The sequence below is a fragment of the Lycium ferocissimum genome, chromosome 6, assembly GCF_029784015.1.
Source record: "Lycium ferocissimum isolate CSIRO_LF1 chromosome 6, AGI_CSIRO_Lferr_CH_V1, whole genome shotgun sequence".
NCBI classification, from domain to species: domain Eukaryota; kingdom Viridiplantae; phylum Streptophyta; class Magnoliopsida; order Solanales; family Solanaceae; genus Lycium; species Lycium ferocissimum.
In genome coordinates this window covers 62,486,173-62,558,261 of record NC_081347.1, presented here as the reverse complement: position 1 = coordinate 62,558,261, position 72,089 = coordinate 62,486,173, and the positions used below count along the sequence as shown (strand labels likewise).

The 72,089-nt window shown below is 37.5% G+C and overlaps 4 protein-coding genes and 1 pseudogene across 5 annotated transcripts; 2 read left to right on the top strand and 3 right to left on the bottom strand.

The window, feature by feature from the left end:
- The first annotated feature begins 30,570 nt into the window (after positions 1-30,570).
- LOC132059977 (uncharacterized) lies at positions 30,571-37,504 on the top strand. 2 transcript variants are annotated; one of them, XM_059452824.1, is made up of 8 exons: positions 30,630-30,728; positions 32,175-32,227; positions 32,906-33,180; positions 33,344-33,399; positions 33,974-34,052; positions 34,144-34,282; positions 36,102-36,215; positions 37,007-37,504. In XM_059452824.1, the coding sequence occupies exons 3-8, from the start codon at positions 33,011-33,013 to the stop codon at positions 37,196-37,198; spliced, it is 750 nt and encodes a 249-aa protein (XP_059308807.1). In that variant the 5' UTR covers positions 30,630-30,728; positions 32,175-32,227; positions 32,906-33,010; the 3' UTR covers positions 37,199-37,504. The 2 variants fall into 2 exon arrangements, with proteins under 2 accessions (XP_059308806.1, XP_059308807.1); XM_059452823.1 differs by lacking the exon at positions 32,175-32,227 and having other exon boundaries at positions 30,571-30,728.
- A 4,195-nt stretch (positions 37,505-41,699) lies between these two features.
- Positions 41,700-47,267, top strand: LOC132061507 (disease resistance protein At4g27190-like). The gene is made up of 4 exons (XM_059454308.1): positions 41,700-44,567; positions 46,442-46,592; positions 46,816-46,898; positions 47,121-47,267. Exons 1-4 carry the CDS (start codon positions 41,700-41,702, stop codon positions 47,265-47,267), a joined length of 3,249 nt encoding a protein of 1,082 aa, XP_059310291.1.
- A 2,562-nt stretch (positions 47,268-49,829) lies between these two features.
- Positions 49,830-51,196, bottom strand: LOC132061505 (LRR receptor-like serine/threonine-protein kinase ER2). The gene is made up of 3 exons (XM_059454307.1): positions 50,789-51,196; positions 50,341-50,717; positions 49,830-50,244 (listed from the first exon to the last, which is right to left on the bottom strand). The coding sequence occupies exons 1-3, from the start codon at positions 51,194-51,196 to the stop codon at positions 49,830-49,832; spliced, it is 1,200 nt and encodes a 399-aa protein (XP_059310290.1).
- A 7,313-nt stretch (positions 51,197-58,509) lies between these two features.
- Positions 58,510-63,575, bottom strand: LOC132061504 (receptor kinase-like protein Xa21; annotated as a pseudogene).
- A 182-nt stretch (positions 63,576-63,757) lies between these two features.
- LOC132061503 (receptor kinase-like protein Xa21) lies at positions 63,758-64,219 on the bottom strand. Its single transcript, XM_059454306.1, has one exon. The coding sequence runs from the start codon at positions 64,217-64,219 to the stop codon at positions 63,758-63,760; it is 462 nt and encodes a 153-aa protein (XP_059310289.1).
- Positions 64,220-72,089: the final 7,870 nt, after the last annotated feature.

The following is a 72,089-nucleotide window of genomic DNA, read 5'->3' as shown; positions in this document are numbered from 1 at the left end:
TTTTTCAAGTCACGAACAAGACGTTCTGATTCGGCATGCCGACGTGCCCATTCTTGACGTAACCCGCAAAAATATTCCCGTGGATCTGAATATTTCACGCTGCAAAAATCATCATTACACCCTATAAGAAGGTGGGGTTTCATATAGTCTAGTTGGAAATCACTGTTATCACTCAAAAAATTGCTATGATTTGAACTCTCATCATCACTTGCTATTTGGTTCTTTTGGAAGAGTAAAGAAAGCCGCGTTTCTACTACTTGACATTAAATACGTTGTAGTCTAATAACAAAAGAAAGGGCTACTTATATAGTTGCAAACCCCCATGTACCCCTAGTTGGGAGGGGGGTGGTGGTCTTTATGACCCTACCTACTTACTTTATATAAAAAAATATTAATCATTATCGGACATCTCACAGTCCGAATCCCACTTGGATCTAAATCTTGTGCTACCATGTATACCATATTCTACCCTAAGGTAACGTATTTGCATCCGATTGTTCTCTTCGCAAAAAAGGTTAAGAGCAAAATTAAACTCTTGTGGAATTCCATGAGGCATTGACATAGCGCGTTTTTTTGGGTGTTTAAGCCCTACTGAGGCTAACTTTTGCTCCGTCTTTGCGACCTCCCTAACACGCCAATCCCACTCCTCTCTCATTTTATTATTGTATTTGTTATACCCCATTTTAACCGGGTCAAAGCGGAGTACAACATATTGGTGATTCCTAATTATTTAACTTAAGGAGTCGCAACCTAATTATTTTATTGGTGAATTAGGACACCTAATTATCAATTAAGTAAACGCTAAAATTAACTCCAATTAATGATCTACTTAACTAACGCGATTCTAGGTAAGGGTCCTAATTATCCTAAAGGGAAGGGGTTAAGCATCCTTTAAGATCCGTCAAACACCGGATTCGACCAAACTTAGGTTAATTAAATTAGGCTTTAAAAAATCATTAAAATACAAATACTAATGCATTTTTGTTGAAAACTTATGTGTTAAAATTGCATGTCACTTGAAAAACTCAACCTTTGAATTTAAAGACTTGAGGAAGTTTGAGAACGTTAATTTTTGAAGCTAAAACTTTGAACATTTTTGTTAGAACCCGTATTTTTGTACATTGGAATAATCCGGATTTAATTATGATAAGTTAAGGACAAAACTATTCCGGGATACAAGGTCGGGATTTTTGACCTTCGATTTTATTTTGAGATATAAGTTGTGCATGAATTTGTTGGTATGGAACAATTAGGAGAATTTGGGACCAAAAGTGATAAAATTGGAAGTTGGAAATCATGAATTATGTGGCCCTTGGCCGTGTGGCATAAAGTGGTGCCCACACAATTTTGTGTCATCTTTTAATTGATCCAACACATTAATGTGGGCCAAGATTTTTGTACAACTCAAAAGAGGGGATTAAAAGATGACCACTAGTCATCTTTAGTCATTCTTAACACTTAGAAAAAAAAGATGATGAACACCACACAAAGTGAGGCTCTCGGCCAACTTCAAGAAAAATCACCTTCCATTTCTTGTCCTTCTAAAATTATTTTGTTGATGTAAACCCACTATATCGAGGTCCCTAAGTAGCGTGGAAGCGACGTTGGAGTGATCAACCCATTATTTTTCATCTTTTGGAAACCCTAGCTATTGGGAAATTGAAGAGAAAAGGTAAGAATTCATTATGTTTTATGTATTGTGAAGGTTGTTTGTATCTTGTAGTATGTTAAATTGGATGAACATCATGAAAAATAGCATGTTGGAAGTGAGTTGTGTGTGTGTGGTGTTAGCCGTGCAAATGGGTGTTTGTGGTGTTGTGTTGAAGTGATGAATTAATGTTTAGTTAGTATATTATGATCATGGTAAGGTGAAGAACGATTGAGAATCATCCATATATGTATATGTGTAGTGTTGGTCGAAATGGGTCATATTATATGACAATGAACGAATGAATATCGCTTAATGTTTTAGTCGTCGTCGTTGTGAATTCTAGGTTGGAAATGAATGTCTAATGACTTAAATTGATGTTGTAGTTGTTGTGGACTGATTTGGAGATTATTGTACATTTAATGTATTTTGTATATTGATGAAAATAGCATTGTTAGAATGTGAATTGTGGATACAAATCATGATTTGAAAATGAAGAAAAAGCTATAGGGGTGTCTCGGGTTGAGGGGCTGAATTCGACCAAGTTGGAGAAAAATTTGGATTGTTGGAAATGTTGTATGAATTGCTTAGGATGTCTTTAAATATTGTTGGTATGGGTTCGGGTTAGTATGTGAATTTATAAGCGTCGATCTTGGCTTGAAGGTAAGCCGTTGAATCGAATTCATGAATGTTGTCGAATGATGGAAAAGAAAGCTATTATTGTTGTATTGCTTTCCGGATTGGTTGTTGATGATGCTAGGTTGGTTATTGTTGTTGTTGTTGATTGTTTTGGCCGAGTTAAATTCTCGGGGTGTCCTATTTACGGGGAAATCGCCCAAATTTCTGTAGAATTAAGGGCAAATTTGGAATTTAAGGCCAAAAAGTCATTAACTAATGTTTGGCATTTTATGACTTGTTTGTAGACATTGGGCAGCCCGAATCGTAGGTTGGATTTAGCTTGAGTTCGGATTATGTTGGAGAGCGTTTGAGGTATGTAAAGTAACCTTTTCTTTTGGCATGCCTTAGTTAAAATAGGCTATGATACGAGCCTCTAGGAAACTCTATTCTCGCAATCCGAGCTTGTCTATGATTCGCATTTGTTTCCTTGGTATTCTTGTGCTAATATGCCATAACATTGATCCTTATATCCTTGTAATTCATGAGTTGCAAAGGTCATGTGAAAGCTGATTTTTTTGGAAAGAATTTATTCTTTAACGATTCTAAAACTACAAACGCCCATAACTTTCTCGAAAAGCTCGGATTGCTTTGAAATTTTCGTAGGAGTTTGTATGATATAGAATGAGTATGTTTTTCATAGGCGGGCCCAGTTCGGGTCTACACCCGTCTGTGGGTCCCGCGACGTTCCCTTATGAAATTTTGACAACTTTTGAAAAAGAATGTTATAATCATTATTCTGATTTCGAATATGACTATTTTACTTATCTTTTGGATTTATGATAATGATTTTATGCATATGATTACTCACTACTCCGCTCGTGCCTACTATGATATCGTTCGCCGGTTCCCGGGCCGGTTCTGTTGTCGTGCGCGTTTTGATTATACTCCGGTGTTATGCTGTGCTTATGGTTCACCGAGCTCCTCGCTCGAGGGCCGGGTTCCACTATATTTGGTGATATATCGTGTATGGTGATATGTTGTGTATGATATGTGACGGGGATACGGAGATTTGAAACTTTTTCGGTGTTATCTTGTGTTATGGCGCCATCGACAAAGCGGCGACCATATTTCGTGCCTATGCATGATTTATATTTTGAAGTAACATTTTGATATTTTGGAAACGCATTTACTTTCGTATCCCTATTTCGATTTCGACTCGATTTGTATGCTACATGTTACGCTTTGCATACTCGCACATATTTCGTATCGACCCCTTTCTTCGGGGTCGCGTTTCATGCCGCAGTACGGACGCGCGCTTGGTGATCCACCTGTTTAGGACACCTCTTCTCGCTATTTGGAGTGCTCCTCTCATTCCGGAGCTTATATTTTTGGTATATATTCGTCGTGCATTTGTATATATTTGTTCATGGGTACGCGGGGCCGTCCCGTCATATGATTACTCGTCTACACCTTTGTTTAAGGTCCGTGGACATGTTTGTGGGTTGTGCCTACTTCCGTACGGTTGTGTTTGTATATGTTGTGTTTGGGCGATTCCATTCGCCGCGGCGGCTGTCGGCCCGCATATGTATATATATGTTGTTTTATTTTGTGTGGCCTTTGTTGGTATTTTACGTAACGCGTTGGGTTATTTTGGATAGTCCGTAAAACAAAGGAAACTCTCGCCGAAATTTTTACGGAAATTATATAAATTTGGAACACGACGCACGTAAACCTCGTTATATACTTGGATGCATTTGATATACCTTGTGATAGCGTTTGATAGGTGTGTTTGGGTGCCCAGATCGGGCACTAGTCACGGCCTACGGGGTTGGGTCGTGACAATTTTAATCGACTAGGTAAAAGAAAAATTATTTACAGAGAGACATTTGATCTCAAGGTTGGTAGAAAAAGATTTAAAGTTGATTAATAATTCAATACTTAGCTAATTCTCTACTAAATGTTAAAAAGATCTAGTTCATTGACCGACCTTTTGAAAACCGTTTTTTTTTACTTAAAAGTTTGGAATATATCCGAAGGAAAATATTCAATTAATACTTTCTTAAAATCTGAATCTAAGTTTATCTTGACATTATAGAAAAAGGAGACAAGCTTTATATTGAAATGACCAAAATGACTTAAACTGCTGAAAATTCAATTAAGTCTATTAGCCAGATAGATTAAAGAACCCCGATAATTAAATTTACTCAATTGCTAATCTAACGTAGATCTCAACTCGAGATAAAATCAAATCACACAGATAAGCTAATAATCATAAAAAAGATAACGAATGACACAGAAGAAAGGACGCCCTAGGAGACCCCAAGCGTTTCGCTCGTTTCTCGCTATATGGTGTATTCTAAGGAAGATGCATGCTGATTCCAAGCACGGGTATGTCGAGTCTTATCTTGAGACTTCCAATTTTGCGGGAATCCCGAATTAAGACTCCATTTGGTCCCAGGTGTACATGTAAAAGAAAAGGAAAATAATGATTAACATTCATACAGACATAAATTGACTGAGACTATAATTTTAAAACTAAGCTGTCAACCCAACCAAAACAGAACGCATACCCGGATATTTAAGAGGTAAGGCAGAGGCAAATTTCAGTTTGAAAGACTTTAATAACGAAGCCTATCCAAATAAGAGGGACGTATATATATATATATATATATATATATATATATATATATATATATATAAAAAAAAAAAACTATATATATATATATATATATATATATATATAGCTGCTCTTTTGCATCTTACTCGTTAAGGAATCATTTATCATACTCAAAACTCAAGAGATTCTAAAGGGAATAAATACTTGAAGATCCATTTGGTTTTAGAACACACTTAGTCTTACATATAGCTTGAGTCACAACATGTATATCATATGCTAAAATACCGAATTCAACACTATTTGCAAGGGACAGCAACTGAACACTTCAACAATTTAAACAAATGCATGTTTTGAGTTAGCACACCAGAACAGAGAAGAATTTGGGACCCTTAAGACTGCGACTGATTTGAAGGACTTAGCTACATGCTCAAATAATGTAGTTTTTTTTTCTTTAAATGGAAAGGTTGTAATGCCCTCAGATCCCTTTGCAGAAACTCTTTGATAACTGTTAAATCTCAAGAAAACATTTGGATCACATAGACACATATTCAACTCATCTTAATCCAAATCTGTTTTTCCTAAACTAGCCTAATGATGCTAAAAGGTACACAGATCGTATTTCTGATTGTGTACACAAGCATATATCAAACAGTGGGTTGCTCCCCTTTTTACTTAAAGTCGACTGTCCTCATTTTATTTTAGCAGTACATAGGCAATTAAATAGAGGGCGAAGGCAAATAAGATTCATCACATGGAAAGGAGTGCATCAAATCGACATAGGTTTTAAAGAAAGATTAACTTTCCAAGACTGACCATCAAACAAAAATTCAGGTTGGAATAGATAAACAGAAAACATCTCCCAACATGATAAGGATTGGATAAGATGCCCAATATCTCAAAGCCTGCAGGTTCATCCTAACTATTCATATATTCGGGCTAAACTATTCATGCTACATTAATAACCATCCTTCAGTGAACAAAGCAGACAGAATTGGGATTTCAAGAGCATACCCAAGAGAGGACAGTATTAAAGAAGTAGAAACAAAAGGGGGAATGGCTTGTTTATTCAAAGCAAATTCAGACAACAGCCATTTACTCATTTTTTAATCCCACATATATTGTTAAGACTATCAAATACTCAGTTATGTTCAGAAGAACATCTCAGCAATCATTAAGGCCTAGGCAGCACCTAATCCCGCAAAACCAGACTGAAATTGGACAATTTGATAAGCTGATTATGCTTTAAAGGCGTATTTACATATAGACAATCATACAAGGAACCAACAGATGACAACAGATACACCAAAACCATTCTAGGAGACTCAACTAAACATGGGAGGGTAATCTTCCAAAATATTCTGATGCCTCGTCACCGAAAGATGACGTTAAGATTAAACAAATGAAGACTCAAACTTAACATACAAATGGAAAATAAAGACACGGAAATTGAAATGACTCAAAATACCCCCCAAAGTTTAGTTTTAAACAAACTCAACCACACAAAACAAAAAAAATCAAGTTTTGAATCTTAAACTTGAACTCAACAAGTTAAGGGCCTTGAAATACTTCGAAGCCCCAAATGTTTGAGTTCTATTTTTTGCGAAGTAGCAGTTTCAACCACAGGTATAGTAAACCCAAAGTGCAGATCTAGGGGCTGATATACTCAAAACTCAATAGAACTAGCATATAGACCATGTTTAACTACATCGCACACTCGCACGACATGTCAAAGGAGAAATAAGTGCACTTTCCATCTTAAAAGGCTCGTAAACTTAATCAAAGTGTTTAAAGACATATACTTCACATTACATTGAAGTATGAAATCGCGTCGATACTTCCGCTATGTCTAAATGGCGAAATCAGAATCACGATAATGACTAATGTACATCCGAATATGGACAGCAGATGCATATAACAGGTTATCTTTAAAATCGGAAAGAAAAGAAATTTCTCATGCTTTCCACAAACAGTGAAACAGAGACCTTTAAGCCATACTTCGAATAAAACACTGAGTATACTAATAAGCGTCAAACATTATCAAAAGACATATGTAATTTCCTATTTTTACGACATCGGACATAACTTCCTATTTTACGACATCGGACGAACAAATTTTAGCACGGACCAAACTCGAAGCTCGAAAGCACTATAAACACACAAACAAGGAATCCAAATATACATCAAAAATCAAAGTGAACTAGAAGTGGAAGGAGGGGATTGCACTGACCTTTTTCAAGTGCAGTGAACTGGGTGCGGGGGTCTTCGGATTCCACGAACTCCGTTTCGAATTCAAGTAGTTTTTTTTAGGAAGATGGCAGCAAGTAGGTAGGATTTTTAGGAAGTAAAAAAAATCTTTGAAAGGCTAAAGTGGCGGCCCCAATCTTTTAGGGATGAGATTGTAGCTCCCGTCCTGCTCCCACAATGGTCTCAAAACCTTGGTATTTATAGAATAGGATTAGGGTTTCGGATTTCAAATTCTTATGGCTCCAAAACGAAAACCAAAGAGCTGTTTGAAATCAAATACAATCTCTGAAAAGTTGATTTTCTCTCTGAAATTTCAGAATCGTTTTGGCCTTTTGTGTTGACTAAAATCGTTGAAGATAGGAGAGAAGGAAACGTTTCAGTCCTTGAGATGGGGGGATACGAAAAAGGTACAAAGTTTGCCTAAGATAGTGTGACAAACCTACTGAGGATTGATGAAGAGAAGAGGCTTTTCATGGAAATGGAAAGGGGAAGAAGAAGACAAGGTGCGTCTGCTGAAGAGAAAATGAAAATAAACCTAATGAACTAAAGAAGTGGGTCGGGTCGCATACGGTTGGGCTCGGCTTGGGAATAAAAAAATGTGGGTTGGTTCTTGCAATGGCCGATTGGGGCTCGGAAAAATTAAGGTGAAAGACATTCTTTATTTAATCACATATTACCGCGTGCTAAAATATTACTTAATAAAAATAGATTTGTTAGTACTCAAATAAAATTACATGATATCGTAATAGTTGTGTGATGACATTTATAAAGTCTGAAATAATTAATAAAATAAATGCGATGCATTGTCGCGTAAGATGATAAATAGGAAAGTTAAAAGTGATCATGACAATCATAATGTTAAACGAAAGTATGACGAAAATAATAATAATAACGATGATAATAATAATAATAATAATAATAATAATAATAATAATAATAATAACGACACTGATAACGATAATAGGCGATGACCGTAGTTGGATAGTGGAAAACGACAATATTAATGGAAGGCTAATAATTGCAATAAAATATAAGCGAGTGTTCTTAAGTTGTCAAAAATATTAGAAGTTCAAATAAATATTTTGGAAAAAGGCGGGACAAAATTGGGTGTCAACAACTTGTCCCTCTTTGGCCGGTAATGATGAAAAAATTTTCGGGCAAAGACGTTGACTTAGTAGCCTATTTTGTCCCGACTAAAGAATTTGGGAGACTACAAGGATAAAGAAAACTTGAGAGAATTGTGGCCGAACTCGGGTCTCCGAGTTGCCTACATATCTCGGGTTGCACGAGAATCAGGCCATGTGTAGTTCTGGGATGACTACGACACCTATGAATAACAAGTCACGATTGGTGCAAATCTTTGAAAAATATTGCCCCAGTGTCGAATTATAATGACACTGGGTATTATGATTGAGGAAATATGTCGAACTTGAGAATTCTGAAATATGAATACGTGTGAACTCGATGATCGGATTATGGATGTAAGCGGCATATTTAGGGATAGAGACGAGCGTTCGAGGTAGACCCTTGACCTTTGTCGGGAAGTCTGATTACCCTTCCCAACAAATTGCCCCAGTTCACTGCCGAAGAGATAGTTCCACGTTGCGCTAAAGCTCCTGTGAAACTTAAACTAGATAGAATAGTTAGTAAATAAATATTGAAAGTAAAGCGACGTAAAATAGCCTTAGCTAAGGCTAAATGCAAATGAGGTCTTAGGCCGATGATTCAATGAGAATGATGCCTTTGGTGATGATTAATGAAAATGAGGCCCTAAACCAGATATGAAGATGAGGCTATTTAAGCCAAATGATTTATGAAAATAGGGCTTTCTCAAATTTTACATAATGAGATTTTTCTTTAAAACCCAATGATTGATGAAAATGAGGTTTTCAAACCAACATGACTCATGGTGTAAAGCATTTATGCAGTAAATTTTAAAGCATTTGTGCGATGCATGTACGCTTGAAAGCATTTACGCGAAGCATTTAAAAGCATTTATGCAGTGCGTGTGCAGTGTTTCTTAAAGCAGGCATGCAAAGCATTTGAAAGCAAGTAGTGCATTTGAAAGCAGTAATGCAGTGCATTTGAGAGTATTTGTGCGGAGCAAATGAAAGCATTTATGCAGTGCGTGTGCAGTGTGCATGTGCGGTGCGTTTGAAAGCATTTATGCGGAGCAAATGAAAGCATTTGTGCAGTGCGTGTGCAGTGTGCATGTGCAGTGCATTTAAAAGCGGTAGTGCAATACATGTGCAGTGCATTTGAAAGCATTTATGCAGAGCGTTTGAAAGCAGTGGTGCGATGCATGTGCAGTGTATTTGAAAGCATTTGTGCGGAGCATTTGAAAGCAGTAGGAAATATTTGTACATCGATACATTTGAAAATCTTGGCAAAACTTAGGCATTAATTTATCGTAAAATTTGAGAGTTATTGGCAGTTGAGAGGCATAATTCCTCCTAAATGTTATAAGAAAACTCAAACTGTTCGATGCATAGTCCTTGCAAGGCTGTAAAAATTATAGATTTCTAACTTTCGCAATTTTGCAAACCTGCGCTCAAAGAAAATTTGTAAGTTTGGGAGGGGGGGGAGGTTATTTCATGTTGACTTTGAAGATCCAGCTCTTGATACTTCGTGCTTCCAGCTTTGTATGGACTTGTAACCTCCGCCTATTTCTAAGTCTTGGCCAACTAATAAAATCACTTGATTAAAAATCATATTATTATAAAAGGAAATATGCATAAATTTATGGTAAATATGTATGTAATGATAAATAATTTCTGCCGAACTTTGAACCGTGACACGTTGTGAAGCAAAGCGAACGTCCTTTCTCCAAAGTCTTTCCTTTGTCTGATGACTCCATTGACCTTATCTCTGAACGTCATCTTGCAGCGATGCCCTTAAAAATTGTCCCAGTTTCTGGCATAGGAGGATATTGAACTTTTAACATGACGAGACCGAGCCTTATACAGGCTGCCTACGTATCCCACCAAGGGAATCAGGTCAAGCGTAGTTCATGACATACAAGGCAAAACAAAATTGAAATTTTCTAATAATGTGACCGAAGCCTATGTAGGCCGCCTACGTATCCCACCGTGGGAATCAGGTCAGGCGTAGTTCATATTACAAGCAAATGGAAATTTTAGAAATTTCTATCTTAAAGAGACCAAACCCGATATGGGTTTCCTACATATCCCGCCGAGGGAATATGGTTTCGTTACATAGAAAGGCATTACAAAACATTACATATAAAATATCTGAAAAGCTCTAGACGTAGTATCTCTTTGACTCGCATATGCATTGATAGCTTTCGACGCTTCGCCATCCATTTCTCGCTTAAAATTAGTGCTCCCTCCGATTAGTACTCGATGAACCGTAAGGCCCTTGCCGATTGGGTGCAAATTTTCCCTTAGCTTCATTTTGGTGTGGGAATATGCGCTTCAACACCAATTGCCCCGGTTTGAATTGTCCCGGTCTCACTTTCTTGTTGAAAGCTTTGGCCATTACATTCGATAAAGTTGTCCATGACAAACTGCATTCATCCTCTTTTCATCAATGAGCATCAATTGTTCATACCGATTTTGTATCCATTTGGCATCACTCAACTCAGCTTCTTGGATAATTCTCAAGGATGGTATCTCTACCTCTGCTGGTAGCACAGCCTCTGTTCCATAGACCAAAAGATAAGGCGTTGCCCCAGTTGAAGTCCTAACAGTGGTGCGATAACCGAGAAGGGCCAATGGCAGCTTTTCGTGCCAATGTCTGTAATTATCAATCATCTTCCGCAATATTCTCTTGATGTTTTTGTTGGCTGCTTCAATTGCTCCATTCATCTGAGGTCGATAAGGGGTGGAATTGCGGTGAGTAATCTTAAATGTTCGCAAATCTCCCGCGTCGACCACTATTGAGATTAGCCCCATTATCTTGTTATAATTGACTCAGGGATCCCGAATCGACAAATGATGTTATTGCGAACAAAGTCTACCATTACTTTCTTCGTCACTGACTTATACGAAGATGCTTCTACCCATTTTGTGAAATAGTCAATGGCTACCAAAATAAACCTATGTCCATTTGACGCGGCTGGCTCGATAGGACCAATAACATCTATGCCCCAGGCTGCAAATGGCCAAGGAGAACTCGTTACATTTAACTCATTTGGTGGGACGCGAATCAAATCACCATGAATCGACATTGGTGACATTTTTGCACAAAACAGAATGCGATCCGTTTCCATAGTCATCCGAAATAGCCGGCTCGTAGAATTTTCTTAGCGAGTAAAACCATTCATATGAGGTCCACATGTACCGCCTACGCACTTCTTCAATCATCTTGACCGCTTCTTTGGCATCGACACACCTTAGCAATCTTAAATATGGAGATCCTCCTATAAAGGATTTCTCCATTTAGAAAAAAGTGGTTTGCTAATCTTCGAAGTGTTCTCTTACGAACACCGGGTTATGCCTTCCGGATAGTCTCTGTTTCGAGATACTTCTTAATGTCATAGTACCAAGGTTCTCCATCGGTTCTTCATCTACATGGAAACAATAAGCTTGGCGATCTTGCACATTCACCTTGATAGGATCTATGTAATTCTTGTCCGGGTGCTGAATCATAGAGGACAAGTTTGCCAAAGCATTAGTGAACTCATTTTGAGCCCTTGGGACATGTTTGAATTCCACCTTGATGAATCTTTTACACAAATCTTTCACACAATGCAGGTACGAAAGTATCTTCACGTTCTTAGTGGTCCACTCGCCTTGTACCTGATGAACCAATAAGTCAGAATCACTTATAACCAATAATTCTTGTATGTTCATATCAACGGCCATTCTGAGTCCAAGAATACAAGCCTCGTACTCTGCCATATTATTGGTGCACGAAACCCGAGCTTTCTTTGAAATTGGATAATCTTGGCACGACTTAGAAACTAATTTGCTCGATATGCCAACTCCTTTGGAGTTTGCGGCCCATCAAAGAACATTCTCCACCCTGGATATTCCTGCGAGATATCTTCTCCGACAAACAACACCTCTTCATCTAGGAAATAAGTTTTAAGAGGCATGTATTCTTCATCTACGGGATGTTCGGCAAGATGATCCGCTATTGCACCTTTGATAGCCTTTTGGGTAACATATACAATAACGAACTCACTTAGCAAAATTTGCCATTTGGCTAACTTCCCAGTAGGCATGGGCTTCTGAAAGATATACTTGAGTGGATCCATCCTTGAGATGAGATAAGTAGTATATGCAGATAGGTATTGTCTCAACTTTTGTGCAACCCAAGTCAAAGCACAACAGGTGCGTTCCAACAAAGTATATCGGGCCTCATAAGGCGTGAACTTCTTGCTCAAATAGTATATTGCTTGCTCCTTTTTTCTTGTTTCGTCATGTTGTCCCAACACGCATCCAAATGCATTCGCTGACATAGACAAATATAATAACAAAGGTCTCTGGAGGCACCAAAACAGGCGGATTAGACAAATACTCCTTGATTTTATCAAAAGCTCGTTGGCAATCTTCCGTCCATTTGGTAGCAGCATCTTTCTTCAATAGCTTGATTATTGGCTCACATATTACTGTCGATTGTGCTATGAACCGGCTAATGTAGTTGAGTCGACCGAGGAAACTCATCACATCCTTTCGACTCTTTGGGCGGAGTAACTCTTGAATAGCCTTTATCTTTGAAGGATCCAATTCTATGCCTCTCCTACTCACAATAAACCTAACGACTTTCCAAAGAATATCAAATGCACACTTTGCGGGATTTAATTTCAAATTGTATCGCCTCAACTTTGTCAAAGAACTTCTTCAAATTTGTCGGGTGATGCCAACTTTTCGCGACTTGATAATGATATCGTCCCACATAGACTTCAATCTCCTTACGGATCATGTCATGAAAAATAGTAGTCATGGCTCTCATATAGGTGGCCCTGCATTCTTGAGTCCAAAGGCATTACTCGATAATAGTATACTCCCCAAGGTGTGACGAATGCCGTTTTCTCGAGATCTTCTTCATCCATCATTAGAATTTGGTGGTATCTGCTGAAGCAATCAACAAATAGTAGCTCATGCTTCGCACAATTATCAATAAGTATGTGAATATTTGGGAGGGGGAAGTCATCTTTCGGGATAGCCTTGTTGAGATCCCGATAATCCACGCATACTCTAACTTTGCCATCCTTCTTTGGTACAGGCATGATATTGGCTAGCCAAGTGGGATACCTTGCAGCTCGAATGACCTTTGCATCAAATTGCTTGGAGACTTCTTCCTTGACTTTTAAACTCAAGTCCGGTTTAATATTCCTTTTCTTTTGTTTCACTGGAGGACAAGATGGATCAATGGGCAACTTATGCGAAACAATGTCTGTGCTTAAACCCGGCATATCATCATAAGACCATGCGAACACGACTATATATTGTCTCAAAAGGTTGATCAATTCTTCCCTTTGTGACGGAGTTAAATGGATGCTAATTCTTGTTTCCCTCACTGTTTCTGAGTCTCCCAAGTTTATAGTCTCTGTTTCATCCAAATTTGGTTTTGGCTTTGTCACACCCTAATTTCTATTAGGGCGTGATGGGCACCCGACCCTTATTTAGGGCCGAGCGAACCCGCTGACTCACATAATACTCATAATCACGCTGGCTCTCAAATCATGACACAAATACATAACGAAAGTTTTTCGAAGAATAACATGCTTTTTTACCTTTCTCGAATCAAAGAAAAATCGTAACCTATAAAACTTTTAATACAATGCGTAATAATACATCGGCTTACATAGCCGCTTACATAACACGACTATCTTATACCCACGACAATCGTCTCGCAAAGTCTCTAACATAGAACAAAGCTGTCACAACATAATGCTTTTGACTCGGCGCTCCGGACCGGAGCTCGCCAATCCAGCTGGAACATCTTCTACTAATACCTTCAGCTCGTCTGGGTGTACCTGCGTGGCATGAAACGCAGCCCCCGAAGAAAGGAGGTCAGTACGGAATATGTCTTCGAGTATGTAAAGCATGGAATACGTAAAACGGGGTCATAATAGAAATAGAATTACCGGAACAAGTGCAATGACCGAAAAAAAAACAATCATAAAACTTGCCTTTTAAAACATTTATCATGCATATACGTATCGGTAAGTAAAATCATATCATAATCATGTCATCATATCATCGTACATATATATACGTACCCGACCCTGCGGGGAGGGACTCGGTGAGTAAAATCATATCATAATCATGTATGCATGCATATATATATATATATATATATATATACGTACACCGCCCTACAGTGAGGGACTCGGTGAATGGGGCGTGTCCGCCCCGCTAGCAAGGGACTCGGTATGCCATCCCGGCCGCCATCCCCATCTCATCACATCATCATATATCATATATATATATATATATATATATATATATATATAGCGTACCCGACCCCTACTAGTGAGGGACTCGGTGAACAATGCGGGGAAGTTGCACGAATACGTGCCGGCCGGGACTTGGTGAAAGATGCATTGAGGCATGCACGAGCAGAGTAGTGAGAAACCATATGCACATAAATCATTTCCAGAGACTCAATAAAATAGTACAAACGGACCGTCATTTGAAAGTCAGGACAAAAGTTATATCAAAAATCTCTTGGACGTTACTCGAAAACATATCAAATGGAATTTTAGAAATCATAACTACGTATTGAAATCATAAGTATACGAATCATCATTTTTAGACTCAATAGATAAGTATATAATCATACTCGGGGGTCGGAAAATAGTCACATTAAGTTCTTTCAAAAATAGGCCGCTAGAACCAAAAATAGGAAGTTGCGGGACCCACGGGCGAGTGTCAACCCAATCCGGGCCCGCCTATGAAAGTTACGAACCTTATTCACTTTAGGACTTCCCACGAACATATCGAAGCGATCCGAGCCTTCCTATGAAAGTTACGGACGTTCGTAGTTTCGGAGTCGTTTAGGAACAAGACTCTTTTGAAAACAAAACCTTTATGCAACTTTTGAAATTTAATTATACAAATAACATAAGGACCATGATTTGACCATATTAAGAATACGAGTATCAAGAAGCCAATAAAAATCATAAACATGCTCGGATCACCAGAATAGAGTTACCTCGAGATTCGTGCCATAACTTACTTTCAACTACGACATGCCAAAAGAAAGAAAGGTTGAGCTTACATACCTCGTCCGCTTCCTAAGTTATTCCGAACTTAAGTCTCAGCTTCTCAAGATCTACAATAATGTCGTTAGACATCAAACATTAGTCATATGCATCGAAGAATTCAATTCCAAGCCATCATTTCTATCTATAGAAATTTGAAAAGATCTCCCCTATAAATTCAACAACCCGAGAATTCAACTCGCCAATATCATCAACAACAATACCAACAACCATTCCAACAATATCAATAAGTAATTTCAAACGCATTCTAACTTTAATATCTCCTTTCTACATAATTTGACGACATTAAATTTTCATTCAAATCAACCGCATACGATCAAACCAACATCAATATTCACACATTCAAGTACTAATCCAAACCATTTAAACAAGATTCAAGAGCACTTCGGACAATCCACAAAATATTCAAATCAGCCCCTCCAATACATCATGCAACCCGAAACTTCCCAATTCCAATAGGAACAACAACAACACATTTCTTTCTTTCAAATTCATCAACTACACCAACAATCCACACTTTAGCAACATTATCTTCATAAATACAAGAAACTATATTTAATTCACATTAGCTTCCAAAACCGCCACACACGATTTTATCTTCAACTTAATTCATTAAACCTTTATTTACATCATAGAATCCACAACACAACAACCAAAAATACTAAATAAAATTTAGTTCATTCCTTGTCACAAAACAGCCCATACTCACGGCTCAACATCAACATACAAAGTTTCATGAATTTCATCCATTTCTACACACTATTCCCTCCGTTCTAATCCGTTAAAACTCTGAATAAACTTGTTAACAATGAAAATGAACCTTAATCTTACCTTAAGTATGCAGCCACCACGTCCACCCTCTTCTTCTTGGTTGATTTTTAGCTCAAATTGAAGGCAACGCGACGTACGACACTTTTCTCTTCATGGGCTTCGGAATTCGGGGCGCGGATTTTGGTCAAAATTAGTTTTTCTCTCTAGGCTCTCCTCTCTCTTTTTCTCCAGAATTTTCTGGGTGTTTTGGTATGAAAAATGAGGAGAGAAGGCTGATATTTCATTTAAAAAGGTGTGGGTAATGGGCACGACCGGTTGGGCTCGGGTTGGGCAGCCCACCTTGACCTTTACGCCTTAAAACGTCCATATCTCCTTATCCCGATGTCTTCTGTGAACCCAAGACCTATGGTTGGAAATATATTTCAATTATCTACAACTTTCATTCTGGGAGTTTTCCCAAATTCCAAACTCATAATACCGTTTTGGCCCCTCGAAGTCAGATCACCCGAAGAAGTTTTCTTAAATCGCCCTTTTGGAGGGCTTACACTCATTTTTAGCTTATGGGTCCTTCTTAGGACTTGATCAACTTCACATGTACCACCCATATATCTCTTCATATGTCCTTTATAAAATCCCGACATGTGGGTCCCACCTTAACACGGCCACTTTGGCCTTTTCATGAAATTTTTATTTCAACTTCTAGCCCCTAATTTCCCTTAATATTCCATACCAATAAAATTCATAAGCAACTTGTACATTAAAATAAAATCAGAGGTCAAAAGTCTCAACCTCGTAGCCCGAACTAGTCTTGTCCTTAACTTATCATGGTTAGCTCGGATTATCCCAACGTACAAAATACGGGATATAACAGGCTTATTCTCAAAATGTTCAAAATCTTTAGTTAACTCTTCAGGCTGCATGTCCTCTTCACATTCTTGTAATCTTGTTCGACATTTAAGATTGGTTCGCTTGTTTCATTACGTGTCATATTCACAGTATCGGCAGATTTACTAGTTTGATTGCTGAAAAAGAACAGAGAAATTAATTAAATGAAGACGAAATTAAAATAGAAAATTATAGTTTGGATTTGGCATTTAAGCTTTCAAAAGGTGGAGGCAAAACATAACAAAAGCATAAACACGATTCAGGCCTCAAATTTGAATCGCGTTGTTTCATCAAATACTAATACAAATCATCTACCAAGACTCCCGGAGAATCGGGGGCGGGGTACAAGTCCAATTGTTTAAAGCATCTCCAGGCTCAGCATCCCAGATAGTTGGAGTTTCAGGGCAATCGTCCAGAATCACATTGCATTCAGCTTCTTCCTCGGCAATGAATAGATTCTTGAGACCTTCCACGAGGTTGTCTTCAGCAGCTTCCTCTGATACTTGGGTGACAGACGCCTTGAAAAATGACTGATTCAGGAGAAGGACAGGCTTTGGCAAGGGAATATCACCTTTCCTTTTGAGACTAGCCAATGAGATTTCTTCAAGAGTGGGCTCGTATCCAAGACCAAAAGTATCCTTCTGACCGAGTAATTGAATTGGTTCTACTATTCCATCCAAGTTCACTCCGAGACCTCGACCAGGCTTAAAACCATTCTTCAACATCTCCCAAGCCACCATCATAAGCACACGTGGCAACATTGCCCTTTCAGCTTGAGTAGTACACATGGTTTCCTTAATATAGAAAACAGATCCATCTAGCCTTTCTACACTTTCAATAGCAGGAATTGAATTTTTGAGATAAATTGAATTGTTGCCCTCTCCATGGATCACAATTTCTTGGCGATTCCAGACAAATTTCAAATTTTAGTGCGGGGGTAGAATCGCACGCATATGGATCCATGGCCTTCTTATCGATCAAGTTGTAGCTAGCGGATATATCTATCACTTGGAATTCCACCGTAAACTCCGCGGGTCCAATTTCCAGTACCAAGTCAATTTCCCCTACGACACCCCTTTGAGCTCCATCAAAACCTTTGACTCTCACGTGACTATCACGAAGTTTTCCGATATCAATTCCTAAAGCTTGGAGAGTAATGATAGGACATATGTTAACAGCTGAACCCCCATCAATCAACACTTTAGAAATGAATTTATCTCTGCATTTGACTGTGATGTTCAATGCCTTGTTGTGCCCCAAACCTTCGGGTGGCAACTCATCGTCATGAAAAGAGACTTTGTGGGCTTCGAGTACTTCTCCAACCATGGCTGAAAATTTCTCGCTAGAGGTCTCAGCTGAAACATAAGCTTCATTTAGTACCTTCACTAAAGCGCTCCTATGTGTTTCAGAATTCATCAACAATGACAATAAAGAAATTTGGGGCGTTTTCTTTAGCGTCGTTCTACAAAGAATATTCCTTAGTTGGCATCTTTCTCGAATTCTTTACTTGACCTCGGTCACGATTTTCTTTTGGTTTGTTTTCCTTACTCGGTGCTCTTCGTGCTACCTCTTCGGGGGCATAACATTGCCCAGATCTTGTCATCCCGGTAGCAACGGTTTTTACAACCACCTTTGCCTTTCCTTTGTACCTTTCATCAGCCGAGTAATTCCAAGAAACTGCTTTGGTGTTGAAAGAAGGTGCCTGAGCAACTAAGGCTGTGATCTTAGGCCTGGGAGTGAGCACTTCTACTTCAATCGGTGCCCTCATTTGAACTGTAATTACGGGAGCGATAAAGGCTGATGATTCAACTTTTTCCTCTTTTTTGACCGGTACAATAGTCCCTTCCAAGTTATAGTCTTCATCAATGGTGATCATGTTCACATTTGCATCATCATGATTGGGTAGAGGGTTGTTGTTTATATTTGGGGGAGCTCCTTTGGTGGATGACTCCTTCTTTGATTAACGCCTCGATTTTATCTTTAAGAGTAAGGCAATTTTCAGTATCATGTCCCGTGCAACTCTGGTGATATGCAAAATGTTTAGTCCCGTCATACCATCCGGGAAGGGGTTAGAACTCTTCGCCTTGAATCGGTTGGAGTATCCTCGCGGTTCTCGACCTTTCATATAATTGGGCTAAAGGGTTCGGCTAATGGTGTATAAGTTTTAGTTGGTTTTCTTTTAAAGTTTGGGCGAGGTCTGGGTGTATTTTGTGGACGATTTTGTGGTTGGTATTGGGGTTGAGGCGGGTAGGTTGGTTGGTATCGTGATGGGCTTTGATAGGCGGGTGCTCGAGGTGGACAATATATTGGCTGGGTGTGGTAGACAGGATAGGGAGCGGGTGGAGGTTGGTAATAAGGCTGAGGGACTTGGGCATATTGGCTATAATATGAAGGATGGGATGAAGGGTATTGGTAGGTTAACATCTGGTTTGGTCTACGTTCCTGGATGGTCATGACCGCAGACACTCCGTCCTTCTTCTTCTTAGCTGCTCTCCCAATTGAATCTGATTGAATTGCCTTACTTGTTGCTTGCAAGGCTGCCAAATTTGTGATTTTTCCCGTCTTGATACCTTCTTCTATGAAATATCCCATCCTGATAACTTTCGTAAAACTTTTTTCCCGACGACAACTTATCAACCTTTCATAGTATGTTGCATCTTTTAGAGATTATACAAAAAGCGTCGTCGTCTCACTTTCCACCGTGGAAATTTGGACCTTTGCGGCTTCTCGCTCTCCACCGCATAGCATACTTTACGAAAGTTTACGGTGACTTCCTTTCTAACTTCATCAAATAGAATCGTCCGGGGGACGATCTCGGTGTTAAACACGAACCTATCCATGAATTCTGCGCCATCTCTCTCCCAACTACGCCATTGCGGATCTTGGTATGTGTACCAATCAAGTGCTTCTCTGTCAAGCTCCTTATTGACTTCATTCTAATGGCTTGATCTTTCCTACTCCAACAAAACATCACGAGTACGATTTCAAATGAGCCCGAGGATTTCCTTTCCATCAAACATATCAAATTTTGGCACCTTATATCCAGCAGGCAATTCAATATCGGGATGAATACACAGATCCTCGTATTCAAGTCCTTCGCATCCTTTGTGGTTTTGGATGCTCCTGAATGCTTCCTTCAGACTACGAATCTCCTTTGCAACGTTCTCATCCGCTCTTGCCCTAGCCTCCCTTTCCATCTCCTTATAAGGATCGGCCCTGCACTGCTTTGCTGCGGCTTGCGGTGGGGTAGTGAAGTGTTGAGCTTCCGCTACTATCCGGTTGCACATCTCTTGCGTGGTTAGCGGCGTGTGCCAACGGTATGTGTTGGGTTGCTTGGTAGCTTTGGGTAAGTGGGGTAGTCTGGTTGAGTGGAATAGTTTGGATAACTGAAGGCTGAGGAACATATGGCGTGGTGAAGGGTAAACTTGATTGGCCTGTTGAAAGTTAACTTGTTGTGGGTTGGCTTGTTGCGGGTTATTTTGTTGAGGGATGGCTTGTTGTGGGTTAGTTGTTTGTGGGGTGGTTTGTTGTGGATTAGATTGTTGTGAGATGGTTTGTAGATTAGTTTGTTGTGGGATGGGGGGCGAATTAGTGGCGCTTGGATTGACTGTATGAAGTGGAGGATTTGAGGGAAATGGTTGAGGGGCGGGTGAGTCAACAGGCGAAAAGGATGATGGGATTGTCGCACTTGTTCTCTGTTCATGAGGAGGAGTGTTGAGGGTAATGGACAGGTTGGCGAGATTTCGCAGTCGCTCAATTTCATTTTGCATGAGGGCCATTTGTTGCATCAATTGGGCGATGAGTTCATCAACATTCCTTCCCTCCGAAGCCTCAGGTTCATCTCTCGCAATGGTGATAAGTCCCAAGCCATTCTGTTCAGATGCACCTGAATCATTCATGTTGTCGGATGCTCGTGCTTTTGACCTTGTGAAGTATGGGTGATCTGCCAGTTCGCAGTCAACACGAATCAACCATTGGGGAAATAATCAAAATAAAAGAAAACCTTCAAAAAATGAAGAAAACTACGTTAGTATAGTGCGAGTAATTGCTATTTTAATAAAATACTGTTAACATAAACAATTAATGTTGAAAGAAACATATATCGCATGGCAAACAAATCTCATAGCAAAAGAAAAATCATAGCGCGACCTATTATGCATGGGACCTCTTTTGTGCCAGAGGTAGGCCTAACGCCAAATATTTGAGATTATGATAGAGTGATCCAAGCCATTACATTGAGATACTTGAGTTTGGGGAAATAAAAGGCCAAGTTCATTGAAATAACAAAAGCGAATACATTGATGAGACAATAAATTAAAATACATCAAAGGTGGCATAATGTAAAGACAATCCTAAGACTTGGCCTAGATCTTTGCACTTGATCACGCCGACGGCGGAAATGAAGATGACGCCCGTCATTGCTAGGACACTCGCTCCGCATTCCCAAATCTTTGCATTATATTCGCCATTTGAGCCCACATCTCGGGAGTGACAACCATGGTCCCCAAGCGAGTATGTCTTATCCAAATTGTCTTTCGGATATCCTCGAAGCCTGGCTCGCCTCTTTGGGCTAGGATCTATGTTCCCATTGTCTTCTTGAAGCCACGCATGATATTCTGGGATACCTCCTGCCGGTCCAACCCCAATACTTATTGGATTAATATTATCCAATTCCTCGAGAATGCGACGACCCTAGGAACTGCGAAGTACGGCCCAAAAAGAATTCAGAACCACTCATGTTAGCTTGGAGAGGGATTACTTGATCTAGACCGAACCGAGCTATGAGATACGTGTTCGGAGCGTATGGCTGGAGGCCTTTCAACCCAATAAGCTCAATATAGTAAAGCCTCCTACCCCTTATGTAAGCTGTGGTACATGATAGCAAGGGGTATTTCCATTGGATTTGGTCAGCAGTGCGGGAAATCAAGAACTCATACCAATCATTAGTGCCGACTGGAGATATAAATGGTTTTGTTCTTTCATAAAAACTACTAATTTTGTTTGATTCCTTTGAAGCATATATCTGCCATGTTTGGACGTTGATAAAATGCTCCATTTCCCACATTTGTAGGAGAAGATTGCAACCCTCAAAGAAATTCGTTTCACCTCTTTTACACTTTCCCAGGGCTCGAAGTATTTCTGCCAAAATCATGGGAATCAAGGTGAGTTGTGCACCGTCAACTCCTTCAAAAAGTGCTCGAGCCACGGCACATATGCAAGTACTGATTTTCCCGTATTCACGTGGGAATACCAAAGTCCCAAGTAAGGCAACGACAAATACAATGGGACGTCTAACTTGCCAATGGGCGGGAGTGCATAAGAATTCCTTCTTGAACAGCTTGTAACCATCCGGACGACCGTACCTCTCATACAAGTAATCCAAAGAAACCCAGTTATTCTCGAAGCATCTGAGTTCTTTAGTGTTCTTCAACCCAAATAGCGGAGAAATTTCTTTTGAGCGTGTTTGTGTGGGATAATCTGACCTCTCCCTTGGTATTTTAAATTAGTGAAGTAACTGATTTCTTCCAATGTGGGTGTGAGCTCGAAGTCCTTAAATTTGAAGACGACTCGATTTGGATCCCAAAATTGAAGTAACGCTCTAATCACATGTTTGTCGGGAGTGATCTGGAACAGTGAATTGAGGAACTTCAATCTCCTTGTAATAGCCAGTCTACTACCAAGGTCCAAATCTTTCCACCATACCCTCAGCTTGCTTGGAATACCACTGACCATCTTAATCTTGAGAATCTGGGGAACGAAGTCCATCCTACAAAAAAAAAAAAAAAAAAAAGGTGACTTCCCAAACTCGACATGTCATGTTTAGGCTTGGATCCTTCTATTATTATCACGTTACACATAATATGCTTGTTGGTTGTTGGGTTATGAAACCCGTCGACAATTTAGTGGGCATCCTAATTGTGGAGTCGATACCAAGGACCGACCCACCTAAGGTTTATGCATGCATAACTTAAATGGAATTGGTGGCATAGCTCTATCCTAAGTTTTCTAAGATTTGGCTTACTAGACCCAAGGTTCCCGAGCGGACTACTCGAGTGAGAAGGCTAGGCGGTCACCGGAGATTCGAACACCCCGCGCATATGCCAACTCTCTTAAATTTTGGAATTTTGAAAGAAATTTGCAGGTGCCTAAAACACACCTTGCGTGCACGTGTGATAGTGTGAATTTTCCGTAATTGGAGGAAATATGAGCGGAATGACAGTTTTAAAGAAAGCCATAACAAATAATTACATGAATTCACATGAAAGAAATAGTTACAACAAATAACAAAATTGTCACATAAAATTAAAAAAAATCACATAAGAGGAATAATTAAAACACACTAATTTAATTAACCTAAATTGTTGTGGTTAAGAACCTAATGTCCCCAGAGGAGTCGCCAAGCTGTTATACCCCATTTTAACCGGGTCAAAGCGGAGTACAACATATTGGTGATTCCTAATTATTTAACTTAAGGAGTCGCCACCTAATTATTTTATTGGTGAATTAGGACACCTAATTATCAATTAAGTAAACGCTAAAATTAACTCCAATTAATGATCTACTTAACTAACGCGATTCTAGGTAAGGGTTCTAATTATCCTAAAGGGAAGGGGTTAAGCATCCTTTAAGATCCGTCAAACACGGTTACCGACCAAACTTAGGTTAATTAAATTAGGCTTTAAAAAATCATTAAAATACAAATACTAATGCATTTTTGTTGAAAACTTATGTGTTAAAATTGCATGTCACTTGAAAAACTCAACCTTTGAATTTAAAGACTTGACAGAAGTTTGAGAACGTTAATTTTCGAAGCTAAAACTCTGAACATTTTAATCGACTAGGTAAAAAAAAAATTATTTACAGAGAGACGTTTGATCTCAAGGTTGGTAGAAAAAGATTTAAAGTTGATTAATAATTTCAATAGTTAGCTAATTCTCTACTAAATGTTAAAAAGATCTAGTTTATTGACTGACCTTTTGAAAACCGTTTTTACGTAAAAGTTTGGAATATATCCGAAGGAAAATATTCAATTAATACTTTCTTAAAATCTGAATATAAGTTTATCTTGACATTATAGAAAAAGGAGACGAGCTTTATATTGAAATGACCAAAAGGACTTAAACTGCTGAAAATTCAATTAAGTCTATTAGCCAGATAGATTAAAGAACCCCGATAATTAAATGTACTCAATTGCTAATCTAACGTAGATCTCAACTCGAGATAAAATCAAATCACACAGATAAGCTAATAATCATAAAAAAGATAACGAATGATAAAGAAGAAAGGACGCCCTAGGAGACCCCAAGCGTTTCGCTCGTTTCTCGCTATATGGTGTATTCTAAGGAAGATGCATGCTGATTCCAAGCACGGGTATGTCGAGTCTTATCTTGAGACTTCCAATTTTGCGGGAATCCCGAATTAAGACTCCATTTGCTCCCAGGTATACATGTAAAAGAAAAGGAAAATAATGATTAGCATTCATACAGACATAAATTGACTGAGACTATAATTTTAAAACTAAGCTGTCAACCCAACCAAAACAGAACGCATACCCGGATATTTAAGAGGTAAGGCAGAGGCAAATTTCAGTTTGAAAGACTTTAATAACGAAGCCTATCCAAATAAGAGGGAACCGGGGCTTAACTTCTATTTAGAAAAAAAAAAACTCAAAGCTGCTCGTTTTGCATCTTACTCGTTAAGGAATCATTTATCATACTCAAAACTCAAGAGATTCTAAAGGGAATAAATACTTGAAGATCCGACTGGTTTTTAGAACACACTTAGTCTTACATATAGCTTGAGTCACAACATGTATATCATATGCTAAAATACCGAATTCAACACTATTTGCAAGGGACGACAGCGAACACTTCAACAATTTAAACAAATGCATGTTTTGAGTTAGCACACCAGAACAGAGAAGAATTTGGGACCCTTAAAACTGCGGCTGATTTGAAGGACTTAGCTACATGCTCAAATAATGTAGTTTTTTTTCTTTAAATGGAAAGGTTGTAATGCCCTCAGATCCCTTTGCAGAAACTCTTTGATAACTGTTAAATCTCAAGAAAACATTTGGATCACATAGACACATATTCAACTCATCTTAATCCAAATCTGTTTTTCCTAAACTAGCCTAATGATGCTAAAAGGTACACAGATAGTATTTCTGATTGTGTACACAAGCATATATCAAACAGTGGGTTGCTCCCCTTTTTACTTAAACTCGACTGTCCTCATTTTATTTTAGCAGTACATAGGCAATTAAATAGAGGGCGAAGGCAAATAAGATTCACATGGAAAGGAGTGCATCAACTCGACATGGTTTTTAAAGAAAGATTAACTTTCCAAGACTGACCATCAAACAAAAATTCAGGTAGGAACAGATAAACAGAGAACATCTCCCAACATGATAAGGATTGGATAAGATGCCCAATATCTCAAAGCCTGCAGGTTCATCCTAACTATTCATATATTCGGGCTAAACTATTCATGCTACATTAATAACCATCCTTCAGTGAACAAAGCGGACGATTGGGATTTCAAGAGCATACCCAAGAGAGGACAGTATTAAAGAAGTAGAAACAAAAGGGGGAATGGCTTGTTTATTCAAAGCAAATCCAGACAGCAGCCATTTACTCATTTTTTAATCCCACATATATTGTTAAGACGATCAAATACTCAGTTATGTTCAGAAGAACATCTCAGCAATCATTAACGCCTAGGCAGCACCTAATCCCGCAAAACCATACTGAAATTGGACAATTTGATAAGCTGATTATGCTTTAAAGGCGTATTTACATATAGACAATCATACAAGGAACCAACAGATGACAACAGATACACCAAAACCATTCTAGGAGACTCAACTAAACATGGGAGGGTAATCTTCCAAAATATTCTGATGCCTCGACACCGAAAGATGACGTTAAGATTAAACAAATGAAGACTCAAACTTAACATACAAATGGAAAATAAAGACACGGAAATTGAAATGACTCAAAATACCCCCAAAGTTCAGTTTTAAACAAACTCAACCACACTGAAAACAAAAAAATCAAGTTTTGAATCTTAAACTTGAACTCAACAAGTTAAGGGCCTTAAAATATTTGAGCCCCCCTAATGTTTGAGTTCTATTTTTCGAAGTGCGCGTTTCAACCACAGGTATAGTAAACCCAAAGTGCAGATCTAGGGGCTGATATACTCAAAACTCAATAGAACTAGCATATAGACCATGTTTAACTACATACGCACACTCACCACGACATGTCAAAGGAGAAATAAGTGCACTTTCCATCTTAAAAGGCTCGTAAACTTAATCAAAGTGTTTAAAGACATATACATTTCACATTACATTGAAGTATGAAATCGCGTCGATACTTCCGCTATGTCTAAATGGCGAAATCAGAATCACGATAGTGACTAATGTACATCCGAATATGGACAGCAGACGCATATAACAGATTATCTTTAAAATCGGAAAGAAAAGAAATTTCTCATGCTTTCCACAAACAGTGAAACAGAGACCTTTAAGCCATACTTCGAATAAAACACTGAGTATACTAATAAGCGTCAACCATTATCAAAAGACATATGTAATTTCCTATTTTTACGACATCGGACATAACTTCCTATTTTACGACATCGGACGAACAAATTTTAGCACAGCACCAAACTCGAAACTGAAAGCACTATAAACACACAAACAAGGAATCCAAATATACATCAAAAATCAAAGTGAACTAGAAGTGGAAGGAGGGGATTGCACTGACCTTTTTCAAGTGCGATGGGCGGGTGCGGTCTTCGGATTCCACGAACTCCGTTTCGAATTCAAGTAGTTTTTTTTAGGAAGATGGCAGCAAGTAGGTAGGATTTTTAGGAAGTAAAAAAAATCTTTGAAAGGCTAAAGTGGCGGCCCCAATCTTTTAGGGATGAGATTGTAGCTCCCGTCCTGCTCCCACAATGGTCTCAAAACCTTGGTATTTATAGAATAGGATTAGGGTTTCGGATTTCAAATTCTTATGGCTCCAAAACGAAAACCAAAGAGCTGTTTGAAATCAAATACAATCTCTGAAAAGTTGATTTTCTCTCTGAAATTTCAGAATCGTTTTGGCCTTTTGTGTTGACTAAAATCGTTGAAGATAGGAGAAGAACGTTTCGATCCTTGAGATGGGGGGATACGAAAAAGGTACAAAGTTTGCCTAAGATAGTGTGACAAACCTACGAGGATTGATGAAGAAGAGGCTTTTCATGGAAATGGAAAGGGGAAGAAGAAGACAAGGTGCGTCTGCTGAAGAGAAAATGAAAATAAACCTAATGAACTAAAGAAGTGGGTCGGGTCGCAGCAGTTGGGCTCAGCTTGGGGAATAAAAAATGTGGGTTGGTTCTTGCAATGGCTGATTTGGGCTCAGAAAAATTAAGGTGAAAGACATTCTTTATTTAATCACATATTACCGCGTGCTAAAATATTACTTAATAAAAATAGATTTGTTAGTACTCAAATAAAATTACATGATATCGTAATAGTTGTGTGATGACATTTATAAAGTCTGAAATAATTAATAAAATAAATGCGATGCATTTTCGCGTAAGATGATAAATAGGAAAGTTAAAAGTGATCACGACAATCATAATGTTAAACGAGAGCGTATGACGAAAATAATAATAATAATAATAATAATAATAATAATAATAATAATAATAATAATAATAATAATAATAGCACTGATAACGATAGTAGGCGATGACCGTAGTTGGATAGTGGAAAACGACAATATTAATGGAAGGCTAATAATTGCAATAAAATATAAGCGCGTGTTCTTAAGTTGTCAAAAATATTAGAAGCTCAAATAAATATTTTGGAAAAAGGCGGGACAAAATTGGGTGTCAACAGTATTCTCGATTGAATCTGTTGTTAGGGTTGTTTGAGTATTGAAAATCATCATCTAGTTTCCATGTCCTACCCATTGCTTCGAATATGTTTCATGGGATAAAATATGTAATAGAATCAAGATTACCAAATTGGGTGTAGAATAACATGATAACTCGTTTTAATGTGAATGCTTCCTGAAATTATCAATCATGTTATATATAGTACTTCATTATTTGACCGTTTTAATATGACTCTCACTTGTATTGCGCACCATTTTAATGCGCAATGTAAGTGTTGATTTGACAACACACCACGCATGAAAATTTCAGGAATCTATGACACATAAAGGCTTGATTTGACAATACAATGCTGCATTATTTGATCGTTTTAATATGACTCTCACTTGTATTGCGCACACACCATTTTAATGCGCAATGTAAGTGTTGATTTGACAACACACCATGCATGACAATTTCAGGAATCTATGACACATAAAGGCTTAATTTGACAATATAATGCTGCATTATTTGACTGTTTTAATATGACTCTCACTTGTATTGCGCACCATTTTAATACGCAATGTAAGTGTTGATTTGACAACACACCACACATGAAAATTTCAGGAATCTATGACACATAAAGGCTTGATTTGACAATACAATGCTGCATTATTTGACCGTTTTAATATGACTCTCACTTGTATTGCGCACCATTTTAATGAGCAATGTAAGTGATGATTTGACATCACACCGCACATGACAATTTCAGGAATCTATTTAACATGAATGTTGGACGAGTGAAAAACTCATCAATTTCATAAGTCTAAGTCTTACAAGTCATTCAAAAAAAATTCGAAGTTGATAGAAAAAATGTCTCAAAATGCTTTAACTGTTAGGGTTTCAGTATTTTGAGATGGAGATATCGTTAAGGATAATTACTCCGTTCGTTCTAGTATCAGACCAAAAGCCCATGTTAAATTTCCAACAACTTTAAATTATGAAACCTTAGTTAGTTACATGCACAAAAGAATGAAAACTACACCCACTGAGTTTGGAATCTCAATAACAGGCAGATATCCACAAACAACATCAAACGGTGTAGTGCGTTATGGCATGCACAATATCAACGATGATGAATCTTTGAGTGATTATTTGGGATCGCCGGAAGAATATAGTGATTTAGTATCCATTAAGGTTCTTGAGATGTATGTTGAAAAGATACCTCGAGAAGAAGTTCCTCAAGTCCAGCCTATTCATGTAACACTTATGGGGGCTTTAGTTTTTATGGACACATTTTGAGTGGTCAAGTGCCGCTGGAAAATCTAAGACGAGTGACTACAATTATAAAAAAAAAAAATGTGAGCTTCACCAAATGACCGAGTATGACCCTATTCATCGTGTGTATGAAGTTAGGACGGGTTATTATAACGGTAAGGGTGGAAACATGCATATCTTGTTTATGAGGGCAACAAGAACATGCACTTGTGGTAAGTGGCAAACGTACCACATGCCGTGTTCTCATCTTTTGTAAAGTGCTTCGAGAGAATGGCAAAAACGGTAACAAGTTATGTGGCGGGGGAATACAAGGTCCACGATTACCTTAGATCATATTCGGCCAATTCCACCCACTTGGTAATGAAGCTTATTGGCCAAACGAGCCGTTTTCGATGGTTGCTAACAAGGATTACATCAGGAAATTGGGCATTAACTCATGGAGTCGTAGACCCAATCAAATGGATGTTAATGAAAGAACTTACTCTCGCAAGTGACTTACTCTCGCAGGTGCTCTACGTGTAAGCAATATGGCCATGACAAGCGTTCGTGTGGGCAATAAGGCCGTGGTGGTACAAGCACATCTCGAAGTAATAGAGCCTCTAGAACTTGAAGATTGTATTGTTATTGTAAATTAGTATTGTATTGCTTTGAATTAGTAATGTAATTTAATGGAATGAATTATTTTTGAATTAGTATAAATCTCTCGTATTGGATGAATTATTGTTAAGTAAAATATTTATATTTGTACATTCAAATATAATATTTAAACATAAAGATAACAAGTTTCCAAACAATACAAAATACACATTACATTAAAAAAAATGCGGATTACACAAAAGACATAGCAAAAACAAAAAAGACAAAAAAGAAAAATAACAACATAATATAAAAAATTAAAGGTAGATCAAAATATTTTTATTTGTACATTCGATTTGACTAAATAATAAAGCACTTAGATCAAAACCCAATAAAATATGATACTTAAACTTAAAGATGATAAGTTTCCAAACAAATAAAACAAACTTAGAGGCACTTTACAACTCCTAAAACGATGATCCAAACGTTTAGTTATACTTGATGTAATGAAGCGGACGTTATTGTTGCATTTAAAAAAAGATATTAAGTTCTATATAAAATATTGATATTTCGAGATTTTTAAACATGACTAATCTTTTTTAGAAAGTATGAAAAAAAGTGATTTTGATAGCTTTAAAAAAATAAAAAAGAAGAAAAAAAAGGTAGCCTCTTTCACGTACAAAATCTGTGCGTGAAACCTACTTTTGTAACTTTTTTTTTTTTGTGTTATTTTGGTTTCAATTTTTTTTTTTTTTTTTTTGGTGTCACTTAAGTCGCGGATTCTAATAAGTAGTAACCAAGATTCGGACCTTGGGTACCTTTATACCAAATTGTCCACCCGAATATCCCCAAAGTTGCTCAAAAAAGATTCGTACATTGGCATAATACCATAGAATTATTCCAACTTTTTTTCTTTCATGATGACACTTTTCTTCATCTTTCTCCCTAATTAATAGCCCCCATCTCTCTCTCTATTTGCCCACAAACATCTCCTTCTTTACCGCATTGCCACTTATCCATCTCAACAGGTTCTTTCTCTTTCCCTATTTTAGCTCACTTCAATTTCAAGATTCTTTTTTTATATGGAATTTCAAGATTGACCCCTGTAATTGATAATAATGAAATTCGAGAGAATTAAAATTTTAAAAATCATTATTTTTTTCCAATCTTAAAAATAAAATAAAAATGATTTTTAATATTTTTGATGAATTTCAAGATTCTTTATTTTTTCTTTCAAAAGTGACCCCTGTAATTGATAATAATGAAACTCGAGAAAAAAAATCAAATTTTTAAAAATCATTTTTTTTCCAATGTCAAAAAAGTATAAAATAATGATTTTTTAAACTTTGATTTTTCCCCCCTCCAGTTTCATGCTTTCTCTACCCCTTTATGACCCTAATGGGAATTTCCAGAATGGAATGATTTATTGTTGTTGTGATGTTTGGAAGTGTCAAGATGTTAACTTAAATTGGGTATTGCATGGATGAACTTTTTAGGATGAATTGATATAGTTTTTTTATGATTCAATTTGGAGAACTGATGATCAGAAAGGAAATGGGTTTAGCTAGGAATTTGAGAATTCAGTAATTATAGTTTTAACTGTCATTCTGGTTAGTTATTGTGTGTGTGGGGTGGGTTCCATATGTCTAATTGTTTTTTTTCTTAAATTATTATTATGGATGATGTCACACCTCATGTACGACCTTTTTTTGAGGGGGGGTGAGAGTTTTCTATAAACTATCACCAACTAGGGGTCGTTAGTCAAATCGATAAATGACTAATAGTTGAGGTGTGTTTTGCAAACTAACGATTGATAGTTCAGGTAGGAAAAGTGAACAAGGTATGTTTTGCAAACTAGTTCTTTGAAAGTTTAGGTAGGAAACTTAAAAAAAGGTGATACTTGAGGCGTGTTTTTGACCCTTAACACTTTTTTCTTTTATGCTCTAAAGAGTAAAGTTTTAGCTTTGCATTTTGCTACCTACTGGTAACTAAGTCAAGGTTTTTTTAAGGCAATTATCTGATAAATTATTCTTACTTTCAATCATTCAAGATATATGACATAAACTTGAACTAAAGTTAAAAAAAAAAAAAAAAAAAAAAAGAAAAAAAGAAAAAGAAAGAAGTAATCTTTTCCCATATGTCAAAGCCTTGGATGAAAGAGCTATCCTAACTTGTCTTTGGTGGGAGGTAGCAGGTACCTCTTGGAATTAGTCGTGGTGCATGCAAGTTGGCCCGGACACCATGGTTATAGGAAAAGAAAGTAATCTTTCTATGGACATATAAAACCATGACATAAACAAGGGAAATGAATCACCTTGAAAGGCTTATAACAGAGTTTTTAACAGTGCATCACTTGGTCTTTATTAAGTTGTTTCTAGTTCTTGATCGTTGGTCTTAATTAAATAATTGTTCGGGAAGGTTCTCGATGACGTTCAGAATTCAACTAATGACTTGAAGTTGATGTCCTTTTATAGGAAACTTTGATCTTGGATCAATATCTGAGTTGTTATATCATCTCTGGACTTAGGTACATCATTGACATGATGAGATTCTACTGCTATATATCTAGTTGACTGTGTAATGGGTCCTATTCAAATGGAAAATGGCTAAAAAAATGATATTTATTTAACTATTGAAGTTTAACCAGCTCCCAGATTATTCAAAATTCAAGCTTTATGAACCTTGAAACAGTTTAGCTCCTATTTCCCCCCTCACAATATGAAGTTTTCTAAAGAAATGAACAAGTCAGAGGGGGTAAATGTAAAAAACGAAGAAGACATGGCGCAAATGAATAAGAGCCTGTTTGTATTGGCTTATTTTAGGTGCTTTTAAGCACTTTTATAGTGTTTGGGTAAATTAAAAGGTAAATTTAAAAAGTGCTTTTAAGCACTTTTTAAGCCAAACCAACAAAAATAAGCCAAAAGTCAAAAGCTAGAATTCCTAACTTATGGCTTTTGGCTTATAAGTCAAAAGCCATAAGCCCATCCAAACGGGCTCTAAAGGTGCTTACATTTAGGGCCTAAAATGCAAAGAACTCGATGATTTTGTAAATAACAGCTGGGTGAAGCAGTGATTGTGTAGTTTGGTGAATCCCTGGGATATACTTCTGATCCATGGAGGATTTCCTTTGCTTAAAATAATTTTAATATGTATTCTTCATCACTCGAAAACATAAAAATACTAACGATTCCTTTCCTTGTTACAGAAAATCAAAGAAGTGGTTGGATTACAACCATAACTGGTCAATATTGGTATCTGCGTGTTAGCGCAGGCAATCAGTCATATTGTTGACTGATTGCCAAAATAGCAGATGGATACCCAGAGTTCACTGAAGCCTACGACAGCCTTGGACGGTGTGCATGGAGTGAAAGTGGTGCCTCATTCACCATTTGCACTGGAAGAGATAAAACAACATGGGGACTTTCATCAACCGAGCCATGCTAGTTTTCCTGTCAGAAGAAGACAACACCTAATAGTGCAGTAAGTGAAAATGAGGTTATCTTGGTTGACCTCTAATCATTTGTCTGGAGGTGCTTTTCTATATTCTATAAGTAGTAACGTAGATGATGGAATTGTCAATTCAGATCCATGTTAGGATTAGGGTTGACAAGAATTTGACTCATCATGTTATCTTGTTCACCAGGAGAGTTTGGCAGCAAAGGCCTGGTTGCCTCAGGCCCATCCGTTGTAGTTGCCATGGTAAAGATACAAAGAACAATGGCTTAATACATCGATAGCCCCTTAAGTTTAAGTAGATTTCATTAGACACTCGAACTACGGCTTGTTCCGATTGAGCATATGAACTTATGATAAAATGTACCTATTAGACACTTTTGCGTCAAATTTTGGAAAACCTTTTGCGCGTGTTCTCAAGTGTCTATTAGGTAGTTAAGTTAACCACATAAAATATGTCATTTCCTTTAATTATACAAATCAACCTCAATTGGAATAGGCCTGGAGATTTGTTGAGGCTAATGTGTATATTAAAAGAGGTGACATATTTGAAGTGGTTAACTTATCTACATAATGGGCACTTGCAAATACGTGCAAAAGTTTTTCCAAAATTTAAGCCGAGAGCGTCTAATAGGAAATTTTTATCATGTGTTTTTAGGTACTCAATTGAAACAAGTTGTGGTTCGAGTGTCTAAATAAAATTTACTGGCAAGTTTAAGGGGTTGTTGATGTATTAAGCCAAGAACAGTTGTTCTATGAACAGTTAGAACTATAATACTGCCTCCAACATGTTTCTAATCTTTTAGTTCTTTTCTATTAGGTGATAGAACCATTGCTGAAACTATTGCTAATGTGATCACTTCTCTTCCTTTTATTGCTCTGGGACTTCAGGCTCCGAGGTCAGTTTTTATTTCTTTTGCTAGAGCTTCTTTACAATGACGGTGTTTCATTACTCTCATAATTTTTTAATATCTTTGTTGGTTGCTGCAGGAAGAATATTCATTGCAAACTTTATGCCAATTCATTGATTGGAGTTGGAATTGTCTCGAGTTTGTACCATGCTTCGAGAGGCAAAGTAAGACGGTATATGAGATGGGCTGACTACTCAATGATAGCAACAGCCACAGTGGTAAGTCTTAAGCAGTTCATTCATTTTTGTATCTTTTATGTTGCCCAGATCTTCGAAGATATAATTTTGCTTGGAACTTTAATCACACTGGAAGTGCTTCCTGAAAATTATGTTATTCACAACTACCTCATTCATTGGGTGGGGGGGGGGGGGGGGGTTGGGGTTATGCTGTAATAGTTTTCTTGGTCTCCTTCTTGCTAATTTGTGTGAGAGGTATCTACTGCTCATTTGAAAGTGATGATAATTTGTGTTAGAGTGCACAAATTCCTAGAAATACTTTTATCTGGATGCCAATTAAGTAGAGCTATACTGGAATGTTAGTGCGCTACCTTGAGAATTGTGTTTATGAAATTTTAGTCATCATGAACTTTCAATTAGATAGTTCCCAACAAGATGATGTATTCTTCTACATTTTTCAGTCTCATGGACCTAAAAGGAAATATTAAAGTTTACTACCAGTTTTGGAAAAAAAAAAAAAAAGAGGAAATATTAAAGCTAAGCCTTCCCCTAAATGGTCATTCTTATTTTTCTTATATTGTATTCTTGGGGAAATACATGTTTAAATGCACGTAAGTTGGTCGGGACACCACCGTCATAAAAAAGAGTTCTGCTAGCAATGTGATATCAGAATTAAGAGTTTGTTTGCTCAGAAACTTTATGGACTTAATGTTACGCAAATTTAAAAATATTCATCAAAACGAAATAACACTTCCACCTTTTGTTTTGCTAACATTTGAAAGGGATGCTATTATGTTCTCTTTTCTATTGGTTTTAGAGGAGAAAAAACCAAGTGAATAATCTCGTCATTCATGCACCTATTAGGAATGCAATTCGAGAAATTTAACGTGCATTTAACATAAGCTGAGATGCTGATTTTAGGTTCTTCTCATAGGATGCCTCTGCAACATCCGATTTCTAGCTAGATGTTCTATTTTCAAATTCCAATTTGCTTTAAAACCACTTATAGTTACTTCATGGTGTAACTTTATTCTAGCTTTACAAGGATAATCTGACTCAAATAATTCTAGATTTGGTTGCTCGAGTGGCATGTGATCTAATAAACGCATGAATCTGAACTATATCCTGCAATTTCGACGTATGTTCTGCCACACGTATGATATGTACAACTGCGACTCAGATTACGTTGGTGATAAATGATGAAATTGATCTTGTTGATGATTATTGATTTGTTCCAAAGAGCTTTTGGTTTATTCATCTTATTCTTTGTTACACTATTCTTGTACCAGCGGGACTTGATGTTTTCTGTAGTATCTTGTTAAAATGGGATGCTTAGCATATTTCTAGTGCTCTATATCACTGCATTCACTGTACTACATATATCAATATGTTATATTTCAAACCCTTGACCTATTGGTCACATGGGGACTACTTTGCTATTGCTCCAAGACGCCCCTTCAAAGGGGGACCAAGCACTTAAAAAAAAAAAAAAAAAAAGTGGACAAAGGGTGACCAAGACTTATAACCTGCTGGTACCGGTTAGAGTCTACCACATAGTAAGTGGTGATTCAATTATCATTGTCCCTCTTCGTCTTGCCTTTTATTTATCAAACATTGAGCAAAAAAGTAAGTGATATTTTCTCATCTAAGTCTTTAGTGGAAAAGTTGCTGGTATCTAGCGGAGGTAACAGGTATCCGGTGGATTAGTCAAGAATGTACAAACTGGTCTAGACACCATCCTTATCCAAAAAGTGTACAGAGGGCTGAAGGGGTAGACACTGCTGGTGCTTTTCAATAAGTGGTTCTGTGAAACAATATAGCTTTTAAAGAAGCTTAACTTAACTACTGAACTTTTTTGCAGTGTCTATCAAGTGCACTTAGAAATGAGAATCCAAAATTGCTGATGGCAGCATCTGCAGTACTCCTACCAATCCAACCTCTTATGGTTTCTGCTGTACACACTGGAATGATGGAGGTAAATATCTCCGTCTGAAACGTGATGTTCAGTACCATTTTATTCTCCTCTATGTTGAAGTTCCAATATGATGTTTAGAACGAGCCGAACTTCAGTACCATTTTATTCTATTCTATTCCAAATGCTTTCTTTGCATTCTGTAATCCAATACATTTTCCCTATTTATTCTATTTTGTTTTTTGTGCCAATTGCTTGTGTTGGTAGCCAGAGGCGGACCCACATGGAAGGGTGGGAGTGCACGTGCACTCGGTTAGCTTTGGAAAAAAATATGTATATAGATGCGTATATACCTTGAGAAATTAGTATATATATTTAATTGTGCACTCTAACAAATGAAAGTGTCTTTGGGGCATGTTGGTTGCTACTGTTTCTTCCCTTACATGTCCAGCAGGGTCGAACCCGAATGTCACTTTTAAATATCTTTTTGAGCCTATTTTTAGGAAAACAATAAGCGTTAAATGAGCTCGCCCAGATACGAACCTGGAAGGTAACACGTGTTGCACAGCTTAGCCATTGAGCTATCTCTTTCATTTGCTTCACTGTGTTTAATTTTAGTTATTACTAAAAAAGCATATTTGACCTATATACTTGTATTTTCGCCACTGCTACACTATTAGTGATGGGTCCGACACGGTATTTTCCCTCAGTCGTCATTAAAAATTTTATTGGTGTTTATGTTAAGATAATGCTGCCCCTGCAGTCTTAAAATCGTAGGTCCACCTCTGGTGGTAGCTCTTCCCTCATCTGCAAAGAAAATATTTAGTGGACTGCCTTCCCTTTTTTTTGTTTAGGTCGCGTTTGCCAAAAGAGCATTGCAAGATCCAGATCTGAGGATTAGCCACAATGTGCATAAAATGTCATCATTGCTAGGTGGTGCTCTCTTCATTGCTGATGATGTCTTTTCTGAAACACCTTTCTTGCATGCTGGTTGGCATCTTGCAGCTGCTGTTGGGGTCAGCACTTGCAATAAGCTTCTTGAGTAGGTCGCTATTATTCCAATCTAAGTCCTGTCAAATTTGTCGAAATCACTTGCCATTGCCTATAAAGATTGTCCATTTCTTCAAATAATAAGTAAAAAGCACATGTTGCCATTGTGGACCAGTCTTGTCATTCAATGGTCCATCCTTATTACCATTCATTGTAGTGTTTATTGGCTTAGGAAAGTAGTGTAAAATTGTATTTGATTTAGTGATGTACTATGGAACTATGGCAATTAGCTTTGCTTTTGTATTATGATGCCAATGTAAAACATTGTTGGCAGGATATGATATTTCTTCATTCTTGCTATGAACTTTTCTTCTTCTCTGTTGTGAAAATCTATTATTCTTGCAGACTACCCCTTACCATATGGAATGAGTTTTCACGTGAATAATGTTGAATGTTGCAGTTCGTCTTAGATACGTATTTGGGACTGTCTTGAATTCGTTTTTATTTTTTAGGGTTTTTTCACATCCTGTGAATTCCTAGTTTATCGCGAAATTGGAATGACATAGACCATTTTCTTGATATGTTTTTCACCTCTTGAATTCATTTATTCAGTATTTGCTGTAAAAGTGCTTGTGTGGGCAGCCTCTAGGACAACATTTGTTGACAAATTTGCTTCATCACCTGAGAATGGCAGTACACCAATAGCTGTAGAATGGCTCAATTTTTTGACAAGTTTGCGCACATATGTTCCTTCCTCAAGTAAAATTCGCAAAGAGCAACTTTTCAGCCTCGGTAATGGAAAAATAGGGAGTTCCAAATTCTATAAGTAAAATTTCCATTTGTGGAACTTGAAACTCCTAAGACAGTGATTATTTTTCAAAGACAGACAAAAAAGTGGCCAGTGACCTGTATTTCTACTCCTAGACACGTGCATTTGGCTAATCTGTACAAGTTGGGCGAGTTGTGTCTTTTTTTTTCTTTTTCCGGTCCGACTTGAGGAGGGGTGTTGAGAGTAGTTTTAGAAATGTACCATTATGATTCATGATTTTAAAATTTAAGTCTATTTGATAACTATATAAGACATTTGAGTAATCGTATTTCCTACAATTGTTGGCTTATGCTTGGGAAAAGCATTAGTTACTTTACACATATGCAATCAATTTCTTCTCCTGTAGAGGTTCATAAGATATTAGAGAATCAGTAATTGGGGACGAAATTAGTTAAAAGGTCTTTACAAAAAATGAATAAGAGGTATATGCCATCATATGACGTAGTCGTATGAACGATTCGACATAACGCATATTATATTTTGTAGAATCAATTCACCCGTAATTGTGCTGAATTTTATCAAGATAGAGGTCAAATCCACTTAAACAAGTTTATCAAATTATTGAATACAAAAGAAAAGGCTAATGGATCAAAATTAAGGGGGAGAGGGTCAGAGAGGTGAAAGAGATATTTCCAAACCTACAAACAGAAAACAAAATAGTTCGCCAGTAAAACACCTTCCAAATAATTCTTGAGTAATTATTGAAATTAGGTTCATAACCATTAAATATTAAAAACAACATGACTATGTAAAACATATATCACAGGACTCAAAAGTAGCAGGGACGACTTTATTAAAGTACCATCAAATCCTAAACTATGCAACACAAAAAATTACACTTGAAACTAAAAAGATGTAAAATTAGCAAATGTTACACTTCAAAAAACTACATCAGAACTAGAAATAAATGAAAAATAGCAAAATCAATAGAAATAATACCTCTAACTGTGAATTCCCACAATTTCTCTACTTTGTTTTTTTTTCTTTTTCATAGTTTCCGGCACATATAATAGAGTTTGGTAAATATTAGATTGAAACTAAATGCGTTAACTTTTGACAAACTGAAAGAACCAACACTATTCAATACATTCTTAAGGGACTATTTTGAAACTATAAGGGACCCTTTTTTTGGGGTCATTTTATCGCTCCAACAACATATATTTACGTGCTTAAAACGCTAATGGAAACGGCAAAATTCAGCACCAATTGGTTGAGCGAAGTGAAATTCTAAACTGAAGCAGGAAAATGACAGATGAAGCTTCTCACTTATTTTAAAGTTGACTTCGCGTCAACGCGTAGCTGGCCTTGACTTTCACTGCCTCAATCAATTAGATGGCATTTATAAGCGTTGAGATGATTCTTCTTCTCCAATACTCCTTCTGACTCAAATTATCTATGTGGTCGTCTTTTGCACGTCTTTTAAGAAATACTCCGTCCTATTTAAAATAACTGTCCACTTAGATATTTTCACATACTTTAACAAATCACTAATTCCTAAAAAAAAATATAAGTATTTTGACTAAACTAACCTTGATTAATATAAGACTCTTGCTTATTTATTGTCTTGAATAAATAGGAATAAATTTGAAAAAAATAAAGTTAATTTCTTTTTGATTATGTATGTAAATATCTATTTTGAACTAAAATAAAAAAGCTAAATGAACACTTCTTTTGAACCGACAGAGTATTCATTAAGAGGTTTTTAAAACTATTTAACCTTTCATGGGTATTTGAATAACATCACCCCGTAATTCAGATGTTTATAGTTTTCAAGAATAATACTCCCTCCGTCCCATAATAAATTATTCAGGCAAGATTATTTTATCCCATAATAAGTGTCACTTAGGATACCAATGCATACATTGACTAATTTTTTTCATATTTGCCCTTGAACAAAAATGATAAGTTTCTTTATTCAAGATCAAAAGTTGAATTTTTAATGTCAAAAGATGAATTATTTGCGCATGCTCTAAACAACAAAAAGATTTTTTTTTTTTTTTTTTTTTACATTTACACTTCATCTTAATTTTTTAATATGCGTATTTTTGGCTAAAATGACACTTATTATGAGACGGAGGGAGTAACTATTCAGAGTGATATGATTTTTTTTTTGGTCTATTTCTAGAAACCACGACAAATTGCATCCTGAATCAAAGCTTTCCATTAACTGTCACTTCAGGTTGTTAGCTCTATATAAATGTCTCACTGTATATATTCATTCTTGCTGAAAGTTGCATCCTTTTTGTGTTGATAAATTTTCTATAGAAGAAGATAAGGAGCTTCCACTCAAGAATGCTAAAGTGGTTAGTGTCACTCTTCAAATTCTGTCCATCTTTTGCATGTTAAATTGATGAATATTTTAATCTCTGTTTGTCAACATGAATATGTGCTAATATTGCTATGATGAATTCTGAATTCACGTTTGATAATGATTAATGAATACCTGCTCCTTTTTCTTTTTTGGTTAGGTTACTCAACTATACTCAGTATAGACAGCTTCCTATCTGTACACGTAATTGACTTTTAAGTAAATTATCATGTAAAAAATTATCTTCTTTTTCACTGGATAGAAACTAAAAGTAAAGGAAATGCTAAATTAACAGGAATTCATCAATGGGATTGAAAAAAATGTCCTCTTGTATTTATGGGGTTCAACAATTTTTAAATATACACAGAAAATATTTATCTGCTATATACATAGGATAATTCAAGCTGAGGGTCTGTTGGAAACAACCTCATTATCTCGAAAAGGTAGGGGTAAGGTCTGTGTACATCCTACCCTGCCCAGACCCCAATTATGGGATTACACTGGGTATGTTTTGTTGTGTTGTTGTGTTGTTGTTGTTGTTATTGTATATATACTATAATTCAGTTGATTCCCTTCAGTGAACTGTGGCTCCGTCACTGGTATCTCGTTAGCAGCAGAGGTGGATCCATAATTTGAACTCTATAGGTATAACTTTTAAGGTTTTGCGCTTTGAACTCATTATCCTTTTTAAGTAATGGGTTTATATTTACTATTTGTTACAATTTTATTGAATTTTTGCTCCGCGTCGAAAAGTAGTAGGTTCAGATGAACCTGGTACCGTAACGATGGATCCGCCCTAGTTAGCAACTTAAACCTTATTATTTGTAATTTATGGGTGTCGGAGTCTCATATTAGTTAAAGATTTTGGTTGTAATATCTTCATATATTCTTGAACAATTCTCACCTAATAAGCTAACTATCACGGCTGAGGATTGTTCAACATCGTATAAAGAGAATACAACTCATACCCTCAACTAATGTGGGGCTCCGACACCTCCTGTGGTATTACAGCCAGCGCTTCTACTCCTCTACCGAGGAGCCCGTCTTGTGAGAAGCAAGGGATGTCATGAACGGTGGGAGGTCACAGAGAATTGACCTATTTATAGAGTGATCCTATGATCAATACAGGATATAAGGGGAGGTGTTAGAGTACGACTTTAGCTAGGGGTATGAGCTGTAGTCTCTTGGTCCCCAACATTCTTCACCTCATAATCTAGCTCTTAGGCTTGGATTATGTTCTATGTCTTTTTCTTAACAATTAGCTTAGATGAGCCCCTCATAGTTGCTTTTCTTTATCTTTTCCTTCTGTTGTTTTGCAGACATACTGGCCATGGAAATTGTTGGTGTGGTGGTAAGCATGATGCAGTGTTTTTGTGGAGAGACCTGTTCTCATTGATCCATTTCTGAAACATGTACATACATGAGAAAGCCTCATGCATTAGCAAATAGACTTGATGAAAAGATGAAATTGCTTAAAGCTCGGGAGGAGGATATTAAAAGGAAGTTACATGTGGAAAATGTATGGCGCGGAATGGATCCAAAGGCTGAGGTAAATATGTGGCTTACCAATGTAGGAAAGATTAGAAGTGATATTGCTAGCATGCAAGAGAAAATTGATAAAGATAATAGGTGTTTAAACGGATGTTTGCCAAATTATACGTCTCAATATAAGCAGGGGAAACACATTAATAAGAAAATTAAAGAAGTCGACATGCTCCTGGGACAGAGCATATTTCCAGATGATTCGTTGGTTGATATGATGCCTCAGAGGGGAAAGATATTGCCAACAATCTCATTGGTGGGAAAAACCGCTCAAAGAAGTTTGGAGGTTGTATGGAAGTATTTGAATGATGGACACACTGGGATAATTAGTATTTATGGAATGGGGGGAGTGGGCAAGACATCCATCGTCGTAGCAATCAATAATCAACTTTTGAGAGAGAGCACAATTTTTGATAATGTCATTTGGGTTACGGCATCCAATGATTCAAATGTCCAGAAATTGCAAAAGGATATTGCTACAGCTGTAGGTTTATCTTTTGATGCTGAATATGATGACATGACAAGAGCAGCTCAATTACATGAAGCGTTGATGCGAAGACGTAGATTTCTTTTAATTATAGATGATTTGTGGGAAGCATTTCCTTTGGAGGTTATAGGAATCCCATCCCCAGGTTACGGACATGACTGCAAGTTGATAATAACTTCTAGCTCCATGATGGTTTGTTGTGGCATGGAAACAGTGAGCGAGGTTGAAGTTAGTGTGCTTTCTGAGGAAGAAGCGTGGGACCTCTTTAAACAAAAGGTCGGTGACGAGGTGCTAGCATCCCCAAGATTACAAGTTGTTGCCAAGGATGTGTCGAAGGAGTGCGGAGGTCTCCCACTAGCTATTGTAACAGTTGGTCGGGCTTTAAGAAGAGAAAATGATCTGAGGCAATGGCAAAATTCATTAAGCCAGCTAAAAAGTGCAATGGGAAGAATACACGGGATGGAGAATCGAGTCTTTGCACGTCTAAGATTTAGCTATGAAAGACTGAGGGACAATATGACTCGATCTTGCTTTCTTTATTGCGCATTGTACCCGGAGGATCATCACATTGAGACTGAAGAACTGATAAAATACTGGATATGGGAAGGTCTGTTGGATAATCTTGGGTATGGAGAATCCAAGAAGCTGCAGGGAGAGATAATACTAGATGAACTGAAAAATGTATGCCTGATAGAAAGTGTGGGATTGAATGAGTATGTCAAGATGCATGACCTCATTAGGGATATGGCGATAGCTGTTACAAGAGTGAGTCCACTGTTTATGATCCGAGCAGGACATGAAATTTGTGTCCCACCTGTTGAGAGTGAATGGGTGGACGGCCTTGAAAGAATCGCATTAATGAGAAATGATTTGAGCTCTTTGAGTTTTGAACCGAGATGTCCTAAGCTAACTACGTTGCTATTGCAGTATAATTCATTGTCCAAGGGCATACTTCCTTCTTTCTTTAACCATCTACAGAATCTCAAAGTTCTGGACTTATCTTACACAGGCATCGCTAGGTTGCCTGATTCACTTTCTAATCGGGGAAACCTCCATGCTTTGCTTTTACGTAGTTGTTGGAACTTGCATCACGTTCCAACAATGGAAACGCTCAAGGAGCTGAAGGTTTTGGATCTCTCTTCTACATCAATTGAGAGTGCACCGCTGGGGATGGAAATGTTACTCAATTTGAAGCATCTGGATCTATCCTACACTGCCGTTTATGAATTTGATATTCAAATCTTAGGAACATACAGATTTCTGGAGAATCTCTTAACTATTGGTCTATGGCAACCTTTAATGCTCGGTTTGGATTTTGTTAATGTTGTGGAACGCTGCACCAACTTGATAAACCTTGAAGCCAATTTCAGTTCCTTGCAGGATTTCAATTTTTATGTCTTGTCAGATCATTGGAACACGCTCGAGAGTTTCAAATTTTGCATAGGCTATCCCCGGTCCTGTAAACTACCTGGAAAAAATAGTGTAGGATTATTTGGGATTCACGTTGTTGAAAGGGAAGCCCGTGCTTCTTGGTTGCCAGGGAAACTTGAGTTGGCCATTCATGAATGTTCTGGCATCACTCGCTTACCAATTTTTATTATGAATGCCTCTTCCGACCTAAAGCGTTGCAAAATAAAGTACTGTGATGAGCTGGAGTGGATTATAACTCCCGAGTGGGGCACATTTCCCAATTTAGAGTTGCTAGAGATCGAGGGTCTGAGCAGATTGCAAAATATATGCAAGGGGATTCCACCAGCAGGCACTCTTTCAATCCTTAAGGTGTTGAATATTATTGCTTGTGATAATCTCAGAACTCTGCTGCCACTTGAGTTAGTGCAGCAACTCAAAAACCGCGAAGAGCTTGAGTTGGAAAGGCGTTCGATGCTGGAGGAGATAGTTACAGAAGAAGCGGGAAATGACGAGATCATTCAAGAGAACAATATTTGTGAAGTGGTCCTCCCAAGTTTGCGAAAATTAAGATTAGTTTCTGTACCAAGACTGAGAAGCATATGCAGAGGTCCAATGATTTGTGATTCCTTAACGACTATTGAAGTCGTCGATTGTCAGGAGCTGGAAGTACTTCCCTTCTTTCTGGAAATAAGGCAGCAACTTGTTGACTCTCTCAAACAGATAAAAGGAAGCAGAAGGTGGTGGCGGACATTAGAACTGAACCACCCTGCTGCGACGTCCCTCCTTGCTCCACTAGTTAGACCTGAAAGGGAGCAGCCTCCTTTTTCTGCTGCTAATGTTGCTGCTAATGTAGATAGTCACGGTGGCAGCTCTGGAAATTCTTCTTTCGGGCCACGATAACATTCTTACTGTAAGTAACAGGCTTGCTCTTTGTTGGTTAATCAACATTGATTTGCAATCACAACTTTTGGATCATTTTTTCTCAATCAACACTAAAGAGAATAGCTATAGAACATTGATTGAGCGGGCATAATATCTGAAAATTGTGTTATGATTTATGCATAGTCGCTATTTCTGGCAGGAAAACCAAAAACCCATGAAATAAAAAGACTTATGCCTTGTTTTGATTACAGTTTTATGGTCCAGAATTATTTCCCTACTGAAGTGTGATGCCTCGAGTTTGGGCCTTTGGCAAAAGTTGTCTTCGTTTCCTTCTCACTATTATGCATTTTCTCTTTTATCTTTTAGTTATAGAGCAGTACTTCAGCTTATATCGTCGAAGTGTACTGTTGTTTAACAGTTTGCAATTGAGATGTAGTAGTTGTTCTTTGAGTCATCGTAATTGTTTTGTTTAATACACAACTACGGATTCTCATACTGGAGCCAACTATATTTTCTTTTTCTTTTTGTGGAACTGGAAGCGCTATAGTAGGGTGTGAGTCTATGTGTTGAAAATCCTGCATCCCATTTGTCTTTGCTGTATATTTATGAACATGAAGTACTTACCAAGTTCCAGTTTTGGAGTGCTAAAACTTATCTAGTCCGATTAAAGTATCAGCAAAGATGAATGCTAAATGAAACTGAAGTACAACCGGAATTATGAAATCACCATAGAAGTTTGGCATATTAATAAACAAATAAATAGAGATGCGAGGTTCCATGTGACGTCTCAAACATTAGAAAAGTCTTCCATGAAAACAGATTGCTGTGTTGATGCTTCACTTTGTATCCCAGCATTTGGTGTGAAAAATGAAGAGGGGATTAGTTGAGTTTTTTCTTGTTAACTGACACAGAAACCAAGATTTATTTCCTCTATGCATAGTTTTTAATGATAAATTGGTCCAAACTAGCAGAGTTTATATTTTCACGTATCTTTAAATAGTCATTTCAGGAGAAAAATCAATGAAACACCCTTTTTCTAAGTCTAGACCTTGTTCGGATGCCAGTGTCTCAATGTGGTTCTAGAGACTATCAGCTCCAATTTGGTTTGGCGTCCAGAGCTTTCGGTCGGGTGAGCAGCAACAGATAGAACTGTTTTCATTTGCATTGTTAAATATAAATAGTGCTTATCATTTGTTACAAGTCAAGGACATCTTAAGTAGCAAATGTTGTACTGATCTTGAAACTGGTTGCCAATTTCTGCTGCAATTCTTTTCTTTTTCTTTTTTACTAGCAAGCAGATTCGTCAAGTTTAAGCCTGCAGTGGATGAATCCACGACACCTAGTAAAGGATGAGCATCATCGTGCTGATCATGAGCAAAATATTTAAGCGTCGTGATCCAGAAATATGTTCACGATGATGGTTCCAGGATTGAATTTTGCAGCACGTTCAATGGATCAAGAGAATGCGTAGACCTTGCAACATTATATTGATTGTATTACAGTGTTCTTCTTGTCCTTGCATATTCGCAAGACACAGATTCTAACACTAGTTCAAGGTGCTGTTGAGCTTCATACATCTTTGATACATAGGTCTGTACACGCATCTATATGTAATCAACTTACTTTTATGTCCTAAAATATCGAGAAAAAGTTCAAAATCATCCTTTAAATTTGGTCATCAACTCAAAATACCCCTTAAACTTGGATAAGGATGGATTAGAAACCATTGTTATCCAGAAAGTGTACAGAGGGGAATGGGTAAATCTGCCAGTTCAACAAATGGTTCTATGGAACTTTATAGCTTTTAAAGAATCTGACTTAACTGCTGAAATTTTTTGCAGCGTCTATCAAGGGCACATAGAAACGGGAATCCAAAATTGCTGATGGCAGCATCTGCAGTACTCCTATCAATCCAGCCTCTGATGGTTTCTGCTGTACACACTGGCATCTTGCTGCTGCTGTTGGGGTCAGCACTTGCAATAAGCTTCTTGTGTAGGTTCGTAACCCGATCTAATTCCAGTCAAATTTGTCGAAACCACTTACCATTGCTTCAAACAAGAATCTCGGGTCAGTCTTGTAATTCAATGGTCTGTCCTTACTCCTTATTACTTTTCATTGATAATGTTTATTGGTTTAGAAAAGTAGTGATAGTTAGCTGTTATAGTTATGTTCTATAGAACTATGGCAATTAGCGTTGTTTTGTATTATGATTCAGCCTGTGTGAAACATTGTTTGCTGGATATGATATTTCTTCAGTCTTGCCCTGAACTTTTCTTCTTCTCTGTTGCTGAAAATCTAGTATTCTTGCGGACGACATCTTAACATATGGAATGAGTTTTCATCTGAATAATGTTGAACGCCACAGTTCATCTTAGATATGTATTTGGGAGTGTCTTGAATTTGTTTTTTTTTGTTGGGTCTTCGCATCCTGTGCATTCGTAGCATTTCGCAAAATTGGCATTACAGAGATCATTTTCTCGATGCGTTCACTATTTGCTGTAAAGATGCTTGTGTGGGCAGTCTCTATGGACAATATCTGTTGACAAATTTGCTTCATCACCTGAGAATGGCCATACACCAATAACTCTAGGTCAACAAAATAACCAACTTACACAATTTTCACAACCTATAGCTATGATATCAGGGGACAATGTCATTAAAACCTAGCAATACACACATCATATTTCAATGAAATTGTTGATTATTTTTGTCCATATTAAACGTCGGAATATAGCAGCATCCTCGCACCTACCCTTCTTTACTACCTTTCGAAAGGAAAAAACTGATAAAATACTAAAATTTTTTGTGGGGGGTTGATTTGAGTTTAAGATTTATGCACTAACGATATAAAAATATCTTCAATCATTTGGTCTATTCTCCGATTCACTCGAACAATTCATCGAGTGCAACTGATGTTTCTCTGTGTCCTTTTTTAGTGCACTTCCACTTCTGCAGCTAAAGTGACTGCCCAAAGAATCAATCATTAGTGTTAACATATTACTATTGTGTTGATCATATAAACTTAGAGGTCTAAACTCGTTGAAATATTTATTCAATTATTGAATATAAAGGAAGAAGCTAGTGAATAAAAAATACGGAGGAGAGGCGTAAAGTGGTGGAACAGATAGTTTCAAGCTTGCAAAGAGAAACCAAAACGATGCAGGCTGCAGCTAAACACATTCATAATATATCTTGATTTCCTTCTGTTTTAATATTCGGGCATTTAAACCGTAATTACTAAAAAAACAATTACAATATGAAAATACAACACTCAAATACATACATTACATGACTCCAAGTAGTTGCGGTGACTTTATTAAAAAGACTAGCTAGGTAAACAAAAATCAATATATTAACTTTCAGCTCAGAAATCACACCACCTAAAGAGATGCTAACTTCTACATTCCCAAAAATTTGTTCTTAATTTTGTTAAGCTTCTTGACAACATCTTTTATGGTTATGCTTGATTCTGGTGTTTACTTTGTGCAGTTTAAAGGCAATTCTATCATGGAGGCTATGCAGATTTCACTTTTAGAAGTGAGTTTTTCTTCCTCATAAAAAACATTGGCATCCACAAAGTCCATCATAGTCCCTGGAAATGATCGCATTATCCATTTCCTTAAGATTTTCATTGCATATCTCTTCATCTGTTGGCCTTCTTTTGGCCAAAACCTCCATCAACATTATTCCATAACTATAAACATCACCAGTAGTGGACACTATTCCCTCCGAGCCATATTTTTAAAGAATTAAAACGGACACAAATTACTCATCTGAAATATAGCATAGTTATGTAGTAACAAACACTTGCTTTTTATTTAGTTCTAGAATTTGGAAGGGTTTAATTATAATAAGAGAGAATCAAAGAGAAAGGTCTTCTGGTAAGATAAAAAAGGAAGAGACTGGTGTACCTGGTGCAATGTAACCAAGACTGCCCAATGTCGCGGTGTGTGATATGGACTTGCTTACAGCTAAAATTTTAGAGATGCCAAAATCACCGATATGTGCCCCCATTTCTTCATCCAAAAAAACATTGGCAGGCTTTAGGTCACAATGAACTATCGGAGTGTCCTGACCATGATGCAGATATTCAATTGCCACAGCCACATCAAACATTATGGTGACTCATTGAAGGAGTCTCAAGTGAGAGTCTTCTTTGTACAACCAATTCTCAAGACTTCCATTGGGCATATATTTTAGAATAAAGGCTCTTATGTAGTCACTAGAACAAGTAGTAACTACCGGGACAAGATTTTTGTACCGCACATTTCTCATCACTTCACATTCAGTATCGAACCTCTTGCATACTTCCTCATTTTGCAAATCTAGAACCTTTATAGCTACCACAGTTCCACCAAATAATGTGCCTTTGTACACAAAGCCAGAACCTCCCACACCAATTAAATTTGATCTATCAAAATTATTTGTCGCCTGTTGAATCTCGTGATAAGAAACTAATTCATGAGGTCTGATCTTCTATACTGTGTACATCTTTGGATTTTCCTTTTTCTCTTTCGTTTCATTATCCAAATTGAAACCAACAAGAATATGAGAAAGGATGAAGTAACCCTTTGGATCAATAATTTTTAGCACAAGCTTCTTAGACTTTGATTGTTGTCCCGGATTAGTGATAGCACAAAGAGGAACCTCCAATATGTGCATTCCACATAGGCCTTTGTTCCCAAGAAATGATTGTAGAGTGGAATTTGCGAACACACCATCATTAGGTATTTCACCTTATAAAACATTAAACGAGACATTGATACTTTTAAGGTATGAGAGCTTTTCCAAAGACTGAGGGATAATACCTGACAAGGCATTTACAGACAAATCCAAGATTTCCAAGCTTATCAAGTTGGCAAAGGATAAAGGAATTGGGCCTGAAAATGACTTGTTCGATAAGTTAAGATACTTCATGTTTTGGAGGTTCCCCCATTTTCTTGGTATCTCGCCCGAAAAGTGGTTACTAGAAAGATCTAGTTCTATAATGGCCTTCAGTCCCCCAATATCCGGTGGAACTTCTGCCTCTATAGAATTTCGTGACATGTTTAGATAGAGAAGACCATTCATTTTTCCAAAGGCTCAAAAGAAGCTTTAACGAAGATTTGTTAGAACCCAACCGAAGAGTTTGTAACATGCTAAGATTTCTTATACATTCTGGAATCACCCCAAATAACTCAGATAAATGACATACTACCTCTGTAATATGCCCCTGTAATTTATTGTTATCTAGAAATAAACCTTGGAGTTGTTCAAGCTTACAATCTCAGAAGGAATGGTTCCCATCAAGTTGTTTCCCTCAAAACTAAGCATCATTATACCGCTTATGTTTCCTATACTTGTGGGAATGAGGCTACTGATGTGTACATCTCCTATATGAAATGCTTCAATAGTAGATGAAAGATTTCCAATTGTACTGGGGAGAACGCCATTCAACAGATTGGAACTCATTTCTGTAACTTGCAACATCCTACCATCCACTAAAGAATTGAAGAATCGTAACTCATGTTTACTTGGTTCATTGAAAAGTTGATTACCACCTAAGTAAAGTCGTTGCAGGTCACGAAGATTTCCTAAATTACTGGGAATAGTTCCTGCGAGAAAGTTCCCGTCTAGCGCCAGTACCTCAAGCTTGGAAGCATTTCTGATGTATAAAGGAATTTCCCCTTCAAGCTTATTGTCTCCAAAGAGAAGTTATTTAAGGTTTGGAAGATGAAGACCTGTAGAGCTGGAATTCTACCCGAGGTTGTTGAAATTGAGAGCAATCATTTCCAAAGAAGATATGTTAAAGATGATAGCCTTCGGAATTTGGCCAATAAGATTATAACTATTGCCAAAGTTTAATTTCCTCAAATTTGATAGCTTCCCTAATTCTGGAGGAACTTGCCCCACTGTGCGATTGTTTGGATAATCAAGATACTGCGGAGTGGAAATATTGCCCAATGAAGCAGGAATAGTCCCACTTATTGCATTATTTTCAGTATACAATGCCTCGAGCTTGGAAAAACAATCAATATTTCTTGGTATTGGTCCAGTTATGTTATTGGCAACTAGGGACAAAACATTGAGCTTTGTGATTCGGCAACCAGAAATTTGATTGAGAGATATTCTTAATAACTTCAGATTTGACAAAAAATTCTTTTATCAAGCAAGAGAGGACCAGAAAGGCTATTGAATCCCAAATTTACTGCAAGTGATGACGATAAATTAAACAATGCTATAGGAATCGGACCTGTTAATTGATTATCGTACAAGAACAATTCTGTAAGTTGGGTTAGATTACCAAACTCCTTTGGAATGTTGGCATTGATTCTATTCCCAGACAAACTGAAGTTCAGCAAATTTGTGGCATTTCCAACAGAAGGAGTGATTATACCTGCGAGGCTATTGTTCCTGAGATTTAAGACTCTGAGTTCGGGTACATACCATGGCCCTTTCCACATTTCACCACCGAGTTTATTGAGACACAATGAAATTACTTGAACTCTCTGGTGTAGAAATAGACTTGATGGAATACTTCCTTGGAGTTGATTGTTCTGAATATCAGTCACTCGCAAGCGGGGGCAAGTTGCCAAGGCCATAAGGAATGCTGCCATGAAAGAATTTGTTCCTATGATTGAGCTCTCTGAGAAAGGACAAATTAGCTAAAGAAGGCGAAATTGTGCCTTGAAGTTCCAAATTAGGAAGAGCCAAGGCCACAACCCTTTTCCTTTTTACACTTAGTGACTCCAAACCAAGAGCAAGAAGAAGTGTTCTTGGTCCAGTTCTTGGCCAGAAAAGGACTGGGATTTGTAATAAGTTTTTGGAAAGCTAGTAAAGCTTCTTGGTCTGTTTCATTTGAGGAAGCAACTGATATAGAAAATTGAACTAGAAAGAGAAGAATCAATAAGAAAATGTGCTTCTCCATGCAGTTACTATGCATTGGGAAATAGAATATTCAAGGGGATATGGACACTGGATTAATTTGTGTGTGTGGTATTGCCAAATATCAAAGTTACTCCACTTTATAGCACCAAGATTTTAAAACAGATTGAAAGGCGGAAAATAAGCAGCAAATAGATTAATGTGAAAACAGATTGAAAGGAGGAAAATGAGTAGCACAAAGAGACAAAGGATCTTTCCATTTTTCTTTGATAGTTGACACTACATGGGTTGTGTTTCATAAAACGGAATAAAAGTCTGCTTACTCATAATAGAAAGAAGAAATCTTGCTAAGCGCCAAGTCAATAGGAGACAATATTTTAAGTAAACCATCAACAAATTAAAAATGCCCCAAAACTTGTTTGGACTGAGACGTAGTTATTGTTGATTGACAAAAACACCAATGCATCTATATCACGTCTGCCCCACACTATTTTACCAACCAAATATGGAAAAGTTTGAGAAACATTTTCCAGAAAACATTTTCCACTATACCGAAAACACCTTTAATTCTTGCTTAACTCAACAAATGCCCTTTTGCAATGAGAAAACTACTTCTTCTTTCGTCTTTTATTGTTTTCTTTTTCTTCTCTATTTGACCAGACTGCCATGTTTTGCACGAAACACTTTGATTTTTTATACTTCCTCCGTTCCAAAATAAGTGTCGCTTTAGCAAAAATAAAATTGTCCCAAAATAAGTGTAACTTTAGGAATTCAATACAAAAAATAGTAATTGTTTCCAACTATACCCTTATATTAAAGAACTACGTCTTCTTATTAGTGCTCAATTCTCAAGAAACATCTATAGGGGTAACTTAGTAACTATACCTTGTATTTTTTTTAATGGACGTGAAATGAGCTAAAGTGACACTTATTTTGGGACGGAAGGAGTAAGCTTTATTTTGTTCTCTTGATTTCAGGGAGAAATATGAAGATAATCATTGCAATATTGAGAAAGGAAAACAAAGAATAGGTAACTCGGGAGGATATAATCATTGCATTTTCGAGAAACAAAAACAAAGAATAGGTAACTGAAATAGGGAGATATTTATCCAAAAAATAGATAAAGGCATAACAGAGTAACAATGTTGATTTGCTCTCTGGCGATCAATGTTGTATTCCTCTGAAAAATGATCATATTTCTGTAGCATAGTATAAAAACATCAAAGAAGAAAATAATTGTACAATCTCAAGCTGTGTCGATATATACAAAAGCCTATGTTATGATCCCTTCCTATGAAAACTCCACCTCATTAGAGGTTATCGATTCTTCGAAAAAAATATGCTTTTCTTCTCCTAGTTGAATTCTTATTACTATATGAGTTGTCAAACTATTTAAAATATGGAGAATAGAAGTTTTACGTGACTGTTGTTTCTCCATCATCAAGAAAGAAAATTGCATTGATTCATCCTCTTTTTATAGCCAGACAATCTTTGAGCTGAGAATTTTCACGTCTAGCTAAGTCTGTAGCAGCATTTGCTTCATTGATAGCCTGCTTTAAGATGTCTCTCAATTTGATGTTTTCTTCCTTTGTTGCTTTACTCGTTTGCTCGGCTACTTTAAGAGACTCGTTCAGCTTAGTAACCTCGTGTAGAGCAAGATCTCGTTCTTCTTGAAGTTCTTTTATACACGCGATGAAGCTCAATTCTTTCTCATTCCAAGCCAATAGTGACTCCTCTGCCTCTAATTTCAATCTCTCTGTTGTGTTCCTATATAATTTTGTTTCTTTTTTCGCTTCATCCAAGAACATTTTATTTCTGGCCATAATGCTTTTGATCATTTCTTTCATGGTTGCAAGAACACACTATTTTCTTCTCCGCCTCATTTGCCAACTTCATTTTATCATTCAAAGCCTTCACCTTTGATGATGCAATCTTCTCATTCTCTTTTGCCAATTCGAGTTCAGATTTTAGGTTTTTTATTTCCTTCTCTATCGAATTGGAAATCTCCCCACTGCAAGAATGATTAAGAAACCTGCCATTTTGCTTGGAGCAAGTGTTTAAAGGTTCAATCTTTTCATGAAGAGAAGCTATCTCAAGCTTGGATTCTTCGAGTTCAATCTTGATTTGTTCAAACTGCTTAGTCTTTGACAACCAAGCATCAAATATTTTGGACTCTGATTGATAGACTATGTAATAGTATAAATATTGTAAATATTCCCTTCCTTATGTATTGTAATCGGGTCCCGTAATTTAGGCTAGTATCATTCTAATTAGGGATACCTACTTTGTATATAATAACTTTGATACATCAATACAAGGCACGGATTGATTTCTACATGGTATCGGACTAGGTTTCCTTCCCAAACCCAGCCGTCCACCCTCTCTCTTTCTCTTTCAACCCTAACCCTAGCCGTCCCCTTCCTCCTTCCTCTTCTCCCTCCCATGGACCGACAACAAAAATTTCCATTCGTTTAACCGTCACGAATGTGAAATCCTTAATCCCAATCACTCTAGACATGGACCGGCCATTATCACGAATGGGCAACCCTATTCAAAGTCCTAGCCCGCGTTCACTCCGTACTCGAGCACATCATACCACCCACCGACACCGTCGAACTCACCGCGTATGGACGCAACAAAGGCGGCTAACCTTCGCTGCGGAAACGCCTAGATGCGGTGGTCCTTCAATGGATATACGCCACCGTCTCCCATGATATTCTTACCCTCTATTCTCGTGGCGGATGATGTTGCCGAAGGCTTGGAATCGAGTTGCTCAACTTTTCCAAGATAACAAACACTACGGGCGGCGTACCTTGAAGCTCGAATTCACCACCACAAAAATGGCCGACTTCGGCTCGGTTATGGCCTATTACAATAGGCTCAAGTCTCTCGCGGATCAGCTTGCCAACGTCGGGTCGCCGGTGTCCGATCAACGTCTCGGGTCTTGCAACTTCTCGCCGCGCACGGAGACGTATGCACACTTTGTCACCACCATTCACCGAGAAAGATGTCTTGCCTTCTTTCTCCGAAGTGTGCTCCGGACTCAAGCTTCGAAGATGCGCCGCCAAGGAACGTGCCCGCGATTCCAACCGCGCTCTACTTGTTGATAATGACACTCCTCTCCACCACACGGCGGTCACAATAATTCCGCTAACCGACGTGATAATAATCGTGGCGGGGAATTCTAACCGGAACAAGGGCAAAAATAACAACAACAACGCCAACCGCGGAAGCAAGGCCGCGGCGAGCGGACTGCCCGGTGGTGGCCGATTAGCCGACGGGACAGCCACGATAGAACACCTGCACGCCGCCCCCCATCCATCTCGCCCGTACCCGACGAGACGGTCGCGCAATACCCGCCACGTCGGCCCGGCGGCGGCATTCTTCGCGCGGGTCCTCGGCCTCGGCGGAGCCTATTCCATGCACGTTCCTCCCAACTCGTGGTACACTCAGAACCGAATGGAGGCAGCCGTGCATACTCTATCCTGCATCAGCCGATGACAATTGGTACATGGACACGGGGCGACCTCACATAACCGCCAACTCGGGTACTCTCGCGTCTTATTTTAATTTGAGCAATAATTGAATCATTGTTGGTAATGGTAGCACTATTCCAATTCGAGGCTATGGTCATACATATTCCCACCTAATGCTCAATTACGTCTCGCAATGTCTTGCTCCAAAACTCATCAAAAACCTTGTTTCCGTACGTATATTCACTAAGGATAATAATGTTTACCTGAGTTTGATCTCTTGGGTTTTACGAAGGATTTACCGACGGGGAGCCGCCTAATGAGATGTGAGAGCACCGGGGAATTGTATCCTCTCAATGCCACGAGAATGGTCCACTCCACCATCCACCTTCCTTGCCGCATCACCAGCTTGTGGCATTCCCGCCTCGACCGTCCGGGAAAAGCTATCCTTAGTTCTCTTCGTAGTAATGCCTTAATTGAATGTAATAGGGCCCATATTTCTTTTTGCACCTCTTGTCCTTTGGGGAAACATGTTAAATTGCCATTTTCGATTCGTTGTCGTTTACTACTATGCCGTTTGACATTATTCATAGCGATTTATGGACATCTCTCGTTTTAAGTTCTAATGGGCACATTTATTATGTTTTCTTTCTTGATGATTATAGTAATTTTCTTTGGACTTTTCCTATCTCTAACAAGTCCCAAGTGTATTCTATCTTTCTATCTTTTAAGGCATTAATACGGACTCAATTCGAAAGAGACATTAAAAACATTCAATGTGACAATGGGCGGGAATTCGCAAATGGGCAATTTCAATCTTTTTGCGCCTCCAATGGTATAAATTTTCGGTTTTCTTGCCCCCATACATCCCTCAAAATGGCAAAGCGGAACGAAAAAATTAAATCCATTAACAACATAGTGCGCACTCTTCTTGTCCACTCCTCCGTCCCCCCTCTTTTGGCATCATGCTCTCCAAAATGGCCACCTACCTCCTCAATATACTTCCCACTAAAGTCCTTAGGCATAAATCACCAACCCAAGTTCTCTATCAACGAACCCCCTCCTATTCTCATCTCTCCGGTTTTTGGGTGTCTATGCTATCCACTTTTCCCATCTACGACTATTCATAAGTTACAAGCAAGATCCACCCCGTGTGTTTTTTTGGGCTATCCGTTGAATCATAGAGGATATAAGTGTTATGATTTGTCCACCAACAAAATCATCATCTCACGGCATGTCCCTTTTGACGAAACTCAATTTCCCTTCTCCAAATCGCACCCCCTCCCCAACGTCCTATGAATTCTTGGACCATGGCATTTCCCCATATACCTTGCATTTTCTATCTCCACCGTTCCTCCCGTCGTTCCGCTCGGTCCACCCCTCCACCGCTCCCTGCGCAGTGGAAATGCCCCCCCTCCCCCACCGCCCCACCCGTGATCGCCGTGCCCTGGCACGTCCGCTCCCCTGTCCCCTCCTTTGCCCCACCCGTGCCCCGCCAGCCAGTCCACCACCCACCCGCGGTCACCGTTTACCCTCCCGCATGGTTACTAGAGGCCAACGCGGGATTTTCAAACCCAAACAACCTTTCAACTTAAATACTTCCGCCCTCTCTCTCATCTCATCTCGCCTCTCCCGCGAAATCTGTCAATGCTCTAAATGACCACAATTTCTCGCCATGGTTGATGAATATAATGCTCTAATTAATAATAAGACGTGGGAGTTGGTTCCACGTCCCCCGATGTGAATCTTATTCGTTTATGTGGATTTTTCGTCATAAAAAGAATTCGATGGTTATAGGCACAAAGCCCGTCTTGTACCGTGATGGCGGTGTCTCAACAAAGTTGGAGTTGATTGCGACGAGACCTTCGGTCCGGTCGTCAAGCCGGCTACTATTCGCACCTTTGCCTTGAGCATTGCACTTACACACTCTTGGCCCATTCATCGGTTGGATGTCAAGAATGCTTTCTACACGGTAATCTTAATGAGATTTATACGCATCAGCCTATTGGGTTTAAGGACCCACAAGATCCCCATCATGTCTGTCTCTTGAAGAAATCGTTGTACCGCCTTAGAAGCTCCCGTGCATGGTTCCAACGCTGCGTGACTATGTCTCCACCATTGGTTTTTCACAAGCGCATCCGATCACTCTCTCTTTATTTATTGTCGAGGTTCGACATTGCTTACATTCTCTTATATGTTGATGATATTATTCTCACACTTCTCGATGCTCTAAATCCATCATGTCTCTGTTAGTCTTGAATTTGCTATGAAGGATTTCCCCTCTCGTTATGTCTCTCGGGTATCATGTTTTCTTCGGACTTCTTGTTCTCTCGGAAAAAATTGTCGACAACATTATAGCGTGGCGGGCTTTAAGAGACCTTCCGATCGACAGGTCGACACCAAGTAAACTTGGTGCCACGGCAAGCCCTCGCTTGCGATGATCCCAATATCGTAAGTTGGCCGGCGCGTTTTACATTCACACGACCGGACATCTCCTATGCGGTTCAACAAGTATGCCTTCCGTAAATGATCCTAAGGTTGCCCGTATGCGTGCTTTAAGCAACGTAGTCATACGTTCGAAGGTGCTTTTATTGACTTTGGTCTCCCATCTTTTTGCCTCTCTTCATCTTAAGAACATTGGGGTGGTTGTCCGGACACTCGCCGCTCACTTGATCATTTCTTGTCTTCTCGCGATAACCTCCTTGGTCATGCCTACTATGTCTAAATCGAGTGCGGGGCCGAATACCGTGGCGTTGCTAATGTAGTATCGAGTCTGTTGGCTTCGCAACCTCTCTTAGAGCTCCGTTGTCCGATTCGGTCGGCTACGTTGATACATTGTGATAATGTTAGTGCCATATACCTATCGGGTAATCCGGTTCGGCACCAACGCACTAAACATATTGAGATGGACATACATTTCGTACGAGAAAGTTGCCCGTGGAGAAGTTCGTGTCCTTCACGTCCGTCCATTACCCGGATCGCGGATATCTTCACTAAAGGTCTTCCGCGCGTGCTCTTTGATGATTTCGGGGACGATCTAAAGCGTACGACAACCTCCCGGCCATTTGCGGGGTGTGATAGACTATGTAATAGTATAAAATTGTAAATATTCCTTTCTTATGTATTGTAATCAGGTCCTGTAATTTAGGCTAGTATCATTCTAATTAGGGATACCTACTTTGTATATAATAACTTTGATACATCAATACAAGGCACGGATTGATTTCCTACACTGATAACTTCCTGTTCTCTAATTCATCTTCTAATTCTTGAACTCTTCTTCTAAAATCAGATAACCAATCCGTCACGCGAATCTTGAATGATTTTACGTGACTAAATTCCTCTTTCACTTTACCTAAACTAGCATCCTTTTCTAGTAATTGGAGCTCACATTTTTTCGCCTTTTCGAGCTCCAACTTCAGAGACTTGATATTACTATCTATTATCTTTAATTCTTCTTGTTTGTTAGTAAGAATTTCCTTCAAAGTTCTAACTTCTGCATATAGTTCCCTTGATTTACTTGGTGATAATCCATCACTTGCCTTCATATTGGCCTCATGGCTGCGTATGTTTCATCTCTTACTAAGTTCATGAATGGCTATGTTCTTTTCTTCTTCAACAAAACTAGTTGCTCTCTTTCTCTCTCTTAGCTCTTCCTCAAGTCTCCCCATTGTCTCTTGCATGATCAAATGTCTGTCAATCCCATTCTACACACAAAAAAAAAACAAAAACAAATAACAACTAAAAAGATAACACTTTTGAACAAAATCGATTATCCATATTCATAGAAAAGGCTTTGCAAAAAGGAAAAATAAAGAATTCATTTGCCTAATCCCCTCAGCGGTAAAGAGCAAGGTTTTAAAGCGTTGATTGTCAATTAACCATTTGTGTGTCGATTTGACACAAAAGTTATAATTACTCCACAATCCCGAGCTAATTGGAGCCGGCTATATCTATAAGACCCTGTAGCATTATATAACTAATTCTGGAAGTGGTGAAGGTGTGTGGTACCTAAATGCTATGTTCGGAAGGAACGTAGGGATGTTTAGTAGATGGGAGAAGTAGTTTGGAATAAATTGGAATTGTTTTAAGGGATGAAAAGGACTTTGCCGCATGTCCTAACTTCAAATGATCATATCTCCCGCTTATAATGCATTGAGCTATACGCTATATACCAAATGAAAGCTCTTTGATTATAGTTTCCATAACTTCAAACAGCTCATCATTCTGGCATTCCTACAAAAAGTTATGACATTTTTACTGAAGGGCACCAGATTAGCCATGGGACCCGAGCCAACCGTTGGCAAACTGTTCAACCAAAATAACGGTTCAGCTTAACAGATACAGATTTGGTGAAAGGTAAGGGTCCAACTGGGGGTCACGGTTTCCCAACCGGTTGCCCACGGTTGCCTGGAGTTAATATATATACTTCTTAGACGCAATTTTGTGTCGTTTCGATGTTTGGCTAAGTTTTTGGAGAGCTATAGAGAGGAGAACTACATAGAGCTTCACCACCCAAGGTAAGATTCTATCATGGTTTTGAACTTTTAATTTTTTTCAGTAGATAAAAATAACATAATTTTTATAGTCGAAAAAGCTTTAAAATATTTGAACACTACTTGTCAGAGAGATTAAAGAAACTATTTCCTCCATCCCAATTTAAGTATCTTACTTTCTTTTTTGGTAAATCCCAAAAAGAGTGTCTTTTTCTATATTTAGTAAATTGACAATTCAAACATCCGACCTGACAAGTTTAAAACCACAAGACAGACATTTTAGTACATCACACACATTTAATTTAGGACCATAAGATTCAAAAGTCTCTTTTTATTCCTTAAACTATGTGCCCAATCAAACTAAAACACTTAGGGGTCGTTTGGTTGGGGAACCAGTTATCACATGATTAATTATCCGGGGATAAGTTATCCCGAGACTGTTATCCCATCCTCCCACAACGATAAAAAATAACACTACAACCTCGGGATTAGTTATACAGCGGTTTTATCCGGCCGAACGTGAAAAGGCTCAACCATTTAATCCGTGATAATTGTTCTTACCCTCGTACCAAACGATCCCTTAAATTGGGGGCGGATAAATTTCCTCGTACCAAATGATCCCTTAAATTGGGACGGAGGGAGCATATGATGGATGGAGTATAAAAAATATCATGAAAAGGTTTTTATACCTCGGACGAATGCTTAACAGAGGATTTTCTTTCAAGAGACACAAGGGCATTGTTATCAATTTGTGATCCCATAGTATCACTTCTGCATAGCTTGGATGCCGAAATAGTTCTTGAAAATATTGAAGAATGTCTTCTCTTTCCAGATTCAATGGACCCAGCTCTGCAAATTCTCCAAAATAAAAAAAATCAGTCTTTACATTCATGGAAACTCATATATTCTACAAGCAAGATACAGATTAACTAACCCATGAATCACAATTTCTGGACAGTAAAAGTAACAGATGAATCCAAGAACACATCTTTATTCCAAATAAAAGTAGTGAGACAAGTGTTAATCATGGGAGATCAATGTTCAACTTTGAAGATGATATCTTTCAATGTGCTTAAGCCTTGACGAAAGCCTCTTTCTATGATTTCAACTGAATTCAATTTCAACACGAAACATAAATATATATAGGAAAAAGTCACTAAAGTTTTCACAAAAATATTAAATTCTGAAACTACAATTTCAAAATTAAATATGATGTGTCCAGGGTAAGAATCTCAAAGATTGAGCCATCAAGTTTAAATTCAGGATTTGGATACCTATACTACTCGATGCAACAATCGAGACGCGAAGGTCAACAAGCTGGCAGCACAGAATAAAAAATGTTAAAAAAGAATGACACAAATTTATCAGTAGCAGCAAATAAGATGTACCTTGACTTAGAACGTAACATCATGTGTATTCGTTTGGAATCAACATTCATTGAAGTTTCTTGATCTTGGAAAATTTAGAAAATATATCAGAAATTCCAGTTTATATTTGATATGACAAAGATAAAAGTTGACGGGTTTTATTTGCAACTATGCTGTAACGGCTAAATTATCCATGAACTGCAACAAATAAATAACAGTAAATATTGAGAGACAATGGAGAAGGACACTTACAAGTATGGTAGAATATGTAATTTACCGGAAGTTTCCTGGTTTGAATTCAATTGGTAATTTAATAACATATATTGATTGCTTTTCAAGTTTTAATTGTAACCTACAAATCCTTCGTTTCAAATATTACATAAACTGCTTTTCTTTTTGTAGATTTTGTTACATTTTTTACTTGCAACGTAGCAGTTTCAACCTTGTCTAACTAATTGAGTTTGTTACTAATGTATAATCAAGTAAATGAATATGTCACCTTTTCAACAACTTAAAGATGATGTGAGCAAACAAATCAACAAGACATCGCATGCTTAGGTAAAAGAAAAATAAAGAATCACTAAATCAGGTCAACACATGAGCTGCTAGAAAGGAGAAAGACTTATTTACTTAAATTATATCTTAACAAAGTTTGATTTCATTAACTAGCAACTTATTAGTACCCTCTTTTCATAGACCACCTGCTTCTTTTTTCCTTTGTAATGGATTTTTCAGACATTCTTAACCAATTAGTAACTGTGTTAAGTCATATAAACTTGGAGGTCTAACCCTTTTGGAAATAAATAAATTATTAAATACAGAGGAAGAGACAAAAATATGAAAGAGACAGATTTATTGAAAAAATAAATATTTTTATGAATCAAAAATATGAAAGAGGGATTAACAGAGGTGGAAGAGACAGATATTTCCAAGCTTGCAAACAGAAAGCAAGATACTGCAACTAAACACCTTCACAATATTTGTTGATGTATTTGTGGATTATTTCAAGCATTCAAAGCATAATTACTATAAAATGTAAGATTCGAAAGAAGGTTCGAAACCATTCAAACATGAAATTACAACACGAAGGACTGCAACATTCTGAAATACGTGTATACATTATTTACAGGAGTAGTCCAAGTAGCAGCGATGATTTTACTAAAAAAAACTAGGTAAACAAAAAGGGACATATTAACTTGCACCTCAGGAAGAACACTACTTTATGAGATGCTCACTTCTATGTTTTCAAAAATGTGTACTTAATTTTGCTAAGCCTCTTGACTACATCTGTCATAGTTATCCTTGATTCCGGCTTTTGCTTTGTGCAGTCCAAAGCCAATTCTATCATGGAGGAAATGATCTGTTCTTCCTCATAGAAAAGGTTGTCATCCACAACTTCCATCAAAGTTTTTGGAAATGCTCGTCCTATCCACTCCCTCAAGCCAAGATTTTCATTGAATATCTCTTCATCTGTTGGTCTTCTTTTTGCCAAAACCTCCATTAGCATAATGCCAAAACTATAAACATCGCCACTTGTGGACACTATTCCCTCTGAGCCATATTCTTTGAAGAATGAAAATAAAAAGAAGATTATTCATACGAGATATATAATGATTCAATACAAACAAAGACTTAATTTATATGTTCTCGAATTTAGAATGGCTTGATTATAATAAGAGAAATGGTTTATGATAAGTGAAAAAAGAATGAAACTAGTATACATACCAGGTGCAATGTAACCAAGAGTGCCCAATGTCTCAGTATGGGCCATGGACTTGCTTACAGCTAAAATTTTAGAGATGCCGAAATCACAAACATGTGCTACCATATTTTCATCCAAAAGAACGTTAGCTGGCTTTAGGTCGCATGGACTGTCAAGGTGGCATGACCATGATGTAGATATTCAATTGCCAAAGCCACATCAAGCATTATGGTGACTCTTTGAAGAAGGTTCAAGTGACAATCTTCTCCGTACAACCAATTCTCAAGACTTCCATTGGGCATATACTCAAGAACAAAGGCTCTTATGTGTTCGCTAGAGCAAGTTGTGATTACCGTGACAAGATTTTTGTGTCGAACATTTCTCATCACTTCACATTCTCTATCAAACCTTTTGCATACGTCCTCACTTTGCAAGTCCAGAACCTTTATTGCAACCACAATTCCACTAGATAACGTTCCTTTGTACACAGAACCAGAACCTCCCACACCAATTAAATTTGATCCATCAAAATTATCTGTTGCTCTTTGAATCTCGTGATACGAAACCAATTGATAAGTCCTGATCTCTGGTACATTTTCTGCTTCTTTAGACTTTCCTTTCTTTTGTCGTTTTACTTTCCAGATTAAAACCAACAAGAATATCACAAATGATGAAATAACTACTGGAGTAACGACTTTTAGCACAAGCTCTTTAGACTTTGATTGTTGTCTAGAATTTGTGATAGGGCAAGCAGGCACCTCCAATATGTGCATTCCACATAGACCTCTATTTCCTAGGAAAGATTGTGGAGTGAAATTTGCAAACACACCACCACGGGGTATTTCACCTTCTAAATCATTAAATGAAAAATTGATGCTTTTAAGGTATAAGAGTTTTTCCAATGACTTAGGAATAATACCCGACAAGGCATTAACAGACAAATCCAAGATTTCCAAGCTTATCAAGTCGGCAAAAGATAGTGGAATTTGACCTGAAAATTAATTGTTCGACAGGTTAAGAGTCTTCATGTTTTCGAGGTCCCCACATTTTCTTGGTATCTTGCCCGAAAAGTGGTTACTTGAAAGATCTAGTTCTACAATGGCCTTCAATCCCCCAACATCTGGTGGAACTTCTCCCTCGAATTTTTGTGACATGTTTAGATGGGAGAGAAGACCTCATTTTCCAAAGGCTCACGGTAGCTTTGATGATAACTTGTTAGAACTAAGTTTGAAGAGTTTTAGCATGCTAAGATTTCCTATGTATCTGAATACATCCCGTAGAAGAGCTCATTGTCATCCAGAGCTAATGTAACCAAATTAGATAAATGGCATATTTCTTGTGGAATATGCCTATCTAATTTATTATGAGTTAGATTTAGACCTTGAAGTTGTTTAAGTTTACTGACCTCGGAAGGAATACTTCCCATCAAGTTGTTGTTTCCCAAGTATAGGGTCGTTAGAGCGCTCAAATTGCCTATACCTCTGGGTATGAGGCCATTGATGTGTGCATCCCCTATATCAAATATTTCGATAAGAGTTGAAAGATTCCCAATAGCATCAGGTAGAACACCATTCAAGGGGTTGGCACCCACATCTAGATATCGGAGCATCCTACACTCTACCAAAGAGTTCAAGAATGACAGCTCACTCTTATTAGGTTCATTGGTTAGTTGATTAATATCTAGATACAAATAATGCAGCTCACGAAGATTTCCCATATTTGTAGGAATATGTCCAGTGAAAAGTTATGAGCTAGAACCAATGTCTCAAGCTTGGAAGCATTTGTGATGTACGGAGGAATATCCCCTTCGAGTTGATTGTCAGCCAAGTAAAGTCCTCGAAGGTTCGGAAGATGAAGACCAGCAGTGGCCGGAATTCTCCCTGAGAGTTTATTGGAATTGAAAGAAATGAATTCCAAAGTAGATATATTGAAAATATCTATTGGAATTTGACCGATAAGATCATGAGTATCCTCAAAATCTAACTGTCTCAAACTTGATAACTTCCCTAATTGTAGAGGAATATCGCCCTCTATTTGGTTTATTGAACAACTAAGCACTTGTAGAGAGGAAATATTGCCCAACGAAACAGGAATAGTTCCACTTATGGAATTATCTGTAATATAGAACTCCTCGAGCTTCGCTAAACAACCAATATTTCGGGGTATTTCTCCAGTTATGTTATTGAAACCTATTGAAAGACTTTTGAGCTCTGTGAGTTGGCAAATATTGGAAGGAATGTGACTCGTATATTTGATTTTTATGTATATAGATACTCACTAGATTTGACAAAATCTCCTTCATCGAAGCAAGAGAGGACCGAGAGAGAGGCAATTGGTTTCCCGGATAAGACAAGTAGCAACGAGATATTAAACAATGTTGCGGGGAGTGGAACACGTTAATTGATTATCATGCAAGAACAACTCTGTAAGTTGGCTTAGATTACCTATCTCTTTTGGAATGTTGCCATTGATTCTATTATCAGACAAATCGAGCTTCATCAATTTTGTGGCATTTCCAATAGAAGAAGGGATTATACCTGTGAGATTATTGTTTGAGAGATCCAAGACTCTGAGTTCGAGTACATACCATGCACCTTTCCACATTTCACCACTGAGTTTATTGAAAGCCAATGAAACTTTTTGAACTCTCCGGTTTTGAAATAGACTTGTCGGGATACTTCCTTCGAGCTCATTGTGTTGAATATCAATCACTCGCAAGCGGGGCAAGTTGCCAAGGCCATAAGGGATGCTTCCATTAAAGAAGTTGTTCCGAAGATTGAGCTCTCTGAGAAAGGACAAATTGGCTAAAGAGGGCGAAATTGTGCCTTGAAGTTGCAAATTAGGAAGAGTCAAGGCCACAACTCTTTGCTAAGGACAAATTGGCTAAAGAGGGGGAAATTGTGCCTTGAAGATGCAAATTAAGAAGAGTCAAGGCAACAACCCTTTGTCTTTTTGTACTGAAAGTGACACCAAACCAAGAGCAAAAATTACTGTTGGTCCAATTATTGGCTAGAAAAGGAGAGGGACTTGTAACAAGATTTCGGAAAGCTAGTAGAGCTTCTTGGTCTGTTTAATTTGAGGAAGCAACTGATGTAGAAAATTGAACTTGAAAGATAAGAATCAGTAAGAAAATGTGCTTCTCCATGCTGTTACTATGCACTGGAAATAGAATGTTTCATGGGGATTTGGAAACTGTATTTGTGTAGTTGCCAAGTTAGTACTCCATTATATAGCACCAAGATTCACCAAACAGAAAAATAGATAAAAATAAAATAAAAAAGGATAGTCGATTATATGTGTCATTTACATACAATTTACTATCACTTAATTTATACTATGTATCCTTATTCGACAATTTATCACTTAGTCATGGTAACATAACATGATTTAGTGCATAAACTGGACCCCAACGCTTATTTTCTAAGCTAACAAATTTGTTTTCCAAAGACTAAACATAGTAAAATATGTTAAAAAAAATTCTGCGGGTGTTTACATCAAGGCAATGAATGTAAGATATATGTCTTGCATATACACTCTTTAACACTTAGCCATGGTTAAGTAATATGCGTTTTTACTCGATGCGAATAAGTATTTACCTTATTTTATTGTTCACTCGACTCGACCGTTGATTCAACTGGGATTATGTACACATCAAATATATAGAAGAGAAGTCCGTCAACTTTCTTATAGAAAGAAAGAGACCTCGCAATTAATTTATATATGGTGGATTATCTATTACAATATCTTAATACATAGCCGGCTGATAAAATAGAAAGACGAATTATATTTTACTTAAAAAATGAATAGAAAAAATAATCAGCTTTTTGGTGTGGATTTTCTGTCTTTGCCGTCTCGTTCTTGTCTCCTTTTGCATTAATAACAACTTCACTGTCCTAAATTAAATTAAATGGGTTGCTTTGCCTACGATTAGAGGGGAAAGACTCACAGTTCCAAACTTTTTTCCTTTTTTTTTTTTTTTTAAAAAAAAAAAACAAAATAATATCGCACGGCTGACGAGTTTAGCCGAACTTAGTAGCTTTAGCTTAGATTATATATTTGTATTAAAAAATCAACTAAATATGAACAAATTTTAAGTTTTGAACCAAGCAAGTCAACTGGTTAGTAGGTTCAATGGCATCTGAATCCATAAATTTCAAATCCTAAATCTACCTTTTGTTCATGGTTTTTGACATTTTCGTTTTCTGTATCAGGTTGGAATATCAATATTCAAGGTGCTGCTGCAAATTACAAGGCCAAAAAATTTGTGTTAGGAAATATACCCGGTAAAAGAATTATAGAAATTTAGATCACTAAGCTTTTGAGTGTTCCTTTTTTCCTCATTTTAAGCATTGAAGCTCCAATTAACTTTGCCAATACAACTTATCTCAAAGAAAGGTATATAAGTCATCTTTGCTTTCTTTTCTTTTTTTGTTATTTCCTTTTGATTTTTCCATATTTATTTTGGATCTTTTTTTTTGTTATCTATTTTTGGATTTCAAGATGGATAGGTCGAAGGAGGGGTATTTTTAACCCAAAATTTTAAAAAGGTCAATTGTGGTCCAATCGGTGGAAGGAGGGAAAATTTAAATCATTTTATTGCGGACATATTTTACCTTTTCCGGCATCAAGCTAGTCTTGTTTTGGGAAACACAATTTGTGTTGGAGAAGCAGTAGCTTCACTTTCATCAACAATAAAATACCAAATACAAGTACTTATGACATTTCATAGTTTTGATGATTTGACAAACCTGCCAAGGACCAGGTCCTTGATCAGGTCCCCTGGGCGTGATACTGTTCCGACAGGCAGTACCACAGCAGCACAGCTGCAAGCATGCTAAAAGCAAAAGACCAGTGTAACGTCTCTATCCAGGTCACATGCCTCTCACATGATCCTCACATGCTCTCATTTGAGTTCCTATTTAAACAACATGTTGGCATTGTTTAACCTATCACTTGAAAACCTAGAAATCCAGATCTATACAAGTGCAGCCGCCTTAGTTCTCTTGGTGCTTTCAAGAACAAAGCTAAGATAAGTTCAAGGACCAGATCTCAACAACAAAAGATGTTTTGAGTCCTAGAGTTGTCTAGTCTTTGTATTTGTGATCTCTACATTGTAAACCTACACTTCTTCAAGGGTTTTGTAGGTATTTTGTTTTTATCAAGCTTTTGTTGTAAACACTTGGCTAGAGTTAGTCATAGTGGTGTTGGTTCACTAGAGTTAGTTGAATCAGTTTGGTGCTTGACTAGAGTTAGTCAAGAGTGTGCTTGCAATAGAGTTATTGTAAGGGGAGGGATTAGTGGTCTAATTCCTAGGTTGCAAAAGCTTGTAATCTGAAACATTGCTCAGTTTAGTGAAGTTGGAAATCCTACTGGGGTAGGTCGTGGTTTTTAATCCCTTGAGCAAGGAGTTTTCCACGTAAATATCCTGCCTTATTTACTTTCTGTCTTTATTTGTGAAAACAGTTCAGGGACCAGGTCCCTTAGACTGTTTTGGTGGACTCATAGGTTCTATCAATTGGTAGAAGAGCAGGTGCTTTCTAAAAGAGTAATACCTATAAAGGATCTCTTATGGCTACTCCACCAAACGAAGAAAAAGGTAAAGTCAAGTCAAGACAATAGAGCCTCTATACTAAAAATGACTTTGAAGACTACAACCTCAACTCTCTCTACAAGTCACCAAGAGAGATTTGGGATGCTTGACAAATGCTTACTACAAAGTATGAGTTCTTCAAGATGAAGGATTATGAGTCTATTCATGATATGTATACTAGATTCACCTCCATCATTGATGAGCTTTGTTCTCTTGGTGAAGACTTTGAAGAGAAGCTCCTAATCCATAAACTGTTGTGGGCACTGCCAACATCCTGGGAAATGAAAGTATTCACCATCTCTGAATCTAAGAATTTGGCAGCGATAGTCAATAACCTCAAGATCTACAAGCTCAAAATAAAAGATGTGGAAAAGAAGAAGCAAGTAAAAGAGAAAAAGAAGAAAGTACTCAAGAAAAATGATACAAGTAACTCAGACGGTTATGAGTTTGTAATAGCTATCATCACTAAAAGGTTGTCAAAGATAAGAAGTAGTAGCAGAAGTGTCAAAGAAAATATTTGCTATCAAGATTATGGGAAACCTGGACGAGTTGTGAAAACATATTCCTTTCACTACCAGGAATATCATGATGATACTGAAAATGTAGAAGAGCAGAACCAGGTCCCTGACAACAAGCTCAACTAAAAAATTGATGCTGACACTTTGGTAGAGCGAGATTTGGCTGTTTGGGAAGACCTCGATGAATCTAAAAAATGGTGAGGATGCAGGGGAGATATCCTTGATGGATACTGATAATGAAGCTTCAGGATATGACTCCATCCTTGCACTTGTGGCAAAATCTGAAGACGAGGATGACAAAGAGGTAAATCTTCTTGATATTCGCAGAAATCAAAAACCACTCTCAAAAGAAGTTAATATTTGTTGTAAATATGCTGATTGATGCCTATCATAGCTTTGTAAATGAGAAAAACACTCTAAATGAGGAAGTTGATGTTTTAGAACAAGCTAGAGATGATATGGCAGTCACTATAGTGGATCTAAGGGAACAAGTTGAGGAAATATCTAGAGATAATGCTCTGTTAAATAGCCAAATGAACAAATGGATGAACACTCCTTCTAGGAGAAAACAAGAGGCCAGTAAGATTCATCTTGAGATTGAAGGTGAACTTGAAAAGGCCAAGATGAATCTCACTGCTGAAGTAGAAAAGAATAGACTACTTCAAGAAGAGCTGAAATGAGTCAGAACTGAACTTGAGAAGTCACTTCATTGGACTCTGCCCTCTAATAAAGCTGTTACTAGGTGTACTGGTAATGATGGAGAACAGAGTGTTGCTGCTGGGGTGGTCAAAATCCCTTCGATATACATGGAAAATGTGTCTTTGTGACTGAAAACAGGCATTGCACTCATTATGATCATGCTGGTCATTATGAGAACTTGAGTAAAGTAAAAGCTCAGTCTGTACAGAGAAACAGAGAGGATGTTAAAAACAAACCAAGAAAACAGGGACCTGGTCCCCGTAAGAAGAAGAGTGTGTTACCTGCATGGGCGAACAGATATCTAGTTCACCCATTCTATCATTACTTGGGACCCAAGCTGGTTTGGGTTCCTAAGTCCAACAAGTGATCGTGTGTAAAGGCTGGAGTGAGAGAGGGGCAGTCAACAGTGGTTGGTACATGGTGACTACTCTGAGCGTATAGTTGAAAGAATGGACAACTCTCTCTCACTCAAAGCCTTAAAATGTGGGAGTATGTCAAGTAGTAACATGAAGAGATGATATACTCTTTGTGTGAGCAAAATTAGCAAGACACTCTCCCATGAATTTGAATGTGTGTACCAAGTTGAAGATTTGAACTACAAGTGCACTAAGTGGTATCTACTGCTAAGTGCTAAGTGGATACTTGATCTCTCTCAGTGATGTGAATTAAAATATTCTCTTTTTAGTCTTTGAAGCAATGTCACTAGAGCGAGATATGCAAGTCTTCCTCGATAAAGGACCGTCATCCGTATGAAACCAATAACAAATGACATCAAATTGTGTGCTGAAGATGAGATGAGTCAACCCTGTTCTTCTGCACCTAAAACACCCAATATTGTGTTTGGGAAAAGAAAGACAGGACGCCTGAAGATATGGTCAAGTTAATGCTGATGAAGCATGGTATTTCCACTATGCTATGTGTTAAATCGGTGCTTGATCTGGCTCCTGGTTTAGAAGACCTTTGTTGACACCCAATTTTGGCTCATCGTGCTTGAAAGTAACGTCTCAGTGATCTCAATCGTTAAATAGCACAAAATACAGCTTTTTACATATTTTTCCAAATTTAACACAATTTATTGATAATTATCTTTATTTCTGCAAATATTAGGATTTTTTTAATCAATTTATTGTCATATGAGTTAATTTCAATAATCATTAATTTTTCAAAGTCATCCGCACATACACAACACAACTCTGCAATTTTATTTCAGTAAATAGTCATTTTTTCCTCAGAGCACAACACTCCAATTTTAATTGAATCTTTACAACACAGTGCATTCTTTAATTGATTCTTTACAACACAGTGCATTCAAGTGTCAACCACATTTTTATTTACATTTTCTTAATTGCATATTAATATTTACATTTGTTTATATGTATATTAGTTATATTTTAATAAAATCCGTATGGAAAGCCGGGAGATTTTATCTCAAACATCGTTAATGCAGAGATATTTAAATTCACCTTGTGAAAAAGCCAGTTTTAGCTACTCCATAATTTTTTACACTTTTGCACACACAGAAGAAATCACATTTTTCTTTCTTTCTATCTTTTCTATGGGGCCCCACATGCTTTTGACATTTTCTCCCATCACTTTTTCTTCAGCCGCCCAATTCTCTCTCATCTTAACTCCTCCCCTTATTTTTCAACTCTCTCTCTCTTTTCAAACTTCCCTTTTTCCATTTTCAACTCTCTCTCATTCTTTTTCAATTCTATCCCTTTCTTTTCAGCTCTTTCTTTTTATTTTTAAGATCACCAACTATTTCCCTCATTTTTGAGCCCCGCACTTTTCTAATAAAAAAAAAAAAAAATTGGAATCAAACTAACCCAATAAAAAAAAAAAAATCAAACTAGACTTGAGCATGTAGAATGGGTGGCTCGAAAGGACCAAACGTAACTTTTTAATTTGGTCCTTTTTCCACGATCGCGAGTGAAAAAGGGGTATTTTTTTCTTCTTTTTTTCAAACTATCAAAAATCACGTTTTTTTTTAAATACTTTGGGCGAAAAGCATTAGTTATGTTTCAACACCTCGAAATATCAATATTTTAAATAGAACTTAATATATTTTTTTGCGTATAATAACGTCGGCTCATTACGTAGTATCATCCAACGTTTGGATCGTCGTTTTTGGGGTTGTAAATATTTTAAGTAAGTTTTGTTTGCTTTCAAACTTGTCATCTTTAGATCTAAGTGTCATATTTTATAGAATTTTGATTTAAGTGTTTTGAAATAAAAATATTATATCAAAAAATTATCCATCCAATACGAGAGGTTCAACCAAGGTATAATATATCTCATTCAATGCTCCCACCAAGGTTTGATCCCATGTTGTTGGCATAAAAAAGAAATGAGTAAAAAAGATAGGCTAAACCACCAAGCCAAATTAGTGAATGTTACAAAGTAGACACTTTTTATTTTTTATATTGTTCACTAATGCTATCTAACTCGTTTTCATAAATTGAATTTCGAACCTCGAAATTGACATTCAAAACATCATTACCACGGGATTAGCATCTCGAAATAGATTTTTTATCATTAGATTTTTACTAGAGAAGAATGAAATTTTTACACAAATTTGGGGGGAAATACAAATTGAATGGAATAACGGGCTTTTTTGAAAAATCGGCTCAGCCAAACCGCCTTGCGGTAGTTTATCCGCGTAGATCTCGAAAAAATACCCTGAATAAAGAAAAAAATCGCGTAAATCGGACATCCGAGCGCAAAGTTATGACCATTTAAAGTTTCAACAATTTACAATTAATTTTCCACCTATGCTTCGG

Coding starts and splice junctions, on each gene's coding strand:
- LOC132059977 (XM_059452823.1), top strand. CDS start 33,011: ATGGATACCCAGAGTTCACTGAAGCCTACGACAGCCTTGGACGGTGTG. Junction 34,053..34,143: donor CTGGGACTTCAGGCTCCGAG/GTCAGTTTTTAT, acceptor TGGTTGCTGCAG/GAAGAATATTCATTGCAAAC. Junction 36,216..37,006: donor TACACACTGGAATGATGGAG/GTAAATATCTCC, acceptor TTTTTTGTTTAG/GTCGCGTTTGCCAAAAGAGC.
- LOC132061505 (XM_059454307.1), bottom strand. CDS start 51,196: ATGGCAGCATTCCTTATGGCCTTGGCAACTTGCCCCCGCTTGCGAGTG. Junction 50,718..50,788: donor ATTTATCGTCATCACTTGCA/GTAAATTTGGGA, acceptor TCAAATCTGAAG/TTATTAAGAATATCTCTCAA. Junction 50,245..50,340: donor CTCAATTTCAACAACCTCGG/GTAGAATTCCAG, acceptor TTTATACATCAG/AAATGCTTCCAAGCTTGAGG.
- LOC132061503 (XM_059454306.1), bottom strand. CDS start 64,219: ATGGGAAATCTTCGTGAGCTGCATTATTTGTATCTAGATATTAATCAA.
- LOC132061507 (XM_059454308.1), top strand. CDS start 41,700: ATGAGAAAGCCTCATGCATTAGCAAATAGACTTGATGAAAAGATGAAA. Junction 46,593..46,815: donor ACTTGCAATAAGCTTCTTGT/GTAGGTTCGTAA, acceptor ATTATGATTCAG/CCTGTGTGAAACATTGTTTG. Junction 46,899..47,120: donor TCTCTGTTGCTGAAAATCTA/GTATTCTTGCGG, acceptor TTGTGTGGGCAG/TCTCTATGGACAATATCTGT.